The sequence below is a fragment of the Oxyura jamaicensis genome, chromosome 15 (assembly GCF_011077185.1).
Source record: "Oxyura jamaicensis isolate SHBP4307 breed ruddy duck chromosome 15, BPBGC_Ojam_1.0, whole genome shotgun sequence".
NCBI lineage: Eukaryota > Metazoa > Chordata > Aves > Anseriformes > Anatidae > Oxyura > Oxyura jamaicensis.
The window spans coordinates 1886281-1957062 of NC_048907.1; the positions used below are offsets into that span (position 1 = coordinate 1886281).

At 46.8% G+C, this 70782-nt stretch overlaps 3 protein-coding genes across 6 annotated transcripts in view; 2 read left to right on the top strand and 1 right to left on the bottom strand.

Annotated features, from left to right (window-relative positions):
- Positions 1–17308: 17308 nt before the first annotated feature.
- Positions 17309–44022, bottom strand: PTPN11 (protein tyrosine phosphatase non-receptor type 11). Its single transcript, XM_035340534.1, has 16 exons — positions 43896–44022; positions 39941–40063; positions 38640–38834; positions 37469–37661; positions 36129–36245; positions 35500–35613; positions 31600–31696; positions 30914–30993; positions 30640–30798; positions 27828–27959; positions 26791–26945; positions 26087–26154; positions 25751–25902; positions 22387–22499; positions 22085–22186; positions 17309–20934 (listed from the first exon to the last, which is right to left on the bottom strand). The coding sequence occupies exons 1-15, from the start codon at positions 43907–43909 to the stop codon at positions 22117–22119; spliced, it is 1782 nt and encodes a 593-aa protein (XP_035196425.1). The 5' UTR covers positions 43910–44022; the 3' UTR covers positions 17309–20934; positions 22085–22116.
- Positions 44023–45003: 981 nt separating this feature from the next.
- On the top strand, positions 45004–48059 carry RPL6 (ribosomal protein L6). The gene is made up of 6 exons (XM_035340204.1): positions 45004–45237; positions 45344–45442; positions 45931–46074; positions 46755–46803; positions 47137–47321; positions 47862–48059. The coding sequence occupies exons 1-6, from the start codon at positions 45034–45036 to the stop codon at positions 48012–48014; spliced, it is 834 nt and encodes a 277-aa protein (XP_035196095.1). The 5' UTR covers positions 45004–45033; the 3' UTR covers positions 48015–48059.
- Positions 48060–63243: 15184 nt separating this feature from the next.
- HECTD4 (HECT domain E3 ubiquitin protein ligase 4) overlaps positions 63244–70782 on the top strand; it is a 70984-nt gene continuing 63445 nt past the window's right edge. For all 4 annotated transcript variants that reach the window (XM_035340192.1, XM_035340195.1, XM_035340193.1 and 1 more), the window contains exon 1: positions 63244–63601. In XM_035340192.1, the coding sequence (XP_035196083.1) occupies positions 63416–63601 (186 nt within the window). In that variant the 5' untranslated portion in view covers positions 63244–63415. The remainder of the gene's footprint in view (positions 63602–70782) is intronic.

The following is a 70782-nucleotide window of genomic DNA, read 5'->3' on the forward strand; positions in this document are numbered from 1 at the left end:
AAAAAAAAATCCTCCCAGGGCTTGGATGCTCTCGAACACAAAAGCACTCGGAGCAAACAGCAGGCCGAGGAATGGTGCCCAGCAGTGAGCTCGCAGCCGCGCTCGATGCCGTTAACCAAGAGGCTCATGGCCGTAAAACCGTGCACATCCCCACCCAGACTGACAAGGCAGCGCTTCCAGGTGAGAAGCCAGCCTCCCCCCCGGGAAAGCCAGCTTCTCCCCCCAGGTGAGAAGCCTCTGCCTCCCCCCGGGAAAATGGGAGCCATGGCGGAACGGAACAAACTCAGCCGCCAGGAGCAGCTGCCTGGGCTTTGACACGCCGCACCTCCAGCCAGCGCCTCGGTGCCAACAGCACCGAGTGTTGGCAGTGGTGCAAGGTTTGGCCTCGTTGCAAGAAAAAATAGCTCCTTCCACCCCTGTTATCTGCTCCCCATCAGGAGTCAGTGCTGAGCACGGCGAGGAGCCTCGCAGGCTGGCAGGGAGCTGGCTGGAGAGGGAGCCCCGCCGGTGCCTTCTCCTCTGGGCGCGATGGGGTCGGAGGCAGCTGTGGGGCTGCCCCCAGCCCGTCCCAGCGCCGGGAGCTGCCTCCCACTGTGCCAAGCTGCTCCCACAGCTGCTAATTGCAGAAACGTTCATTAAAACCGGCTCGTTCTTCCAGGAACGGAGTCGAGTGACCTGATTTCCAGGAGTGCTTGGATGTGCCCGCACGCGCGCGGCCGATGGTGGAAGGGGCACGGCCGGGCGAGGATTTCCTGTGGCGTGGGGAGGAGTGGGATTCCTGCTGGGCAACCATTTCCCACCCTGCTCATCCACGGCTCCGGGCTGCAGCCCCCTCCTCTCCTCTGCTTGTCCTGACGGCCACGTTGAGTGTGTTTGTGCAGAGTGGGATTCCTGGTTACGGGTGGACGTGGCCACCCCTTGTCTGCCATCACAGGAGCTTAGCCAGCAAAGTCCCAAGTCCTTCTTCATCCTCATTCAGCCCACCGTGGTGGCTATAAAGCTGTGGCCGTGCTGCAGCCCGGTGACAGCCCCAGTGACAGCTCAGGGTGTCCTGATGGGTGGCCTAAATCCCACAGCTCCCTCCAGCCCCGGCACGGCTCCGGGCAGGAGGTGACCCAGTTGGAGACACGCACGTCCCCAAAGTCAAAGCTTTGGCAAAAGCCTCCCCAGCGCCAGGTCCTGCCTGGCCCGCAGCCACCTCCCCTTGAGACAGCGGGAGAAAAAGATCCTAAAATAACCCCGAGTGGGGGCAGGAGCTGCCGATGGGGTTGCTGAGCTGTGCCCACCCATGCACCTGTAAAATCTAACCTGAATTTCCTTGCAAAACCTGACCACGATTCCAAATTTTCCCCCAGGGGATCAAACCAGGGCTCTCGGGGGGACTCAGCCCCTTCCTCACCCACGCCAGCACCGGCCCCAGCCCCGCGCTGCCCCGTCCTGCGGTGGCACCTGGGGACAGGCAGGGCCGTGCTGCTGCTGCCGCCAGCGCCGCCGAATCAATCCCCGTTATCTGCATCGTTATGTGCCTTGGCAGCGAGATAAATGAGCCGCAACGAGCAGCGCCCAGCAGCCCGCCGCAGGACAAAACACCTCCGGATCCACCCCAAGGGCCGGCTGCGAAGCTGCATGCGCGGAGCGGAGCAGCCACCACGGCCCCGCACAGATCTCTGGCTTTCTCCCCACCCTTTGGCCCCTCGGATTTCTGGACCCACACAGAAAAACCTTCCAGGGGTTTTCCTTTCCAGGACCCCCCCGGCGCTGTGGGCAGCCGGCTCAGGGTTTCTCCTCGTGCCCCCAGGAGCAGAGCCTGGGGCAGGGCCAGCAGCTCCCGGTGCGCCCAAGCCGGCTGCGGCAGCCTCCTCTTTTCCAGGGCTGTAAATCCCGACACTGGAGCTTTTTTTCTGCTTCTTCCTGCTTGGCAGCAGTTCAGGGCATATTTGTGTTTTGGCTGCCAGCAATGCAGCATTTACAAACCTGCCCTGGATTTATCTGCTGCAGAATCGGCCGCTACATTCAAAACACAGAAGTCGGGGACGTGGTGGAAACGGCAATTTTACAACAGCTGAGCTGCGTGCCGGCCCCCCGCCACCCGCAGCCCCCTGCCCCTGCCTCCAGGCACTCCTTGCAGCATCAGCTGGCTTCGTTTTTCCCCCAAAATGCGTTAAATGCTCATTTTGCCTTTTTCTGCTGCCTCCTCCGGCCGCTCCTTGCCCAGCTGCAGCCGGCCCCGTGCAGGCGCACGCCTGCCTCGCTGCTGGAGCACAGCGACTCACAGGAACTTTAATTACCTTTAAAACCCTCGGTGCTTCATCAAGTGGCCTGACAGCTCGCGCCATGCCGGAGTGGCAGGAGGACAGGGCAGCCACACAAACCTGCCTTTTTGGGGCAAGCAGGCTCAGAAGTGATGTTCTCCAGCCCATTTTGGCCATTCCCTCCCCATCAACATTCCCAACCCACGTGCCGAGGAGCGGACAACCGCGGTGCCAAATTAGCACCAACCCCACACCACAGCGTGGTGGATTTCAACCAACGGAGAGGATTTTCTGTGCTCCTCAGAGTCTCATCCTGAAGTCAAAACCCAGCCCTGGTACAGCCGAGTTGGGCACCCAGGGAAACCGCACGCTTTGAGGACGTCTGTCTGCATGGCAGCTCTGAGCAGCGCTTGTCTGCTCCGTTTAGCAAAGAGCCAAAATTGTGACAGCCCCAGGGCAGGGAGGAGACCCGAGAAGCACGGCTGAGCCGGGAGGGCTTTGCACCATCCTGCAACATTTGGCACCGGGGCTGCAGCCGGCTCGCACCGCCCTCGCACCGCCAGGAGAGGTTCAGCACGGCTCCTCAGCCACCCAGATTCCAGGAATTTCGCTCTGTGCTATCAGAGCTGGCTATAAAAAGAAAGAGGTTCCCTTCCCAGAGCTGTCAGGAAGGAGCTGAAGCGGCAATGGGTGACCCCAGGGCTGCGGCGGTGCTGGGTGATGGGTGCTGAGCGGGACTGGTGAGTGCCTGCACCTACGTTTGCACTTAAGGGTTTTAATTGCTACGTGAAGGAAGACAGCAAGCACTATTAAACTTAACAGAGAGAAAATGGAGCTGAAATGAAAACAACATGGAGGAAATTTAGAAGGGCTAAATGGTCTTCAGTTCCCAAGCGGCCAGGACAAAGGCAACATTAATGACCCCATCGAGTTGGCAAGGGGCAGGAATCTCACAAGGAAAACCAGCAGCCCTTATTTTCTGACCTGAGTTGATGGGGACGAGGCAGAGGGACGGGGCCGTTGCAGGAAGGCAGGGGTTTTGGCGCAGCAGCCCGCAGGATGGCACCAGCCGGGGCTGCTCCTTCCACCGGCGCAGATGGAGGTATCCAGAGACAGAGCAGCAGGGACAAAATGCACCACAAAGGTCCCAAAAAGGACCCCGCAGCCAAGCTCCGAGCACCCTGGCTCTGCCCAGGGACACCAGAGACTGCCTGCATTGCCAGATGCTGCCCCTGTAGGCATCTCCTCCGAGCACGTGGTCTTCATGCTCTTCACCATATAACCCCCAGTGCTCCCTCTGACAGCCCCGACCACCACCCGAAGGCAACAGCTTTAATTCTGCCCCCACACGCAGCTGGGTCCCGATCTCTCGACGCCAGCCTCAACCCCACGCCACCCTTTCCTTTCCTGCAGCTACTCCTCATTTACATCGGCATAATTGCTATTCTGCCTCGTTAGGTTCGAGCACGCAGCTTCAGGAGCTTGTTTAAAATTCATTGAAGCCTCCCCACTCAAAAGAATTTGAAAGAAACGACCCGAAAGGCGTGCCTGTGGGATTGTACGCGAGCAGGAGGCAGAAGGACCGCGCGTGTCCACCTGCTCCGCAGTGCAGAGACGGGGCTGAAGCAAGCCAGCAAGCAAGAGGGGAAAGGAAATTGGGGTCTTCTGCAGCTTGCTTTTTTCATATTTTTTTTCTTTTTTTTCTTTTTTTCCTTTACAGCCTGGCCTGTGCTGCCCTGTGCCTTGCCTCCAAGCCCAAGGGGTTGGCAGAGCATGTGGGGGGCCAGCCTGGCAGGGGGCCGCAACACCTTCCCCAGAACACAGCCTGATATCCCCTGGCATCCCCAAGGTCTGCTGTTCAGTCCAACACGCTGAAGCATCTCTTCCTCCTCTCCCTTTCTCCTTTAGCCCCAAAAGAAAAGAAAAGAAAAAAAAAAAAAAGAGGGGAACAAACCCAGTGCAGTATTTCAGAGCAAATCACTTTGGAAGTGAGCTCAGAGCTCTCACAGCACAGCTTAAGAAACATAACACGTCCTCTCAAAGGAGATGGGTTTTTTTCCCCCATAAAACGATCCGCTAACCACTTCCCAAACGCACCACAGGAGGATAATCTAAAGGCATAAAAATGCTCGCCAGAGGCGGGTTCTGTAGGATGCGCCCAGACCTCCCCATGCTCCCAGACAGGGATTCAGGCACCTCCCTGAAGGCACTGGACACAAAATTGAGATGTTTGTGCTGTTCTCCCTCCCAGAGTTTGCCATCGCCTTCCCCAGAAGCCCAGCAAGCCCCTCTTCATTCCCTAGTCACCTCTAAAAATGATGCGAGGTGGCTTTCAAAGACATGAGAGGGTCCCCAGTCTGGGCTCCGCACCGTGCCCCTGCATGGTGGCTCATGGAGGGATGGGACACGGGAGCGAAGATGGCATGGTGACCCCCTTCAATGTGCTCAGCACCCCCGGATTGAGCTGGGGAAGCCTCGTGTGCTCACGCTGCCTCTCTGCTTTAAAACCACAGGGAGCAGAAGCTGGAGGCACGAGCACCACGTCAGCTAGGAGAAGCAATGTAACCCAAAAGAGAAGGGGCGAGAACTGGGCACTGCTCACCGACATTTACTTAATTATTGAAAAAGCCCCAGTGGCACAGCAGGGAAAGAAATTCATTAAGGCCTAACTCAGAAGGAAAGCATAACCAGGCTTTACGATTTATTTATTTTTTTGACTGCAAGGTACAGAACCAAATGGATGCTCGCAGCCCAACCAGCAGGCGGGGAGAGCGGGAGGTGCTCGGTGAGGAACTTGCGGCCACCGCCATTGGGCACGATGAGGCTGGCAGGGAGGCGGCCAGGAAACAGCATCCAACCAGGAGGCAACAGCTGGGCTGCAAGTGCCAACAATAACGCCGAAAAATCGGGTTTATTTAGTATGGGAGAGGAAGAATTAGGAGACGTATTCATGCCATAGCACGATGAGACATTTCATGGTGCACCATGAACAGCACTAAGCCAATAAACAGAGATTATCAGTGCTAAAGGCTTTAAAATGCAGCAAGATCTGGAGCAATTGAAGCGAAACGTTTTTAAAGAGCTGCCCAAGGAGCTATTTCTAGATTGGTACTTTTGCCTTTTTATGTCCGGGAGCACGGGAGAGATCTTTAAAAGGCTACTTTGAACTGCAGCACTGTTATTTATTTTCCTGCGTGTGAAAACAATCCGTGTCGTCTTCGAACTTGTTGGTCTGACATTGAAGCCAGGCAAAGCAACAGAATAGCTGAAACAGGCCTCACTTAATGAAGAGTTGAAACTTAATTAGTGCCAATCACCATGGGTTTATGAAAAGCAGATTTCATTAAACCAACCTGATCCTTTTATGAGACTCCAAAATTAGTTTACCAATGCAACCGGGTGTCAGATGCCGCTGCGGATGACATTTTGATGAAGAAGCTGGAAGGATATAAAAATCAACACCGAACCTGTTAGACCTCTAAACAGCTGCTTAGCAGCTGTCCAGGCGTCGGAGAGGGGAGCAAACCTCACAGCCCGGCGAGCCGTCAGATAACGGGGTGACAAGGGGTCCCACGAGGCTCCGATGGAGCAGGGGCACCCACAGAGCCTCAGCCTGCATGCAGGGCCAGCCCTGCGAGCACTGGGGTGCGTTTGCCCTCCCTGGATGGGTTTAAATAGGAAGCTGGCTCCTCAAAGTCAAGTTTGATAGAGTTTTCCTCTCGTGGATCTGCTCCAGTCAGGGCAGTGCTTTATTCCGGGGTAACACCGGAGCTCGGACCAAAAGATTCCTTCTGGCCTTAAAAGCCATTCACACGGAGTGCTGGGGAAAGGGGAGACATCTGGTGAGAGTAATTACGGGTTTCTCTCTGCTCCCACCATATCTGGAGGCACACACACATCGCTCTATTTCAGAAGCTTCCAACAGGGCTCCAGCCCCTGCAATGGCTATGCCCGGCGACAGCTATTTTCCATGCTGTATTTCTGCCCGAGTTTTCCTTCCTCTCCCGGGAAATCAGCAGCAAGCTCTGCAACAGGCGACTGAGACACGGCAGGCTCGGAAGAGGAAAGTGCTAGAAACTGCTGCACACCAAGAGCCGGAGGGCTCAGGGAGGGCAGCGCAGCCCCTGGGCGGCGGGGAGGCTGCCGGTGCTGGATGCACGGTGTGGTTACGTGGTTACACTGCAGACAGAGGGCTTGGTCTTTGCAAACAGCCCTCTGCCACCACGCAGACCCTGGATCGGAGCCCCCCCAGTCTGGGGCTGTACAAGGGGGCTGCCCCAAAACATGTCCCCAGCAAAGCCTACCGCCACACCAAGGCCAACACGTGCATGAAGGCGCTCACCGCAGTCAGCAGCGGCTCCGGGGGAAGGAGGCACGGAGCCCCCCGGCCCCCTTTGTTCCCCCTCTGTCTCCTCACAAAACCCCTCTGATGTGCTGCAACCTCCACGGGAAGGGGAAAGCGCAGCCCAGGCGTGAAGAGATGTGATGGCCGTGGGGGGAGAAGAGGCTGGGGGCTGGCACGGGGCTGGCTTTGGGGTGAAAACCAGCAGGACAGGGACACGGTCCCCTGGGTCCCCCCCCTGCAGCCCTCCAAGCCTCCTGAAGGCCAGACTGTGAGGGAGGAAGATGAAGGGCACGTCCCCGGCGTTAGGCACCCGGGTTGGTGCTCAGCCACCAGGCCTCGGAGTGAGGCTCCACACGCCAAGTCGCCCCAGTGTCTGCAACCCAGCACCTCCAAGCACTGGAGGTGGCACTGGAGCAGAAAGCCAGGTAGAACTGGCCAGAAAGCAGCTCCTGGAGGGCACGGAGAGGCAGCACCCACCCCTCCAGCCCCCCGGCGCTCTTCAGCCCTGCGCTGTTGAGATTTGGCTCGGGCCCGATGGCAAAGCGGCGCCCGCAGCCTCCGCCGTGAGCCCTTCCAGTTGGGCTCTGTAGGCAGAGCTTCCTCCAACCCGCTGTATTAATCGGTGCAGTTAATTAGGCATTTGCCAATTCAGTTTGCAACATCGTTTTAGCTTGCTCGAAGGAGGGGGGGGGAGGCAAATTTCCCGTAAAAAAAAAATGAAAATGGAAGAGCAAGCAAAGCGCTAATGACTGGAATGATGAAGGGCTGGCAGAGCGGCCCGCAGCGTCTGCAGGCAGCTCAGCTCGCACCTCGCAGCACTAACTAAAAAATAATAATAATCACAGGATCATTGCAAAGTCAATAACTAAGACAGTCAGGAATTACTTCCACTCGCTTCGTAATCAATCACTTATCCTGCCGAAAGCAGGCTGTGATTATTGTCCAGGTAGGGAGAAAGCATTTCGTCCTTGGCTTTCCTCGGGGAAGACGTGGCGTGGTGCCCATCGTGAGGATGAGGAGCGATCGTTTCCCCAACCAGAGGGGCTGAGGGGCAGCCATGAGCGGTGGGTGCTGGGGGGAAATGCCCCGTGGTCCTCACGAGCTGCTGAGCCCACACAAAGAAGCAATTTTCATATGGGCACTGCCGTGGTGGGAAATCAAACCCAGAGGCTGAAGCATGACCCGAAATCCACAGAGCAAAGCCACGGCCTCGGCCTTGGTACCTCATCCCCCAGCAAGAGCTCCCCGGGCCCTGTGGGCACCTAACCGGAGCTGACCTGCACCTTCTGTTGCTTTGCCAACAGCAGGGAAGGTAAACATCACAAAGAAGCATCGCTTTCACCCAAATTATTCTAAAAGGCGATTATGAAGGATAATCCCCTGAAAAATTACAGCCCCACCAGGGTCGGTGAGCCGCTGGCCCAGCCCACGCCATACAGCTGAGCCTCAGGTTTCTGCTTTTTCTCTAATTTAAAATAGAAGATGGATAAAGCACCAATTAAAATATAAAGCAAGCTGTGGCTTGCCTTGGATTAAGCTGGGATTTTCAAAGGATGCTACCCCAGCCTGGTGGAAATGAAGAGCCTTGCCTCGGAAGCTCTGCAGCCGTCTGCATTCAGCGCCTTTGAAGATCCCAGGCTTTTGTCCAGGTTTTTGCTGAAAGCACAAGGAACACAAATGGAGCATTTTACCCTCCAGCTGCCAGGCTTGCCCGTCACCCTCCCTAGCTACATCTCCTGGCTTCTGCCTGGCAGGAGAATGACTCTTAAAAAGCCAACGTGTGTTGGTGGCACACAAAATGTCCCGGGTGGACCTGCTTGGGCACCCAGGAGATGGGCAGCTCCACGTGGAGGGATTCGAGAGAGGGTGTTCCTGAGAAAATGGGGGATATTGACTGGGGCTCCTTCAAAAACAGAGAAGTTCTGGAATATCTGAGTATTTGATTCCATGCCTCTCTTGCCTTTTGCGCTGCCCCTCGCACCGCTGCCTGCCCAAAGTCCTCCTGTCCTGGGTGCCAGCAGCCAGCTGCCGTTTGTGCGATCGATGAGAAAGCAATTCAGGACAGCAGCAGCATGTTAAGAGCAAACCTGCCACAAGCCCAGGCTTTCACAGATCCCTGCCAGTTGGTGTGATAGGGCAGGAAGGAAGCAGCGCGGGACCGACACGCTGACCTTTACAAACCCCGTTCCTTCCCCAGCTCCCGATCCCCAGCCCCGGCCAGCAGCCGGAGTGAGACATCCATCATCGTTTACTGCCAGCCTTGCAGGAGGGGACAGGGGAAATGGAAGGGCGCTGTAATTACACAGCTGGGCTTGGCACTCGCAGTCCCATCTCCACCTCCCATTTGTCACTGCAGAAATAATAAGAAAGCGGAGCTGTAACGATCCAGCCTCCTCCTAAAAACGCGCAGCATGGCAGTGGCTTTATTAGCCGGATCAAAGGCAAGTCAGCGTGGCCTCTGCTTTGCTGTGCTCCCTGCGGATAATTCAAATAAATGTGTGGAGGAGACAGATTTGCCCCAAGCCCCCCCAGCTCTCTGCAGTACAACCCCTGTGCCCATTTCCCAGCCGTCTTGAAGTGCCCAGAGGTGAGCGGAGTGCTCACTGGGGATCTCCGAGGGACAGCGCCTGGCTCCGCGCGGGCCAGGGTCCCATTGCCAAGGGATTTCCTCTGCTGCAGTCCCTGGGCGAGGGGATGCTTGGAGCAGCTCCTGGCAGCACGGGGACATGCAGCCCCTCCGTGTCCCCAGGGTGAGAGGACAGGACACGCTTATCCCGAGGGATAAATCCATATCCCATAGCAGAGCCTGGCCGGATCCTGCCGTGGGTGCATCGCGCACCTTGATGTGGAGGAAGGATCCTGACTGCGGGTGGCTGGAGAGCAAAGTGCTGAAAGCCTGCTCTGCCGAATGGGGGAGGTTAATTACTGCGATCAAAAATATCCGGAGGGAAAAAAAATGTTACAGCAGATATTACCAATTAACCCAGAAATCTAAACATCACAATTGCTGCAATTAATAGGATCCTACACTCGCGCTAATTACCAGGCTGCGCGAGAGGCGGGTGTGCCAGGAGGGAGGGGAGCTGTGGGGGGGCCCTGGGGACCCAGCAGATCCCTGCTCCACATCTCGTTCCATCCCATCCCATCCCATCCCATCCCTCCAGTTATCGAGGCAGGGGACCACACCACTGCCACATGAAGGGTCTCTCCCATTTCTTCAGCAGCCAGCTTAGCAGAACGCACGCTGTCACCCCGTGCTAAAGCACAGACATATCGAGTAAGGCTGGGTAAAACAAAAAACAACTCCTTTTCCCTCTGACAGAGTTTGGGATAATCTGTTAGCTCCAAGTGGATTTTGCAGTTAAATCAGCAGCCCATCCCACCACCTGTCCCCTCAGGCTCGCAGGGCATTTGCAGGCAGGAGGGCGCACCCAGCTTCCCCCCCTGGCACTTTTGTAGGGTTTCAGCTTTGTGCTGATTTTCCTCAAAAGAGGAGAAGGGGCTTCCTCGGCACGGAGCAAAGCCTCCCGCTAACAGCAGCTTTGCTCTGTAAGTAACGCTTGGTCCTTACCGCGGGCTGCAAATCCAGCGATCAAGAGCAGGACGACGTGGTGTAATGGATGTGGTGTCAAGAAAAATTAAATCAAGTGTCAGGATAAAATTCCAGGGGGGACCATACTTTTATGATTCATAATGCCAACCAATTATCTCCCTGACAGGCCGAATGGCCGCATTTTATCATGCCCAGCAGCCTGGAACGGGAGTTGTGCAAATTGGCGAATGAAGAGATCCTTTAACCAACTCGGTGAATGCTGTAATGATCGCTCGCACGCGCTTCCTTTTTCAGCTCCAAATGACAAAAAAATACCCCCAGAAATTGAACTTAGTGTGTGCCAGAGCTGATACAATCCCCCAAAAACACTTCTGCCTGGGGGGAGCTCGGGCACATGCCCCCCTCTGCCCCAGAGTCCATCCCAAAACGCCAGGCAGCTTTTTATCCTCAACAGCTGCCACGCTCCGGCGCGGCTGGCTTTGGGCACCGAGACATCACACCAAGACTGCGTTTCCATCGGAAATACGAAGTCATTGAATATCTCAAGCAGGTACAAAGCATTGCCCCTGGTGACGACCGCCCCCCAAATTACATCAGCTGCCGTGATTCAGCGGCGGGGCAGCCAGGCGCCGCCGCAGCAGGAGGCGACGCGGGGCTCACGCAGCCGGTCGAGGCCGAGCACATCGCGTTGTGCACGCCGCTCGCCGCTGTCGTCTCGCAGCAGGAGCCAAGCACGGTGGCAGAAGGCGTCCCCAGAAAGCCCCCGCAGCACCCAGGCCTGGCCCCAATGCAGGACACTCTCCTAAACCTCCAGATACCAACCTCTGACAGAGGTGCAGCCTCAGGAAAAGGCTGTTTGGGGCAGCAGGGGGAAAGAAATGTGTTGTGGTTTAACCCGGCTAGCAGCCAAACACCACACAGCCGTTCGCTCACCCTCCCCCCTCCCTCTCTGGGATGGGGGAGAGAAACGGGAAAGTGAAGCCTGTGGGTTGAGACAAAGGCAGTTTATTAAGACAGAAAATAACAATGATAATAATAATAATATGTACAAACAAGTGATGCACAATGCAATTGCTCACCACCCGCTGACCGATGCCCAGCCCAACCCCGAGCAGCCGGCCCCCCCAGCCCGGTTAGCCACCCCTATATATTGTTTAGCATGACGTCAGATGGTATGGAATACCCCTTTGGCCAGTTTGGGTCAGCTGTTCTGGGTTTATCCCCTCCCAGCTTTTGCTGCACCCCCAGCCTGCCCGCTGGCAGGACAGAGCGAGGAGCTGAAAAGTCCTTGGCATAGTGTAAGCATTGCTCTCCAGCAATTAAAACATCAGCATGTTATCAGCACTCTTCTCATCCTAATCCAAAACATAGCACCCTACCAGCTACTAGGAGGAAAAATAACTGTCCTAACTGAAACCAGGACAAAATGCCACCTGTTAAAGCAAACCCAGCACTCAGCCTTCTCACTGGGTGCTTTGCCTAAAACGTGACTATTTTCCCTGAAAGAAAGCAAGGGGTGCTCAGGATCACAGGGCCCACCATTACATGGATCTTACCCAAGCGGCTCAGGTGTTTGCAGGCTGGAAGTGAAAATAAAACACCCAAACTGCTGCCAGCCGGGTCCCCAAGGAAGAGCTGTCACCCCTTGGGGCCAGGCGCCACCGAGGGCACCGTGGTGGCAGGTTGGGGTAGGAGGGCTCGTGCCACCCCACTGGCACCATTCCCCGTGGCAGAACGGCCTTAAAATAACTTTTCCCCCTTCCTTACACCCGACGAGGCTTCCTTCTGGCAGCGCACGTACAGGCACGTGCGCACACACACACGCACGCTCCCCGCCGCACCGCAGGCAGCAGCACCCTCGTTATCTTTTAAATAAAGCGTTTTTTAAACTCTCTCGGAATTTAGCAACAATCGCCATGGATACCAATCACCGAAATCCCTCCGTCACTATGGCAACGCCTTCCCCGTCTTGCCTATTTATCCCGCAGCTGACACGCCATTTATTGTGAGTGATAGGAAGAGAATTTGAAAGCAACCTTCCCCCGGCGCACGGAAGCATGAAAACCCTCGGCGAGGAAGTGACTATTAATAGAGACGAAGGGGCTGCGGCACACCAGCCCCGGCACAGCACCGGGCGCTCGGTGCCTGCACGCCGAGGACCACGGGGACAAGAGGCAGGGTCCCACAGAGGGGCTGGGTGCTGGGGACAGCCCGGGGGGCTCTCCAGGCAGGTGAACCCGCACATAAACACCTCCGCTAGGTCCTTATGGCACCCGCCGGGGTGATGTTCAAGAGGCTGGAGATCTCGGCGGTGCTTATTTCCACAATGTACCTGACAGAGCAGCACGGTTTATTATCCTCTGTGTCTCCAAGGGTCACGTACTGCGGAGCCGGAGCCTGGTGAACGTGCTTAACGCAGCCTGCTGCCCCAGGGAGACGGAGGTGTTTCAGCACGAGGGCTCCTGCCGCCGAGCTGCGGGCGCTCACGTGGCAGCGATCAGCCCCTTGGCAGGGCAGGCTGGAACAAAGCCTCTCCCCGGTGGTCCTGAGCCGGTGCCAGGGCACCGAGCACGCTGCATGTCAGAAACGCTTAGCGCCAGGCCAAGGAATGGGCAGGCAGCCTTGCAAAGGAAGCCCCCCAACACGGCACCCTTCGTGGAACAAGGGGAAAAGCTCCGAGACCCCGGGAGGAGACACTCGATCCCCCCAAAAAAACATCCTCCCCTGCCCTCCTGTGGTGACACCAACTGAGAGGGAGGACAAGGACAGCAACAAGGGGCTGAACCCAGGCAGCGGGCAGGATGAGGGCTCCTTCTTCATCCCCTCTGCCACGCTGCATGGCCACGAAGGCGTCTCCGTGCGGTTATTGCACACTGCAACCAAAAGAGCTTCATGCTTGGAGGGCAGGAGACAGCCACGTGGCGTGGGACCGCTCCTTTGGGAAGGACGGAGCACAGCCTGTCACATCTGATCACGGAGGACACTCGTCCTGGAGGGTGACAACAACGTGCTGGCTCTGTACCTTGTTTTTCATCAATGGCTGGCGCTGCCTGGGGAAGAAGCTTGGTATTTTTCTTGCCCCTCGTAAGAGCACCCCGGTCCAGACCAAGTCATGCAGTGACCCATGCCTGGGGAAAGCAATTTGAGTAGCTGTTTTTTTTCTTCCCTGTACAGCTCTGTTATGCAGAAATGCGTCTCCACGATGAAAGTCACCCCTCAAAGATCTTTGATCAATTCCACCGGATCCTGGGAGCAGATTGTCCAGACACCGACACTGCTATGCAGACCCAGGCCTGGGAAATGGACCAAAGCTAATAGGAACTCAGCGCGGCCGCCGATGAGTTGCACAATTATGGAGTGCCATGAATCAGAAGGTTAACTCTCAGACAGATCCCTGGGGGAGAGCCCGTAGGCATCGATTTCCAGTTTCATACGCTGTTCAGCCAAATCTCTTCATTACAGGACGACGGGAGCCTCAGCATCACACCACCGAGACAGCCGGAGGCTACGCAGGGAGCAGGTTGGTGCAGGACACCCGGAACGGCGGCGCAGGGCTCTTCGGCGAAGGCGCTCGGAAAGCGCCGCGCTTCCCCGCGCTCATGAGCCGTGAGAAATGCGAACTGACTGCAGTGTGCAGGGAGGCCGTTAATTACAATAACCCGAGTCACCGAAACATCTGTGATTAACAGGAGGGCTCCGGGAGGCTCTGAGACAACAACACACCGACTGCGGCACTCGAGGCAGGCGGACACGGAAACGCAGCCTTGACACGGGCAGGGGGGGAGATCTGCAAAGACAAGAAGTCTCGGGGAGGTTTGCTGTTTGCACGGAAGCCTACACAAATACCCCGATTAAAGCAGCTTTCGGCTATGCTAAATCAGGACGGTGGCACCAGAAGCACGGGGACAGCAGCGGGGAGATGTGTCCGGGTGCAGTCTGGATCCAAAGCCGTCTCCCCAAGGGACTCCCCCTGGGAAGGGCAGGGTGGACACACGTCCAGAGCAGCCCACGTAGGAGAGCTGGCTGCTTCTCTCTTGGAGGCACAAACCTTTCCTGCCCTGCTCCTGCTGAACCAAACACGGTTTTCAGCAGCAGCAGGGCCACGGGGTCCCTGCCTACCTCCGCCTCGGTGGCGTTTCCACCGAGATCCAGGCGTGAGCTGGAATCACCGCAGCCGGGCAGGCTGAGGGCAGATTGATGAGACACTGGGCACAAAAAATCCTTGCCCAGCCAGCCTTACACCGGCTCTGCATACCCCCAGTCAAGCCAGCAGGACGGACACAGCCGTTCGCTTCTCCTGAAGGGATGCTCCCCCACCCCACAAATACAAAATCTCAAACGCACAGGAAGAAATGAGGTCAACCAGTCTGAAAAAGCCACGGCTAGCTTCCCCCTCCTGTTTGTTACACAGCACTTTACATCCCTTCCGCTACCGTTCGTAGCCATAAACACTCGTGGGACTTCCAGGGCTCCGTCGGATTAAAGACTCTGGCCAGAAAAAAAGCCACAACCACAAGCTAAGCCCAGACATGGCACTGCCAAACAAAAAGGCCAGAAGGAATCACAGCACGGGAGAGGCTGGAGAGTTCTCCCCCCTGTCAGTTCACACGCAGTGACACAAAGAAACTGAGAAAAGCACCAGCACCAGAACCCGAAAATGCTTCCCCCGTTAGGAGCAGACGTGCAGGCAGCCGAGGACAGCGCGCGGTCAGGACGAGGCACGCTCAAAGCACGGCAGCCCCTCGGCGACCCGGAGAAATTCGCTGGCAGAGCCGGGCTCCTCTCAGATCAAACGTTTTGATCTGTGAGTTGTTATCCCACGTCTTACTCCGAGGGGAAAACAGGAGGCCATCAGCATATTGAGAAACCTTTGAAGGTATTTTTCCTAAGCGTTACAAAAGAAAAAGACAAAAATAAAAATAAATCGATCCTCTGGCAACAACAAAGGGCACAGGAAGATTCCAGACTTGAGGCACAAAGCCACGCAACGGGCTCAGAGGTGACCCCACGTGAAGGGCCAGCACAGAAGGGATCAAGCAGCACAGCCGGATGCATGCAGTGCAGAGGGCCACGAAATGAGGATTGCTGCCCTGAAAACGGAGCCCTTGACTTGCCTGAGCTGTGCCAGCAGAGGTGCACGGGAAAAACATTTGCTCTGGGAACAGCAAACAGGCTGACTGAAGGACACCGTACTTCTCCTCTCCGGCAGGATTCCGTGAGCCACTCAGCTCTTCCTATTACAGGACCAGAAGAGCCGCGTGATGAATCTTCCTTTGCAACAGAAGGCTCGTTTCAGAGCTCACCTAAACTAAACACTGCCTGCACTGGAACTTGTACTGCCGCCAGCCGAAGGTTCAAGGTTTTAGGGAGACAAACTCGTCCTTGAGCACTGCCCAGTCATCTGGGCTTCAGTGAAGGCTGGGTGCCGAGAGCCACCTCCAAACAAGAGACTCCAGGGCTTGCTTCCAGTTTGAGGATAATCTTATGACCAGTTTTGGCTTCATTTCCCCCAAATGCTCACAAGGATCTGGGATGAGGAATGCTGCATGAGCACACCAAGACATCAGCAGTTTGCAACAAGAACAAACTACTACAGCAGAATGTCCACTTAAAGGGACTTCTGAACCCAAAATAGGCAGTCTATAATCACTGCCTCGCCGTCGTGTTCGGTTTCTGTCAGCCCCTCTCTCCCCACAGACTCTGAAAGTGATTGTAAAACCACTGCCATACAGAGGTGGATGCAGACTGTTAGGCGCATTCATAAAAAAGTCCCACTCTACAGGATAATCGCCTTAAAACCGAGCTGCTCTACATAGCCACTGCCCTCATTTGATTTCAGCTTGGTTTTGAAGCTGCAGAGGCCTCAACCACGGGGCTCTGCCTCCGTCCTGCCTTTCCGGTGATTATCTCTCTGCCTTGCCATTAAGCTTGTTTTACTACAAATTCAGCTGGTATTTGCTGTGCTCAACCAGCATCGCCCACATGCTCTGTGTTACAGCATTTAGTTCCCGAGAAGCTGCGGGATGGCACATCTGCTTTTTGCCCGCTCAGGCCCTGTAAGCTGGATCAAGCGGAGCGCTAACATTTCCTTCAGCTTCGTTGAACCAAAACCCTCCCGTTTTAGCGAAGCTGCTGACAGCTCCGGCTGCCTGGTTTCTGGGAAGCAGCAACAGCAACGACGTGCCTGGTGGGAGCATTCCCAACTGCTTTCAGAACGAAAAAGCAGCACCGGTGGACCTAAAATTAGACAGAAGACAATATTTGGACTCAGGGCACATGTCTGCTCCTCTGCTCCCGCCCAGAGAACAGGTAGAACATCACTTTTTTGCAAGTGTCTAGCTCCAAGTGCTACAAAGTGAGAAATGTTGACAGCTTTTGAAGTATGGTGGCAGCAGCTGGCAGCAAGGAGCCCGAGGCACAACACGGCTCCTGTGCAAAGCTCCAGTCCCTCTTTTGAGTCGCTGCGTGGTGCTGGCACACGAGGATCTCAGGAAACAGCAGAGCCCCGAAGACAAATGGTGCTCGAGTTGAAAGATCTGGAAGGAAGGAAGGAGCAGCAGGGGAGCACCAGCCCCCTCCCTGCTACCCCCTGGAAGAAGAGGTTGCAGTGAAGTGTGACGGGGACTAAGAACAACATTGCCGTTCCTCTTCCGCAATTAAAACCGATTGATTACGCACTAATACTCAGCAAAAAAGAGGCTGATCCCTACCCCATTTTGAAGGGTGTTTCGTACCAAGCTCAAACATCAGCACAGACACAGCGAGGGCCAATTTTTGGGAGGTGGAGCAGGAGGGGACAGCAGCAGGGAGCTGCAGCACCCGAGCACTGCAGGAGCCCGGGTGCAGGACGCCCCAGCCAAGAGCCAGCGAGGGCTGACCGCAGGGGCAGCACCTGGGAGGCACGCAGACCCTGCCACGGGGCAGCCAGCCGGCAGAGGAGGCCGGGAACGAAGCTGCACACTCACATACGTCACATTTAACATCATATTTAACAGGAGCTGTGCTCCGCTGGCTCTGCTAAGGACATCCCATCCCGGGGGGCTCAGCAGCACCGCAGCTCAGAAGCTCTAACGTCGAGACCTGAAGATCGGTGCCCATACGCCACTGGAAGCTGGAGAACAGAGTAACTGACACGGCGTCTTAAGAAAATCGTTTTTATTTCCTTTTTTTTTTCCTCTTTTTTTCTGGAAGTTCTGATGTTTACAGATATGCTTTTATTTCTGATAGCGTAGCTTCGCAGCAGTAAAAATCACAATGCAGCTAGCAGAGCAACCGAGCTAAGACCCATAAATACCAGCACGGAAAACAATGGACAACCACCGATATTTCTATACATGAGCTATTATTTTAATGTCACATTTTGACAATTGTAAATGGTCTACAGAACGTATGTGGGCAAAAGGCAATAAGCAAGTCTTTTGAAACACTAGATGTATAATAAACAGCGCATTATCAACATTTACATGATTCACATCAAATTGATGACATCCTAAATGTATTCCTTTTAAAGGATAGAGATTTTTTCAATAAAATATTACAATTTTCATTTAATACTCTGGTACAATACTTCATACATTGCAGGAAAAAAAAATAAATGCAAGGTCTACTCCACCTAGTAAGAGGATCCTTTTTCATTAGTCTTTAGTACTGTAATAAACAAATCACAATAATGTCATAAATAAACAGGTTTGAAATTATTAATTACATGTTTCACTATTTAAAAGGGAAAAATTAAAGAATTAATTTGAAATAATGGAAAACCAAAACCTGACTACACATCCTAGCTGTGATTTTTCCCATCCCTGCAATCAGAAAGGAGACAGGTTTTATAATTTCGTTAGCCACATCCTGGTTAATTAGGTTTCAGACACATATCTCAAGAGGGAAAAGTAAAGTTTGGTCAGGATTAATAGGAGAACCGATCGGTCCTAACAACAGTTAGCTGAAATTAAAGTGTATGCTATAAAACATTCAGTAAAAGGAAGTCAGCAGCAAATTCATGCTGGCATAAATTATTGTGCCTTAGGAGTTGGGTTAAAGTTTCCCTTGTGGTGTAAAGTCTCCCGGACCAGAAGACTTCAGAACCGCATCCCTTTTCCGTTCCACTGATACAGCAACAGCTTGGAAATCAATGCACAAAACAGCTCTAAAAAGCTCCCCAGAAATACATGAAGCTCCCGTATCCACTCATCTCCTCTGAACCAAAGGACATTTCTCCTTCTCACTTCATCCGTCATAAAATCCAACCATTGTTTAAAATAATTTAAGAAACGCTCTAAGAATGATCCCTCTCTTGCTTGTGCATGAAAGGCAAACAGATTTCATTTTGCAAGGCTTTCCCTGGGGTATTCAGCAGGGCCCAGCACCCCACTAAGAAGCAGCGGAGTATTTATGCACAACCTCTCAGCTTCTGCTCCCCTCTCATGGACATTCCTCTGCCGTATGCTCCCCAGGATTAACACACGAATTACCCTGACTCCAGGGTAAAAAAAGAAAAAATCCTACAGTGGCAGCACCTAAATAGCTAACATCAGGTTATGAGAGGCAACGTTTTGTTGGCCACGGAACTGCTGACTGTTTATCCAGGTCAATCATTTAACACATCCCATTAACCAAGCTGGTAACAGAGCTCAGATTCATTCAGGATCCTTCTCATTTCTCTTGACTTTTCCTTTGACATTTCAGTTCGGCACAGAGTAGCTCCAAACCCGAACCACCTTCCACCTCGCTGTAACGTATGAAGTGTAGAAGTTGTCTAACTCTACACAAAGTTTTAGACAAATACTGAGCTTGCTGCCAGTTGCTCTCTGTGAATACCAACACTTATAACTGATCCCTGTTCAGCAGGATGAAGCTGTAGATAGGGACAGGAAAAGAGGCAGGCAATGTAAAATTGGTATTTCACTACCGGATGAGTAGATTTCTCTCATCGTGACGAGAGATTTTAGATCAAGATAGGGCACAAATATCGTGACTAGACCGTAAGGCGATGACACAGAACCACATTATGGTACGCTGGTGACAGGAGTTCCAAAAAAAACCCAAAACCTCAGAAGACAAAAAGGACAATAGGCAAAGTAACAAAAACTCTGCTTAACATTAAAGAAGCACCTTCATTCAGTTCCAAGTGTTCAAATATTTGATTTTGCAAAGCACTCTCGGGAAAAGGTAACGTAGCTCACACTTCACCTTTCACAAAGCTGCATTAATTACATTCCAGGCTTCAGCATCATTTCACGAGGAAGGCCACTAACGCCACATCATTGGCCCTGCACCCTCGCATACAGCACCTCAATGCAGTGCTCGCCACCTGCACGTGCTGTAGGAAAATGGCAATAATTCCTTAACCGCCTAAGTCTTCCCCAAAAACACGGGGAGAGACGTTGGTAAGACACCACTGGCACCTACCCCTAGGGACCGACTCTGTCGCTAGTGCACACACGCCGTCGGGGACGGCTGCGACGGGAGGTTCTGCTCCAGGTTTAAGACAGAGCAAACCAAGTGAAGAAACCCAATTACCTGGCAGCTTAACGGCAGCTCTTAGTTCTAGAGCCTCTAGAAGAGGGTTTTGTTTCGCTGACAACAGTCAGAAGTGGATTCAGATGAACAGGAACGGCAATTTTAATGCAGCTCTGAAAGGCACTTCAGGTAGAACGGTGGCAAACTCCTGTCTGATGAAACGAACCGGGACAAGCCTGCTGGCCTGGCTGCCCGCGCTGCCCTTTGCAGCTAAGGCAATTGCAGTGGACAGCGAGCTTCCACTGCTTCCCCCACACAGCTTGAATTTAGCCACTTACACTAGCTTAAGGCCTTACTAAAGACAAAACTAAACCAAACCAGAAGGCCTAGCAGCCCCCACCTCCCCAGGAGAAGGGGGGAAGAGGGTTACCTTCAGGTAAGAGCCTGAGCAGTGGGTTGCTTGTTTCACTGTTTTTAATGTGCTGTCAAGGTGTTAGCATGCAACTTTAAAAATCTCTTTCACTCTGCAAGTCCAATCTCCTGCTTAATAGACGAACACAGACAAATCAACAGAGACAGTATCCTCACAAACCACTAGGCCACTGTGCCTTTTGAGAGATACAGTAAAATTCTATTTTGGGTCGAGATCACATAAAAAGAAACTTCATTTGATGTAAAGGCTACCTTACAAAGTTACTCCAAAATAGCCCGTCCAGCCACTCAGCTAAGTTGTAATCAAAGCCATCAGTTACCACAAAAAGCATCTTCATATACTGCTCACCCCTATGAAACTCAGTCTGAGTTTGAAATGTATTAGGACTAGTTTTACCGTGTAGCTGATTCTATTCACACTGGTGATCCACTGTTTTCGATCAAGTATTGTTCCCATCAGTATTTTACATTAGTGTAACGGATTTATCCATACCATTGTTCTCCCACCACCCACCCCCAGAAATCCCACAACGGCTCAAATGAAGAAAAAAAAACACAACACCAAAACCAACTAATAGCCATACTGTGAAACAAAAATACTATTAAAAAAAAAAAGGCATGGATGACAGTCCAACAGTTTGCTGGATTCAAAACTGACTCTACAAGGTAGTTGTCTACATTGTAGAAAGGATTTCCTTTTATTTGGAAAATAAGCAATTGTAAATCAGGTATTGGAGAGAAGTGATATAAACAATCTTTAGATGGTCTTAAGTTTTGCCTACTGTTGAAGGATTAAAACCGTAAATTAAAAAGGTACCAAGCCTTCAGAATTCACCGTTCATGTGAAGCTTCTTCCATCTCTTTCTTGACCTTTTTAAAAACCATATTCATTTCTGGAAAAGGAGGAGAGAAGAAGATAAAAACCATTTAGATCAAAAACAACAAAAAAACAACAAAAAATAGCAGTTAGAATTTCTTATTCTGACATTACACAGAAGTGCTCGCTTTTGACTCAAGAAAGCCATAAACTCAACTGAGAGTCTCAAACCTTGCTCGTAAGCTGCATGGTACTTTGGCATTAGAAGATGAGATTGTGTATTTGAGATTGTGGAATAAATGGAATAAATGTATGCAGAAGATGAGGTTGTGGACTAAATGGATGAAGCATACTTACAGTTACCAAGTGGAAAAGGGAAAATAGGATGTCTGAGGTCTTTAAAAGCACAGGAGGAAAAGATGATGAAAGGCTTTAGGTTAGAATCCAGAAGAAGTAAATGACTAAAGAAAGACACCTTAAATTCCAAACTATTCCTTTGCCGTATTCACAGCCCATTCACTAAGTATCAGATATCTGATCAGCTAACAACCAAGCTAATAACCAAACTACAATAGCTACTTAAAACATAACAAAGAGATTCTACAAATTTCTCTTTCAGCATAAGCGAGGTTTTCATTTTACTAGTACGCCAACAATAGTACACAAATATTGATTTCGAAGATTTCACTCTCTGCCAACAGTAGCTTAAAAACTTCACTAAAAGGGCCATCGTATGAGATCAGTTTCACTATTTTCTTCCAGTATCTGCTCCCACCACACAGGCACAGCAGTCATCTCGCTTAACACATCTTTTATGAGGCCGAGCATTACATTAAGTGTTCTTTGAATCTCTTTAGATGCACACAAATCCTTAGCATCGACCAGCAGCAAAGACCACTTATTAACGACATGGAAAGTTCAGCCTGTAGCTGCCACTCATCGGACAGAACTCCAGTCTCCTGAACAACAAAGATGTCCAACCTGTGTCACTGCTGAGTCAGGGCATGAGAACAAACTACCAAGCCAATACTCCACATCGTTTTGAAAAGGGTAAATATAGATGCACTTGATCAAAATTAGTCTCTGGAATTTAACCTCCTTAAGCGTGGAGGGATTACCTGTGTTTCAAGTGTTAAAAAGACTTCTTACAGTTCAGTTTTGCATACATTTTCCTCAAACCCCACAGCTCCAGGCTGGATACGCAGAGTCACTCCCAACATACATACCTGCCTTTGCATGGAAGTCTCTGTACATCTTCTCATCTGAAACTTTTCTGCTGTTGCATCAGCCCCACATTTTCATATACTCTAGCACTATCTTCTCTCATTCTGAAATGAAACAAGCAGTTACAGTCTGAATAATCCTGTTGGAGAAAACTGCATACACTTCATGCAGCGACAATTTATTTTGCCCAATTTAGCTGAAGGGCAAAGCACAGGGCAACAGTGTAAGGGCAGGTTCCGTGATAACTCATTCAAGATCACTGAAAATTAGTACAGTTCAAAAGTAACAACAGAAACGAACTTACTCTGGACACGTTGGGGTTGGGGTACAGGGTGGAAGAGGGCTCTGATCCCCACTTGTCTGGTCCGATAAAGAATATTTAATGTTTGTGTACTCATGACCTTTTCTTTTACTCTTCTGTGAAACAAAACACAGCGAAAAGCCAGCTTTGAATAACTAATAGAGAACAATAATTGAAGGAATACAGAAATTACTTGCATAACTAACCAAATTAGTGTTTAGAAGGGTTTGTCTGTGAACATGAGAGAGCTCGGTTCTGTAGATAACGCACACAACATGGACAGGACCTAAAGCTTGGCTTTATTTGTTGAAAAATGGGGATCTTCAGGTCTTACAATATCCCTCCTCCCACCACCACCTCCAGCAGAACACAGCAGCCTTACAAACCAGCACTCGTACGCAACCTTCGTCTTACTTGGCAGACGAAACCAAGTTTCATTCTTTAACAGACAGAACCAGCTCGTGGGCCTCCCACTGACCTTATTTCCATCGCAAAGATGTGGCCAAATGAGTAACAACACTGTTTGTGAGATCTCTAATAAAATAACATCCTGGGCCATTAGATTTGATATAAAAAGAACCCAAGCTGTCATTTATTTTCTGTAACATATGTTACAAGCTGCAGCCAATTTTGCTGGCATTCATCTAAAGATACCAAAGGCTCCAGCAAGCAAAGCTACAGGAAGACCGAGGATTCTTTTTCTTTGTTTTCAAGGCAAACATCCACAATGCATACACACTCTGCAACCTACATCTAAATTAAAGCCTTGCTTCAGAATTTTACAGGATGTTGGCTTTCTGTTTGTCTCGTTTTGTTTTTCAAACGCTCAAACAAGTACTACACAACCGACCCAAGTCGATCTCACAGCAGAGGCCGTCAGAGCCTCAGCAGAGATCTGGCTGCTGCCTCCCCATTAACAAAGCTCTGCACAGCGTTTTAAGTTGAAGCTTTTCAAGATGGTTTTCTGAAACTTGCTCAACTTTTTAAGTTATTTTACAGAACTTCTTCCCATCTCAGCCTCCCACCTACTCCTGACAGATCACTTTCAAACAGACCACCAGCCCAGATTAATTGCCTGGAAGGCTAAAATCAGACACAAAAGATTTAAACACAATGCAAAGTGCAAACTGCTGCATTTGACAGCGCACAAACCCATTACCTGCCAGTAATATTCTCAAGCCTAAAACCAGAGCTTGATTTTTTTTAACCACATGACGAATGGCAGTTCAAGCTATAGATATTTTATACAGTAAAAGCAATTAAAAGGAATTGATTGGTTCTTCTATTACTTAAGCTGATTGGAACAGATAAGCCAAGATAAAGTAGGTATCTGGCTTCCCTTCCTTCAGCCTAATTCACTGCAGTTATCCTTTCTAGCTCAAAAGAAAAGAGATGTGGTAAGAACTACTTGTTTCCTAGAATACGAGAATATAAACATTTCCAGGGGAAAACAAATAAATAAAATAAATCCGATTTGCCTTTTTTCCCCACTTGTAAGATGTCAGGCAATATCTAACACTACGCTTAAGTCTATGAAACCTCGAGGCTCTCAGCATTGCAATGCCAACAGGGAATGATGACAAAGCAGGATTTTTTCTCTGAATATAAAAAAAAATGCAGGCACGTCTGCGAATAGCAGCAGCGATACGTACACAGCCACTTCACCCCAGCTGGCTGACAGCGCTGCATGACAAGAGGCGCTGTTTGCCCAGGCTAGCTAATGCAGCTACCTAGTTTCTTCATCAGAGCTGGCCTGTGTTCATCCGGCTTGAGAAGCAGACAGGCAGCACAACCTCATGCTCTTTCCTATGTACGTGCCTTAAGTCACTTCCCCAGCTTTGTTCAGCTTTCAGGTTTTACTGTAACTGTAATTGAAGCAGATGTAGAGAAGCAGGTTCAAGAAATCACAGCTTCTCAAAACACTAAGTTTCATTCCCAAGCTCTTTTTGGGGTGAAATTCAGGCACTTCCTACAGTACTGTACTAATCTACATGAACAATTTGTTTCTGACCTCCAAAAACATGCTTTGTAGCATTCCTAATTTGCCATCTTCTCCCCTGCCCCCGACTATTAGTTCCTATAGTCAAAGTGTTGCTTCTGTCTGAAAATCACCGTACTGTTTTATTCCTGTGGCTGCCACCAGCCCTTACAGATCAAGACCTCATGATGTGAAGCGATGCTCAATTTCCAAATCAAGATATTTTTATTCTTGTGCCTCCTGAGCTAGCAATATAACAGAGGATGAAACACAACTAATTCAGCCTGATGACTATCGGACAAATGCCCTGCTCCACTCAGTATCAAAATACCATTCAGAACACATTACAGCAATCAGGAAGTTACAGAACTGGCAGCAGAAAGAGACCATATTCAAAAGCTGAGGATGCGAGGCTTGCATAACACCCATGCAGAGGTAGGAGGGAGCTCTAAGGTGCAGTCAGATGACAAAGCCAGGGGGAAAAAAAAAGTACACCTGAGGGAGTTCTTGTTCTTCACTTTGTGTCTAATCAGCATCTGAGCACACAACAGCTGTCCTGGGGAGAGGAATAAAGTCTCTACCCTCTCTGCTGAACACATCTACATCACACAGGCAAATGTAAAACAAGCTCTGCCACACTCCAAAGAAGCCAGAAGCCACACGAGTGCAAAGGCTGAGCTGGCACATTCCACCTCTAAAAGAGGGATTCCACCTCTAGAAGAGGGATTACATCTCACACCTGGCACTGCACTAACCATGAACATGAAGCTCCCCACACCTGCCTGATCAGCTACCTGGTTTTATCTCCTGATCAGCAAGCCAGTTGTAGAAGGAAAGATAATGAGATTCTGAAACAAAAAGATAAAAATCCCAGGTGACCAGAGGTTAGGGTAGAAAGTGAAAGCAACAGGAGGTAGAAAGTGAGTTCTTTATAACAAAACTACGCACTCAAACCCTACAGTCCTTTACAGAAGGTGCAACGGGGTACCTGAACAGGAGGAATGAGGGGGGGTCTCATGTTTGTCACCACACATTCCAAAGCTCTTCTCATCACACCAAATCACTCGGAGTGACTTGTTGGACAGTGTACTGCAGGATCACCAAACTCATTCTTTACCATCTTTCAGTCCAATGCACACTGCTTTTATTTTAGTTTTCTAATTCCATCTAATAGTTTAAGTAATTCTTAAGCACGGTGATCTGAAGTACAGGCTACCTTCTCTGAACACAGGTTCCAGGCCCAGCCTTTTCACAACGCATTGGTTCCACAGTCAGCAGGCAAGCCTCCAAAAGTCACAGGCAGCAAATGAGCAACTCCCCGCTCCCATCGTAACATGCTCCTATGTAACATTTTATACTTTGACGTTTTATACTTCAGGACAACTATACCTGCTCCTCTTCAATTCTGCGCTGTAGTGTCTCAATGTAGTGCTGTACTGCCATGTAAATAAACCTGTACTGTGCTTCTGTCTGAACCATTCCTGACCGTTGTGATCTCACCATCTGAATGGTCTTTGGAACATCAATATCACAGTCCACACCTATGAAAAATCATCACAACGTTAAGGACAATAAAATAAACTTTGCCTTTGGAGGACAGACCGGTCTGGTCACTTGTTCCAGCAGAACACAGCACAGCTGAATGCCCTTGCAATTGTTTTACTGTGACGCATCGGTGACCTATGTCAATATCCCAGCAGAAAATAAAAGTGGCAGGAAACCTACCTTTTTCTCTGATTATGTCAATAAGAATATCAATCACAATGAAAGTTCCCGTTCGCCCAATTCCAGCACTGTAAAAAAAGAAAAATTAATCACTTTGCTGTCTCTGAACAAACACCAGAACACTTATCCAAGCTACGAGGCCAACATTTAAGAAACATTACATTTCCTAACTGCTAACCAAAGCCAAAAACCAAACCACGCAGACAAACGTGACTACAAACCTAACTTCCACAGAAGAGACAGAAGTCGTAACAGCAGTTTCTGTATGGTGGGGCTTATTAACAACCTTGAATCAGAAAGCACTACAAAAATTTGCTTTACAAAAAAAAAAATCATTTATATGTTGAGAATGAGCAGTGATATCTCACTCATAGAAGGTGGGATAGGAGACCAGAATTCCCATGAGCCTGCACCTGAAATATATCTAGTCAGGACTGGCACCACCTCACACAACACCAGAAATTCTCATTGATACAGACACGCACACTGAAAGACAGCCTGCTTAGAAGACAACCATTTGACACCTATCCAGCATATGTAATTTCCCCAGAAGTAAAGCACAAACACCTTGACAGACAGAAGTCTGAGGAGCTCAACAGGAAAGTTGCCTTCCTTTAGAGTTTTCAGCTTTTCCCTGCCACCCTTCCCCAAAAAAAGGATCCAACTGAACTCCACTGATGGAGAGGAACAGCGCATCACTGTACCTGCAGTGGACCACAACTGGTCCTGCATCAGAAATGCTTTCTTGCTTATGGTGCACCTCCTCTAGAAAGTCTAGCACGCCACCAGGGTCGCTTGGGACTCCATGATCGGGCCAAGTTCTGAAGTGATACTGCCAGACTGTTCTCTCTGTGTTCCCCTGGAAGGAAGATTCCAACATGTGAAAACAAAATCCTCCAAATAAAAACCAGCTAAGAGCATTTACTTGGCAAAGTTGAGCCAGATCAGAAGGTGGCATATCCAGGCTTCTGCTCAGCATCCATGGCACCACAGCTCATTTAAAGGAGGGAAGAGGCCAGAGTTCTTCCCGGTCTGACAAGTCAATGCCCTTTTTCTTATGCAGCTGTTTCCAACGCTTCCATCCCCACCTTTAGAAGCCATGGCAAAGCTCTCTGAGATGAACCAAGGGTGAATGACCTTCAGCTGTCAGACTCCTCATTCATGTGTGTCATAGTGTCATTTACCTTATACGCTTCTTCACACTGTTCCAAGCCCACGGACGTATCAGTCTAATACATCCTGTTTATTTGCTTCTTCCCCAGTTATTTTGCACCCTCATCCAAATTGTTCCTTAACGAGGAAGTGCTATTTCCACACCAGTTCACTGTGCACTTCCTCACCTTTGATATGCTTTAAGTGCTCTTTCTAGATTCTGGACTCCATACAACCAGTTTCTTCTGCTACAGCCATCTCCATGAAAGGACAACAACAAATGCTAGCTGGACTGAAGTGCAATTACTTAAAAGCACTGTCATGCTTCTTTCCAGATCTCCTTAAAGCTCTGTACCCAGGCATCTTGTACTAAAAAGTGCTTAGGTGTAAGAATCTGCAGCTAGCCCAAGGACAAAGCGGAAGATGTATGGAGCTAAAGCTGGAGCTTCAAAGAAAGAGGCAGGGCTCAATTTATTAATCTCTTAGTGCTTTTATTGATTCCAGAGAATCAATAAAAACCAGTCTTTCTGCATTTTTTTTTCCTGATTTGCAACCTAGATTAAAAGGGCAGAGTTCCTGACATACTTACCTGCCCAACTTTAGAAAGCTTAAGCTCTCTTAGCGTGTAATCGTGTGCTGCACTCTCCTTAACGTTCCTAACGCGCATAACACCGTACTCCTTGAGGGAATATTCATCAGGCCAGTACTTGACGCACTTACTCTGCAAGATTTAAAATTAAAAAATATATATTTTTAAAAAAAGTAATCAGCAAGAAGAAAGACTGGTTCGTAAACTGGTTCAACAAACCCTTTTCTGAAAGCTTTCATTTCTGAATACACAGAAGGCAACTACTAGCACCAAGCGGACAGCTAGCTGCCAAGGTGAGGTACATTTGAGGGGAAAGTTTCTTTTCCTCATCACAAAAGACCGGATCATTTCAGACAAAGAGATACATGCAACCTCTCCTTTCTGCAGGTTTCATGATCATCTTAGTACCTGTTTTGCCTTAATAGTTTCAAAGCCCAGGGATTAAACTAAAGTTACTTATACCTCTACCCAGCTCGTGGTTTAGAAATACCAAGTAAGAGATGCTTAAGCACATAATTCCCTACTTAGACAAGATGCCTTTTTTTTTTGGTGGTGTTTTTTTTTTGGTTTGTTTTCTTTTGTTACTTGTGCCCTTTTTCCCCTGCCTTCTCCAAAAGGATACAAGCTAAAGAAAAGCTGATGTTCAGAGCAGAGCCCTGAACACAAGACCAGCTGGTACGGCAAGTCCAAACCAGAACACCCAATGTTAAAACTACTCTGACAGAACGGATGCGTGTATTATCAGCCTAATGGACTACTGCGTACAAAACACCACTTCTGATTTGTGAGCATTTGTTTGCTTCTTCTATAGTGCATTGTAGAACATGCTCAGAACCCTGGGCAGATCTGAGACATCTCACAGTTCCCCTCTTTCTTAAGCAAAGTGCTCTTGAAGTCATCTCTGATCCAGAGATTTCTCTCCCTCCTGCATAACTGAAAGCGTCTTGGCCTGAGATAAAAAAAGCTTTTATTTTATATCAGAACTGTTATTTGCAATTCTTGAAGAACTTAAATAGGCACCAAGAAAAAAAATAAATAAAAAAAAAAACAAACAGAAAAACAGGAAAAATCAATGCATGCAGCACTGATTAAGTAATCAGACATTGAAGTGTTTTATACAGCCAGAGCACAGTAAGCAGGCTTAGCACAATTTGGAAAGAATCATGGAGAAACTGAAGAGTAGCACAGCCCCATTAGTAGGTTATCCAAAATAGAGGCATATTCAAGGCAGCTCTTCCAAAGCAACCCCATAATTTATTTTTCTTCTTTAATTCTATTTTTCCTCCAAGAGAAAGACCTAAGAGGAAGGTCACTGGAAAGGGGTAGCTTCTCTCTCCTTCAAAGCACTCAGGAAGAAAATACAAATCATGTTCCTTTATAAGGGATAATGAATGGAAGTTTCCTAATCCTAAAATAAAATAAAATGAAATAAAACCACAAAATAGATCCTTGGGTTTCTACAAACAACAGCAAATGGTAGCTGAAATACTTAGACGAAGAAAAGCCCAAAAAATCTACAGCTATTTGTCTTCTGCACCTTTGCTCAGGCTTTTCTTTTGTGGCAGCGGTAAGGAACTCCTGCAGTTATCAGCCATCCACAGAAAAACATCGGCTGTACTTTCCACTTGATTATTTTTTTCAGAAGTGACACTAACCTATGGGAAGAGCTTTTCCTTCAGAAACAGACCAATGGTTTAATGAAAAAGGTGGGCAATGGTATGTGAAAAAAGGAGAGAAACTAGAAAAAAACACATGAACTATTCAAGAAACATTAAGATCAGAAACAACATGTTCCAAGGACAATGCTACACTACACAAGGGAATTGGGATCTGACCATCGCCAGGATATCAGAATTGAATTGCTTTCTATTCTTCCCTGCCATATGTCATTAGAACCCAGAAGAAAAGTAACAGCTTCCTATTTGCAGAAGGCAGTGAATAAGACGATCTCTGTAATTTAAAGTGAGGTTCTTGGAATCCACCACCATAGGACAAATTTCCTCTCTTAACACAGTCAATATTGCCAGAGCAGTGTGCAAGGTGATTACAGACTACAGAGGCTGAATGGGAGGCTGTGTTCATGCAGAACAGAGCAGTCAAAGGACCCAACCTCAGGAACAGAAGTGCTAAATCATCCCTCACTGCAAGGTTCTTAACCTGGTACATTTACAGCCAGAATCGCCAGCTCAGCACGTAATGAGAATCTTATCAAATTCAAGCACAGAAAGTAAAGGCGGAAGAGAGAACAACCTTCTAGTACAGTCTAGCAAGTGTGACCCGAATGAGGTGATGCTGGGCTATTACACTGCCGTTTCTAGTTAAAAAGCAACATCCTCTTATCCTCTAAGTTCATCTTTATAGGAATAAAATCCCACAACTTGCTTTTTTAGTAAAGTCTACACAGACTTGGTAAGCTAAATTAAATGGCAATATATTAAAAAAAAAAAAAAAAAAAAAGAAACAGGGAATTTGCCCCTTCAAGTAGCAGAATGCCTGTTTGGCTACAACATCCACCCTTCCAGCGCCTCATTCCCTGAACAACTTTACAGTGTAAAGGTTCACATTCAGTAGCTAGAATGTAATCAGTCAAACCTTACAAAAGGGAGGACGTCATGATATGACAGGAGCATACCCTCAGTTCCCACAGGCACCAATAAGAGAGGACACCCAGCACCTTCCAGAAACAGGTCTCCAAAGACCGTGGTGGCAGACCAGATTTCAGCACGAGTCCATATAACCAGGTCTGTTCAGTCCTTACTTGCACACAGATGCCATGACCTTTCCTGAGGGCAGTTCAAGATGCTGTTTTTACCTTTCCTCTTTCCACTTCTTTTGTTGTCATAACGATAACTCGAGAATTCTCCTGGAAGACCATCCTCCAAAAATCATTCACTGTATTCTGTAGGCAACCTTGAGTAGCAATGTAGCTTTTTTTTGGCTTCGAGTTGTTGCACTTGGTTTCAAACTCGGGCTAGAGACAAGAACGATTTAACGAACAGTGACAAATGTGATTTTTAGAAGACTAACTTCAATCCAGGAGAGCAAGTTAAAAAGTAGGCATGGGCTGTAGGTAGGAGCATACTTACCATAATAATATTAGCATTGATATAGTCTGAAACAGGTTCATTCGGATCACCATCATGTAGAACAACCCTGGTGTGATCAACTGGAAGAATACATGCATATGTACATACGTTAAGCAGCTGCATCCTACAGCTGTGAACACAGAGCTACTTCTAAATATTCGGCAGATAGGTACACTTCTTACTGCTACCGACTAAACTGAAATTTAGAAACGACTAAATTGTCACATTCTGTAAATTAGTGGCTAGAATACTCAGCCTTTCCTGTTCCCCACTTCTTTAAACAAGCGTCCAATTCCTAACAGCCTGGACCAACACGAGAGTTTATCTAAGTCAACACAAGTGGGCTCAAAGCTGCAGGATTTGCACCATGCAGTTTTGTACCACCAATTAATCCTCTTAAGTCTGAGCATTTCAGTCTGCTGAAAAACAGTTTAGAGATGTGACGCTTTTCAATGAAAGCTGAAGACAAATATTAGGGAATCAAAATATCTGCATGTACCAAGTGCAAATGTTTGAATGGAGATTGGAAATTGTATGGACTAACACTGATAACATGAAAGTGGAAGTTATCATTAAAGAGAAGAAAAAGCGCTCTGATGCTTAATTAACTCTGTATTCACCAGCTTAAAAAATAAAGCAGAGAAGAGTAACTGGCTTATATTATAAAGAAGGAAGTCGGTACTTACAGGGTAATATGTTTTTGTATCTATTTTTGTTTTTGTTTTCTTGACGCTGACCTTCTTTACGACTATAGAGAAGTTTGCATTCTTGCTGCTGTAGAGTCTAAATGAAAACAGCAAAAATAACCAGTTTCAATAAAAGCATCAAAAAAAGGTAGAGGCTGTTTCACCACAATTACAGTTATCCTTTCCTTGAAAAAAAAAAAAAGATACTTGATTATAATGCCAATCAATAGTCAGAGAGAGAAAAAGGAAGGGGGAGGGAGATCCCAGGTTTTTCCAGTAGATTTCTCCACTCAGACTAAGCACAGCATTGCTTCCAAGGTATGAAAAGGCAGTGACAGGAACACAGGAGCATGAATGACAAGGCAAGCTGTTTTCCACTCAATAAATTGTATACACCTCTGAATACAAAATTTTGTTAAGCCACAAACTGTAACCTAAAAGTCTTCACAATATTGTTCTGACCAAGCAGACTCAAGTTGGTCCCTTAAATTTTTTAGGTGTAAAAACACTATGCAAAGAAGTGCCCAGGACAATGTCAACAAACAACACCTGAGGGAAAAACAAAACCAAACAAAAAGCCACGCGAGCACCTCCCACAGCCAGGTATCACTCGCTAAGTGCTCGAGCTGATCTCCCCTATTAGCACAAGGCCATTTCATGAAACCAGTACAAAACTTTGCACGGACCTTCCCACGTTACCACGCTAGGGGCTGGGGAGGTGTTAGGTAACTCCAAACGTGGTTATCCATAAATCATCCTCGGGCAGAAACAATAAATCTGCACGGGGATTTCTCCCGTTGGCAAGGCCCCAGTTTCTCAACGTCTGGTTCACAATTAATAACGACAAGGACAACAGCACTTCCAGACTTCATAAGCGTTGCTTAGGAGCAAATCCACATCCTTGCAAGGAAGCTGGAGGGACCAGAATCTCAATGCCTTTGTTCCAAGTTTTAATCCCTAAAGCAGTACCGGCCTGACTAGAAGAAACACTCAGGCTTTGGAAGCTGCTCCCTTCACTAATGCCACCCTTAATACTCCTTCAGAGATTGCTCGTACTTTAAAGCTTGGGCATTTCAGGCACATTTACTCACTTCTATTTCAGCCTCTGTGATTGTTACTGCCTCAGCTTGGTGACCTTGGACTATTAGGCTCATCCTAAAGCCAGGGAAACCAAAGGACAAAAGCAATACGGCAGAGCTGTGAGGTTTTGTGTTTGTGAAGCACGGACAGAAAGCACGATCCCATCAAGTGTGCTCGCTGCTCCTAGCCACTTTGCAGCAAGCTCACCTCTTGCCATGCTGCAGGTCTTTCAAGTGCCATCATCACAGAGCACCTTTATAGAATAACACTTCTGAGTCTTGGCCAGGCAAAACACCAAGCAAAAGAACCAAAAGCTAAACTCCATTAAAAAATGGAAACAGTTAAGTGTGTTGAAACTAACTTCAAACATCCTCACTTCATACAGTTAATTGTTAGTGCTCTGAGCATCCCAGAGGAGAGATCCATGAGCAGCAGACTCTAACAAGCCCGTTACGAGATGTAAACAATGCAGCAATAAATCCAGAACAGTCCTCAAGTTCACTCCACCACCGAGCACTAAGCTCACCGAACAGTCATTTTCTGGAAGCAAAAGCGTTCCAAAGACTGTCAACATTTCTGCCTGGTGGTTAGCAGGACGAGGCACATTCTTCAATATGCCTAAAGACAAGTAATTTACAGGCACCATCTGGGCTGCCAAATGATAAACAGGCCATGCAGAGATCCAGGGACAGCCTGGCGTTTGCCCCCTGCCTCCTCCCACCAAGACCGACAGCCACAGCTTACCTGAGGAGAATGAGAAAGCGTGACATTAAAACTGCTGTGAGATTGCTTCGTCTCCAGAAACACCGCAAAACAAGGTGGAAAAATATAAGTTTTAGGGCTGACCTCACTAACAGCAGTGAAAAGGAAAGACATGTGGAATGTCTCAGTAAAAATTTTAATTTCTTGCATTTACTTTTCCTCCAAGACTTCAGGCTTGCTAGCAAATACTTCAGGAAAGTTGTGGGACAGGAAAACACCTTGCTTCTAAGAACCGACTGATAAATCCATTACAAGTTTATGCCACAAAGGCCAGAGGTCAGCAAAGAAGTCATACATGTCAAGTAATAGCCCAGTCATTTTGACAAATCAACGATCCGTTCCTAAATGCACTGTGCAAGAGTGCTTCCCTCAAGAAAACAACATTAACTCTCGGTCTCTGGTGAGCCAGCGCCAATTACAAGAAGGGCAGGCCAACTGGGGACACTTCCTCCTTTTTATGCCCTCTAAATACAAGTATGGTGTGCTTGGAGTCTGTAAGGAAGCTAACAGACACTGCTTGGCTAACTTGGAAATGGATGCTCAGGCTAAACAACACGGTGGTCGCAGCGCAGTGTATATTGATTGCCATGAGAGGACAAGGCGCGCCACTAATCAGCCTCAGCAAAAAGCAGGTGACTCCCAGATGCAAGTCCTAGCCATAGAGCGGAGGGGCTAAGCTTCCTGACGCTGCAGGCCCCACGTCCAAGTTCACGTGTTGAATTCCAACAGAGACAACTCAGGGATGAGGCCAGGTCACCTCCCTGAGAGGTTCACAAGCCACTGATGAGAACTGTCCGTGATTTTCAGCCCTGCCTGCCATGACCTCAACTATTATATTCCATCTACACTCACAGAGAAATTTGTTACCTCTTTTCTTTCCAACTCTCACCAACGGTCTCAGAGTGCAGCCCCTACGGATAACAAGAGCAGACTGGAGTGCATTGAGCTAATGAATGTGTCTGAACGAAACGTGTTTCATCAAAATAGCGCTTTGCAAATCCATCACTTTCTGAGAAGTCTCTTAAATAGCATTACAGAGCCAAAAGCAGCCTCTCTGTTAAAAATCTTAGATCACAGGACTTTCCAGTTTCCTGTTGCCATCTGCTGGTGGAGTTCCACAATCCACTATGGGAGTGCTGGGGGGTGTGTATCAGAAAGAGAAGTCAGCTCTTTATATTTAAGCCACGTGTAAAGCTTCGGGCTGTGACCATCACGTGCGTGCAGTTAAGTCACTCCAGTTGTCAGCGAAGGGTTAGGACCCGGGCTAGACTCGAGTAGCTTGGAATGCATTACACAGCATCCATGCTTAATTTTCTCTACTTGAGAAATTACCAGTTTCAGCTGTATTTGCTCTCAAATCTGGAGTAGCTCCCTGAAATCACTAGGCCTTCATTCAGAGGAGGGAAGGGTGGGCCAGCACCGCTATGGTACACACAAGGGGTATGAGGAGAAGAGAGAAGGAAAGGGACTGACTGGGACGGAAATGAAATATCTGAGGAAAACGAAACAAAAATAAATCTCCAAGAGCCCAAGGAATATACGTAATCGAAGTTGCTTCATCTCAGAGATTGTGAGGATACTGCTACTGTGCTGGTACCTGTGTCACCAAGAATAACACAGGCTAGGAATCAGGCCTGTGCCTCCAGAAATATAAATCCAGCCTACCAGCCTCCTCCTGTCCACGTGGAGAAAAGGGACCCAGGAATGAGTCCAATTAATACCTTGTCCTGGTGGGCCAGGTGTGATGCCAGCTGTAGTAAGGCTCCCTCATGATGGGGAAGATGTACAGGAGGGACTGTGCTTAGGTATTGAATGAACATCCTGAAGAATGTAATTACCTCTCAGGAAAAAGGTCAAATATTTCAATCTTTATTAGCAGACATGGGAGTGGAACTGCTGGGTTTTAAGATATGATCTACCCGACACAGGAGAAGGGAGAAAGAACAGGGATCTGAAGTGATGGAGGTAGAGACAAGCCAATGTCAGGAAGGCAGTAACAGACCTCTTTTAAGGAGCACAGATTTTTGATAACATAACGTTTGAAATATAATGAAGTACCTCAAATTCTTCCCAGAAGCCCTGCTTGACTTTATCTGTGGTCTCTGCTAGCTTGCTTAGCTCTCGCACTCTGCTTTCAATCTCTGCAGCGTTAATACGGGTGGTATTCAGAGGCTAAGAAAGATACAAAATATTAAACAGAGGTATAACAGTGATACAGCAGATAGTTAAAACACAGATCCCCTATGCTAAGTATACTTTATATAGGCAATTCTAGGATCCAGGCATCTCTTCGGACTTCAGGATTTACCATTCACACACTGAGGGGCAGTGAGGGTAGAGAGGAAGGGGACAGGGAATAAATGCTTTTAGAGAAAGTCTCGTGGTTGTTCTTCAGTATCTAAAGTTATCTCATTTCTGGACTGGTCTTTTGATCCCTATGGACCATAATGAAGCCAAGGAAAGTTTTCCTCGCATCACAAACACGAGTCTGCCACTGGCAGATAAAAACTATTCCAGCTTAGACCTAAATGACCGAGTTTGTCATCCAGTTTCATGAAGTATCATTCTTCATTTTCACAATATGAAAGGAAAAAAACATCTAACAGAACACATGGAAAAACCTTCTCTTCCCCAACAATATATGCTGAAGCTAACAAAATTTATTGTTGTTTTCTCCATTCACTCACCTGCTTGAGTTGCAATACTGTGCCCAAAGTTTCTACCATAGGGTTCTTCTTATAATGCTCCACTAGATCTGTCAGAGAGTCAAATTTCTCCCCTCCACCAACATCGTATTTTAGATCCTTGAAAGACAGATGCTCAGTCGTCAAAATAAACGCATTTCATCGTATGAAGTCTACACTGATATCATCTTTAGGCTATGCAATGTTAGAGAAATTCTCTTTAAAAACACATGTAGAAAAATCTAGTAAAACCTTTCTGCTAATGGCTGGTAAACAAGAAGCACACACACATTATGGAGGACAACATCCTTTGTGTCGCCTGACTGAACTCACTTTGTCTGCCTTTTCAGGAGAAAAGACTCCTTCTGAACCGAGGCTCAGTCAGCTCGAGCAGGCTGCTTGAGCTACTACAGGATTAGTGTCCAGGGGACAGCTTTGGAAATCAATTCACATTATGATTCAGTCCTGAAAGGCAGGTGTTAACTGCCACCAGTTTTGGTGAAGCGGTTCTGTTTTTTTGTTAATGTCATGAATGTTTCCAGTAGTTAACTGCAAAGCAAAGAAGTTTTCTTGAAAGGTTAGCGTAAATACAAAAAATAAAAATAAGAAATGTGAAGGCTCTTTGTCCAAAGAATAGAGACCTGATGTCTTAAGGTCTCTCCTATGCTCAGGTTCTACAAAACACATCTGTTTCAATTTGTCAATTGTCATACAATTAAAACAAAAAGACAGAGATTTGAGCATTTAACATCAACCCGTGGGCATGTATGAAAATGCCAAGACCGTAACTTAGTAATATTTAAATGAATACTTCAATGAGCTACCCCTTATTAAATTCAAGCTTTAGATTTAGAAGCGTTCCTTAGTTAAACGCTCAAACCTGCTTACAGGATGTTGATCATTCTCAGATGAGGCATTGGAAAATGACAGGGGAAACAGATGGACTTGAATAGATCTCTGTTTGTCCAATTACCCCTATTTTTATACAATCTATACAGAAGACTGCAACTCACTTGAGAAGGTTCATGAACACGAAAAGCTCCATCAGTAAAGGATTTAAGATAGACTTCTGATGCAACCAAAAGCAAACCTATTAAAAGGTACTTGACAGCACAACACGATCCAGCCAGGCAAGCAGTCAAAAATAATAACACTCCTACAATTTTGAAGCTATCAAATTAGTCAATACGATCAAACAGATGATACGTATCGCACACACAGTACCAGAGGAAAAAGGGAAAATACATTTTGGTCTCTAGGGAAGTGTAGAACGGCCCTCCTGTTAGCATAAACCCACTGCCCATGGAAGTAGTGCTGTTAAAGAAGCTCCTGCTTCATCATACCTGGCAGTGAATCATGACGTGTGTCACTTTAGATTTCCCATCATTACTCTCTCCTTTATCATCTCCTGTCCGGACAGAAAGAACAAAGTCCCCAGGGTGGCTTTGACTCTCACGCACAAGAAAGCTTCCATGTTTTCCTTTTTCTGTTAAGAGTTTTTCAGCTTCTCTTCCAGAGAGATGCCCATGAAACCACCTTTAAAGAGAGTAACATACAGACAGGTACGCTGCTTGTCATTCCATGGCTGAATCCACTGGGTCTAAATAGTTATTACAAAGTGAAACACACTGAACAACAGCGTCCAGATCTAAAGAAAGCCTCACAATTTATAAAAAGAACCCCAACTCTTGGAAGCATACATGTACACACACACACGAGTGATTACAAAGCACTTCAAAGCAGGCACTTCCACCAGCACTGAAATTTGCATTTCATGCAAGCTTCAAACAAAGCTTTGATTTGGATCCCCTACAACAGTCCAAATGGATTCCCTGGTGCCCAATAAATGCGAGCTCACACAGCAACCTTTTCCTCAGTTGAGACATTTACTCATTCTATTTCCTTCATAAGGACACACTTTCCCAATAAACCTGTGGGAATTTAGTATCTTTGATAGTATTTTTCCTTGTGTTTTTTTCAAATTCTGACATCTACTGGCCACTGAGGCTTATTTCTGACGTGCACAGACTTCTTAGTATGTCAAAAGTCTCAGATTCTCCTTATGAGCCATGCTCCTAAAACCATGAGTTTGAGCAGTTTGATTATTTGCATGCCATTCACTTTCCTCAACTTATGCCCACTGCTGGAAAAAAAAAGGTGTATAAAATTACACCCAGAAATATTACGGCAAGAATTCCAAGGCATAACGACTTCAGGAAGCACTTGGAAAACTTCTATAAAAACACTTTCTCCCAGTAAAAATCAAGCAATCAAGCAACTTTCTCTTCCTTTTTTAATATTGTATCATGCCAGGAGGAAAGCTTCAAGTCCTATTTTCTTCAGCACAGATTGTTTTACCTTTAACCATGTTTACCAGTCTGCTCTTCAAGTAAGCACACTGAAATCAGGGGGATTACTTTCGGTGGCTACCCTTCCATCAAATGGAAGCCAACCCCAAGGAGATAACATGCATTCATAAAGAAGTGCAGCGAGATTTCCACCATTATTTCTGACCTTTCAGATGTAGGATCAGCACAGTTCAGCGGATACTTCAGCTCTATAACGTCTCCGTTCTTTTCTTTGAGCTGCCCATGGTGTTCCATGTAGTACTGCACTAACTCAGCCAATGTAGCAAACTTCTCTCCTCCGTAGAGGTCATAGTAGTCTCCTGTGTTCTGGATCTTGATGTGGGTGACAGCTCCAGTTCGTCTAATGTTTGAAAGAAGGAAGAAACCGTACAAATCAGCTGATTTCCAATCAATCACCTTTACATTTATTGTTTTGTTGTCCAAGTTGGAGAAATCTAGACTTACATTTGTATTACTTTCCAACGGAAACCTTGCAAAATAGCTAACCTAGTGCAGCTCTGAAGTGTATGTACTTCAGCTGCATCTCAGTGGCTTGCGAGAAGGGGAAGTGGCTGTCCAAGAAAACAAAACTTAATTCCATAACGGGGATTCTCCAAGCCCATATAAGCTCTGTGGTCCCATGGTATCCAACAAGAATCCCTCAGACCCCCAAGAAGTGCACGCACAAGCACAAGGTGTGGAGGGGTAGGGAAAGAAGAACTCAGCCTTCTAAAGATGTCCATCACAGCTTCTTTCCTACTTTTGCTAGGATTTCTCACTCATTTCTAGGATCTCTCCTTTAACAAACAGCTGCCTTTGCCTGAGGGCTCCTGGAGCCTCTAGTATTCATGAAGAGCAGCTCTCTCATCTGTTAAACAGGGCCCGTTATGTCAAAGGTATCCAGGCAGCACCTTTCTTATCACCAAGCCTGCTTTTCCTTTTTCCTTCATCTACTTCCTCTGCCCTCCTTTCTTTGCCCCTACCCCTCTACACGGTGTCAGTAGGACAAGCGTTACAAAAGATCTATTTTGGAAGCTGAAACGGCACCGCAGTTGCCATTAAAGACTTGCTGACTTTTCCTAGAGGAAAAAAGTCAGAGCAGCATTTCCTTGCAGGTGTTTGATCAGTAATTCAGATAAGCTCTGCTACTTTTCTATGGTTATCAAATAGAATTTAAAAGGCATAAAGTTATGCAATTATCAATTTACTTCTGCTTCCCCATAACATTTACATCTCTCAGCTGTATTTCTATCCCAGGTTGGGTAAATGTATTTGGGAACTTCTTTATGGAAAACAGAGGTGCTTGGGGGAAAGCGAGGAAAAAAAGCAAACAACAAACTAAAAAGGGATCTGTGCATTATGTCATCTCTTACAAATAGTTCGTTTGTGACCCTTTCCCAGAAGAACAGCATCAAATGGACACCCTTACCCCATCTGAGAAGGAAAACAGACGATGCCAAAACGTACCTCACAGAGAGCGTGAAGTCTCCTGGGTTACTTTTGCTGGGCCGTGCCAAAAAACTGCCATCGACTCCTCTTGTTAACAGTAGGTTTTCTGCCTCCACCCCAGTAATATTTGGATGAAACCATCTATACGAGGTTAAAAATAAAGAGAACAAATAAATAAACAGAAGATCTGGGTTTTGAAGTTAATTTATACATCAGAACAGAACAGTACAACAGTTTCAGAAACAGTACTGAATTCTGCTCCTAAACTGGTACAAATTTCTATCTTAGTACTAGGCAGAAATTATTCTTTTCATATTATATTGCAATTTTACATACTGGTAAGAAATTCTTTGCAAGTCAAAGAGCTACAGCTACAGATATTCAGACGGCTTAGACTACAATGATGTCAAAGAGAGGCACGCAGTACAATCAGGGACCACAAGTCACACGTTTTCCCTGCTCCTGGAAGACAGAACACTCAAAGACACCGAAAGGCAATCAGGAAAAATACTTAAAACAAAACCCCGGACAATATTTTAAAGGTTAAAGATTAAACAAAACCTCATCCTTCAGTGCACAGGTTGACCACCAACCAACAGGAAAGGAAGTTCTCTTGGGGACAACCTATTCGGTTGCCCAGCCTTCTTCCACCTTCCTCAAGGGAACGAGGTGCCAGACCCAAGGCCGCTGCTCTGCCTTCTAAATACCATGGCGATTTGTCCGGCCCGAACACGCCGCGCTTAAATACAAGCACCGAGGAATCTCGTATCGATGTCCACCACCCACAAGCAGCCTAATGAGTGACTAATATAGTGCCTGGCCAGAGGAGGGCTGTATATGGTCTATAGCCAAGGAGCTGTGTCCCCACCTATGGCATTAGCTTTTGAGACTTATTCTTAGCCATTCGGTTAACGCATCTGCGTTTCCTCTTAGCTGTAAGTGAGGAATTTTATTGCACTCCTGCAGCTCCGAGCTACACCTGTGCCCCGGATGAAAGGACTTTTTAATGAGGCACCGTTTCAGGCAACAAACCTAAAAACAAAACAGAAATCACCACGCAGCCTGGGAACAGAGAGGCGAACACGGCAACTCAGAACTGCTCTAGTGGGTTTGTCAGGCTTTTATTCGGTGATTAAACGATCTCCTTCGTCCTTCAGCGCGGCTGTAAATCAGGCACTGCGCAGGGCACAAGTGAAAACGCACTTCTGGATCTGCAAAGAGCACGGTGACTCCTCTTTGTGTGCCAGGTCCTTGCTTTCTCTGAAGTAAAGCAGAACATGAGGGCAAAAAGGCTCTGCAGCCAGCCTCCTTCCAGCTGTAGAAGCGCTCCATCTCTGCAAAAACCGCACAGCATTTCTAATTGTTCCTGATCCGGCCAACGTTTCACAGTAAATTGCTGTAACAGCAAAACACGCGAGTGCCTATCTAAATTTAGGGTTCTGACTTCATGACTTCAATCGGTTCAGCTCCTCCTGCACTGAAGGTGACAACATTCTACCAAGCCCTGACCCAGCCTACTCCATCCACGCACGGCTTCCATGCAAACACGCTGGGCAGTTTTAGAGGTTCTAGAACATTCAAACCTCTAGCAAGTCATTCAAATGGGAATTAGCATGACCTGTGCACCAATTTCATTTCAAAACTTAACGAGCCCTCTTGTTCATCTTGCTTTTTTCTCATTGAAGATATCCCGCTTGCACTAAGAATGCCACTGTACCTCTAGCTGAAGAAAACCAAACCTACGCACCATGGCTCGAAAAAATACTACATTAAAAAACTTCCAAGTTATTAAAACAAAAGAGAATGAATCAGTAAGTAATCCCACATTTATCTGACGGTTACTTCAAGGTCAAGAAAAGTTCTGTTTTCATGCAGCATCACAAGAGAAACCGCACAAGCAACAGTACCTAGGATGAGCTGATCATTAAGTAATGTCTTCTAGAACACGACAGTTGGCCTCAAAGAGCTGAAAATCCATTTGCCACGCTTCCGACTCCAAAATTTTACTTCCATTAGGGAAAAACAACAACAAAGGCGTGACAACATTTTGAACAACTTAGAATCGTTTTAAATGCACATAGGATTCAGGAGACACCTTTGTGTGGTTTCAGGTTTAGACCCAAAATATATAAACGCGAAGAGGAGAAGTTATTGGAATTAACCTTACAGATTTATTCTACTATTCCATAAGGCTCAATTAATTTATCTTCTGTCTCTCACCCTAAACCTTAGTGCACCTGGAAGTAACTGTACACAAGCTGTTAAAAGCATTAAATAACTGAAAAATCGTAACTCAATAAACAGAAGGGACTACAAGCAACCTGTGCTTAAAAGATAGGTTGAAACCGTGACAGATTGTTTAACAAACAAAAACGTCACCCCTCACACAGACACTCCTGCTCAAGGTGGCGAGAAGTTACGAAGCGCAGCAAAAGGAAAACTACCTCTGGGGGAGCGAGGCGCTTACTGCACTTTATGTAACTTTTGTTCTGATGGTAACTTGTTCCCCTGCTCTCTCATCCTTGTATTTTTGGCTGTGAGTAGGAAGATGCATTTGTCAGCCACCCCAAATAGAAAAATGGGGGTGTTAGTGATCTCTGTTAAACGGTTCCGGCCCGGCGATCAAGATCCCTCCATTGAAGTTCTGCCATCACACGTGTGCTTTTGAACCTCGGCGGCCGCATCCCTTCCAGAGCTGGCAGAGCGAGCAAGGGGGCCGCGGGCACAGATAGCGGTAACATAACCCCCACGGAGGACTTTCTCTCACACTTCCTTTTATAGGGATGGAATGCATTTCAGCCTCTTTTTTTTCTTCTTTCCTTCTTCCACCTCTATTGCGAGCAGGTGCAGAGGCTATCCCAAGCAAAGGCCACCACTGCTAAGATGTACGGTCAAGAAAGCAACACGCACACACGATCCCACGCTCTAATTAAGCCGACTGCCCTCGCTGTGCAGGGCACGCTCCTCGCAGCAGCTCTGGTGGGGGGCGTTCAGCAACACGCCCTCCCAAGTCCCTTCCTAGCTTGCAGTGAGACTGAAATATTGGCAGAAAAGATCAAATAGTCGGGGTCTCGCTTACAAAAGCAGGGGGGTATCAGCTAAGCAAGGAACCTTTTGCTGAAACCCACGACATGGTTGAAAATGCAGCCTTGCATTTTTTTTATTTTACTGTTATTTAGAAAGGGATACGGCTGCATTTCGCCCAGCCAAGGAAAGCTCAGCAGAACCCGTGTTTCACAAGTCATTCGCTGCCAACACGCTTCTCCCACCAAACTGAAGAGGCCGAGAAAAGAAGAAAATCAATACGTTTTTCCATGCCACAACGGGGCTGTTCCAATCATCTTCTCAACAGCAGGAGAGATAAAATCGGTGCTGGGTCTCAGCTGTCACAACCACAGCGCCACGGAGGTGGGGAGCGGTGCTTTAATTACCCCTATTTTTAGGCTCACCGGTTGATATCCCTAATTATTTCTCGGCCTCGCTCACAACTTAAAGCTAAGCTCCCCGAGTATCGCTGCGGCCTCGAGATGGCCAGCGAGGGTTTCCCAAGGGATGCAGCGGCTCGTGGCGGTGTGTGAGGGGGGACAACCCCCCAGAATAAGCAGAGATGCTCCTGGGAAGTCCCCAGACCTCATCCCGACCCCCTGTGGGCTGCCAGCCAGCAGAACCACGGGACATCCCGAGTGGGAAGGGACCCGCAAGGATCCTGGAGCCCGGCTGCCGGCACCACACACCCAAGGTTTCACAGCCCGAGGAAGGGCAGCACAGCGCTGCCGCACGCCTCGCGCGTTAACGGGGGCTGCCTGAGGAGAAGCACCGAAATTTCAGGCCGGGCCCGTCACCAGAGCCCCTTTTACTGCTCTACGTCCCTCAAACCCCCCTCACGACCACCATCACCCCTTCCCACCGCCTCAGGGGGACCCCGCCGCCCCCCCCCCCCAAAGCCCCAGGCCCCCGGGGCCGCCCCGCTCACCTCCGCGATGTCATGGTGACCGCCGGGAGCCGGGGCTGCGGCCTCCCCCCGCTGCTCGGCCGCTGCTCACATGGACCCCCCCCGGGCTCCCCTCAGCCCCCTCCCCAGGGCTCCCCCTCAGCCCCCCTCCTCCGGGCTCCCCTCAGCCTCTGCCCCCCCCTTGGCCGCGACCGCCGGCGGCCTCGGGCCCCGCACAGCGCGGCGCGGCCCGCCCTGCGTCACCGCCGCGACATCGCCGCGCGACGCCGCCCCTCAGGGGGGCCCGGCCGGTGCTGAGGCCCCCGGGGCCTGTGGGGAACCGGAGAGGAGGGGGGGAGGCCCGGGGGGTCTCGCCCCGGCCCTGCGCTGAGGTAAAGGGGGGGGCCGCGGGGGGGTCCCCGTGATAGCGGACAGAGACCAGCCGGGAAACTACAAGTCCCGGCGTGCCCTGCGGCCGGCGCGGTGACGTCAGGCGCGGCGCTGGGTTTAGGAGCGGGGGCCCGGATGTAGGCCCCTTTCCCTCCCCGGAAGGTAGGATGGCGGAGCTGCGCCGCGCACCGCTGGGCCCTGCCGGCCGCCATCCGCAGCCATCCGCCCGCGGGGCGCTGCGATCGGGCTCCGGGAGGGCTGCGGTGGGGCGTGGGGGCGGGTGGGCGGCGGATGGGCCGCGGCGGAGCGCGGGGGCCGGGCAGGGCCGCGGCCGGAGCCTCCCGGGGCCTGGCAGGGGGTTGGGGCCGGGGCTTGGCTTGGGGCTGGGGGCGCTGAGCAGCGCCGAGCTGGAGGCCGGGGAGCAGCAGCGGAACTCTGCGGTGTGGCGGGGCTCACGAAGCCCAGAGAGGCTGCAGGGTCCCTAAGCATAGGGTGTCTGACCGGGCCGGAAGGGTGCTGCGCGCTTGCATCCTCCTGGGGTGCCCCGTGGGGAGGTGTAGAGTCACTTCGCAGTGGTCCTGAGCAGCGTGGAGGAGCGTTCTGTGCGGGTGAGCAGCACGCAGGGTGGCTTTCAGCTCTGCAGTGTTCTTATTTGCAATATACGTAGAAAGCGGCGGAGAACTATTGGAATGGTACGAAGGGTTGGTTTGTGATTCTTGCCTTTGGAGCATCTCACATGCCGCTCTGCACATCTCGTAACGCGTGTTTTCTGTTCTCTTTGCATCTGCAGATGGCGGGTGAGAAAAAACCGGCCCAGAAGACGGGAGAGAAGAAGCCAGGCCAGGAGAAAACGGGCAACAAGACAAGGAAGCATAAGAAGCATCATGCCAGCCGCAACCCTGTCTTGGCCCGGGGTATTGGGAAATACTCCCGGTCAGCCATGTATGCCAGGAAAGCACTGTACAAGCGCAAGTACACTGCTCCAGAAACAAAGGTATGAGGATGGTAAATGCTGTGTTTAAGCAGTCGTGCTGTCAGGCAGCTTCTCATGGTGGCTTTGGTTAGAAATCTAATTTGTTTTCCATTTTACTTGCTTACAGATAGAAAAGAAAAAGAAAGAAAAGCCTCGAGCAACTATCACCAAGCCAGTTGGCGGAGACAAGAATGGAGGCACCCGTGTGGTTAAAGTCCGCAAAATGGTAAGAAGATGCCGAGGTGCTCATGGTGTAGGCCTGTAGCACGTAACTTCTGGCTGGAGGCTGTGCCTCCTGAACAGGGTAAGCAGCAGCCTGACTGCAGCCAGCAGTAGTCTCAACACACGCTGCGTATCGCTGAGCTGTGTGCAGTTACCTGCTTGATATGAGCCCGTTGACTGTAGTTCTCTGGGGAGATGCCTGTGACTTAGACAACGGTTAGCAGGCAAAGGGGGGTTATGCTCTGCCAGGTGAATTGCTGTGCTGAAATCGAGGTATGCTCAGAAGCACAGATCCGGTCTTCTGTAGTTGCATGGTCGTGTAGCAAGCACTGTTACGGACTGTTCCTGAAGAGCTTGTTGCAGTAAAAACCTTCATAGAGAGGTCATCTTTAGAGAAAACAGTATCTTTTGCAGAAGAAAGCTTGCACTACATTTTAGATTCTATCTCGTGGAATACAGGTTGGTAGAACGTTTCTGTGTCTTTTCTTCTAGCCCAGATACTACCCAACTGAAGATGTCCCTCGCAAGCTTTTGAGTCATGGCAAAAAGCCCTTTTGCCAACACAAGAGGAAGCTGCGGGCCTCGATTACTCCAGGAACTGTTCTTATCCTTCTGACCGGTCGTCACAGGGGCAAGGTAAATGGGAATGTTCTTGTATTCTGTCCGCGCTGGCTCACACAGCAGCTTTAGAGCACTTCTGTGCTGAAACCATTTTGACCGAGTCATCCTGACCGACCAGCTGGTCTCAAGGGGCATGGTCAGCCACCAGGTGTGAATCTGCAAACCCGATTGTGTTCTGTGTGTTCTGTCTCGATGGCTTTCTCCTGTCCTGCCTTTCAGAGAAACAGTCTTTAAACTAATCGTCTTCTACACAGAGCTAGAAGTAAAACGGGCCAATCCAGTTCTTTGTACAAGATGAAGGGAGTCCTGCCGCAATCTTTAAGTGTAGATCCGTGAAATGCTAATTTGGCGCTGCAGAATAGCAGGGCTGATGCCTGCTCATACTGCGGTTGCAAATGAGACCAAAACTTTGGGTAGCTCTTAGGAAGAATTACAGATTTTTTTTTTAATTCATCCCATTATTGTGTGGTAACGCCAGCAAAGCTGTACTCCGACAAACGTTGGTAGCTCAGGTCGTGTGGTGGCTACTTGCAGTGTGGCACAGTTGCATCCGTGCTTGGCTACTTCATCAAGGCGTGTACCAGCAGCACGGGCTGAGCGTGGACACGATCCCAGTTTGGCTGCAGTGTTTTCCAAATGCCAGAGAAGATGTAACGCTGGGACCAGAGGACTAACGTCATCTCATCTCTTTTCAGCGTGTTGTCTTCCTGAAGCAGCTTTCTACCGGCCTGTTACTCGTTACAGGTAAAAATAAAAAGTGGGGGGTGTAGTCCCAGAGTGTCTCTGGGGTTCGTAATGTTCCTGAGCTGCGTGCAGATGGCTCAGCGTGTTAGCTGCTCGTGTAACTATGAGGAGTCACGTTCTGTGACTTTTCTGGGGAGGTGGAGATAATTAAGCTGTAATATCTGGAAGAGATTGGGAAGCGGCCTTGACTTCTCTACAGGCTGCGGAGAAGGATTTTGTTGACTTGTTCAGATTTCTAGCTGTAAGCATCTCACACATCACAAAAATGCAGCTTCAAAGTGGTGGCTGTTGCCAGAAAGCTAACCTTTTATCCTGTCTGTCTTGTGCCTTTAGGACCCTTGGTCATCAATCGTGTCCCTCTGCGCAGAGCCCACCAGAAGTTTGTTATTGCTACTTCCACAAAGGTGGATATCTCCGGAGTGAAAATTCCCAAGCATCTCACTGATGCATACTTCAAGAAGAAGAGGCTGCGGAAGCCCAAGCACCAGGAAGGAGAGATCTTTGACACTGAGAAAGAAGTAAGGAAGTCCGTTGCTTGTTCTTGGTGAAAGTCCTTGTTACTTAAAGCCAGGCTGGAAAGGGGCAAATTCTGTGAAACAGTTTTGATTTTAAGTGGTCCTCCTTAAAGTAAGGTGATGCTGTTAAATTACAGTAGCACTGAGATGAACCCTTCTAAATCTGGGGGTTGTTTTCTGCTTCTACCTTAGCAGAACAGCAGCAATGATTATTCTAGTTGAATGTAGGCTTAGGGTTTTTTAGCTTGTTTTGCTTTTGTGTATTTTTTTGTTTGTTTTTGACCGAGAAACACCTTTACTGCTGTGATACTGCCAACAGCATGCTGCTGGCTCCAATCACCTGCAGCATAAGCCAAACAGTGGCTTCAGTTCTCTCTACTACCTCCGGTCTCCCACCACCTTTCCCATATTTAGAACAAACGGAGAAAACATTCCTGAAAATTCCAGAACTCAGGGTTTGCCCTGGATTTTCTCATCTCTCTATAAGAGACTGAAATCACTCATTCTGTAGGATTGTAACATTATTCTTCCTATTCTTCCTAGAAATACGAGATAACGGAGCAACGCAAGAAAGACCAGAAGGCAGTGGATTCCCAGATCCTTGCACAAATCAAGAAGGTGCCTCAGCTCCGTGGGTACCTGCGTTCTACATTCTCTCTCTCAAATGGAGTCTATCCTCACAAATTGGTGTTCTAACTGTTCTGAAAGCACCACATTAAATTTGAGGGGAAAACACAAGGATTTCTGGCGTCTTCATTGCATTCTGTAACTGCATGTGTTGTGTAAATCTTACAAATAGTTGCTTAAAGGATAGTAAAACTGCTTGTGGTATAACACTGAGGGACTGTATGCAGATGACTAGAATTTCGAGTGAGTGCATATAGTTTGGGGAGTGGTGGTGCTTTTTGTTTTTTGTGAGGTTTGGGGTACAAACGGAAGAGAATGGGTTTGTGTGTTTGTCTGGTACAAACAGAAGAGAATAAGCAGTTGCATTTCAAATTGCTTCTCTATAAATGAGTTGCGGAAAAAATAAATGATTTACCTTCTGGGAATAGAGGATGTAAATGCTGGCCGACTACCCTTCAGGACACGTTCCAGAATAAACATGCAGCTCGGTGTCTGTGCTGGTGGAGTTCTCTGCATCCTCACTGCTGAAACCAGGGCTTCAAGTACCTTCTGTGAAGAACAAGGTCGTAGCAACAACCTACTGCTGGGTGACTCATTAGCATTTTAAAGTTTGTATATAGCTTTGTTGAAATGGTATTTCTGATGAACAGCTTTGATCCATCAATCACTACATAAACCTTGGCAAATATAGCAACTTCTCAGAGGCATTTCAGGGGCTGTGCCTTGCATTTTTAAGTGGAAACACCAGGGATAGTCTAAAATGAGTTTTGCAGGGTAACTTAGCTTTGGAATCAACAAAATTTGGAACGTATGTGCCTTCCAATTCCCATGTTTGTTTCCTGTTTATCTGTGGGCTGTAACACCTTTCGTTGGGAAGCAAGAATCCTTGCCACTGCAGTACCTGTGGAGATAAAAGCAAAAGCGTGACTTTTAATTCTGTATTCTGAGAAATTAGTTAAACTGTAACAGTTTCTGTGAAACGCAAGTACATCACTATCCTGGGAGGCTTGGGGAGTCAACAGATCTTCTCATCTTAGAAACTAGCAGCAGAAAGTGAGTACAGAAAGTTTGTCCCGTTTGCTTGCTTTCTCTGAGGTCAGTTATCAGGTATCTGGAAGAGGATGTTTGGGCAGTAATAGCTCGGCTCTTACAGAACCTGAGGATGTACATTATTAACAAATCTGGCGTGCTTGAGCTCTTTCTTAGCCAGACTTAGGCAGGAAACCAGGCTTATATAACTGCACCATCTGGCTTCCCATTAATTCCCAGCTGAAAGTAGCCAATGGGGTCAAACTTGACAGGGAGTTGGGATTTCATCTAATTCATCTGGGCTTCATGAAAAGGGGCTGGAAAAGGGCTGGATAAGAGCCCTCACTGAGGTGGAAGCCTTCATCTTGTCACATACTGGTCATGAGAGCATTGATGAGGGAGGAACACCTGGAGAATACCTGCCTCTGGGCCCTTGCACATGAGGGACCGTGGTCATTTTTATAGCTAACGCTGGCTGGTCTTGCAGAGTATGGAGGTAGATAATACTAATTAACCTACCATCCTCTTGATAATGTAAAAGATTTAATGTTAGCGTGCTTCAGCAGAGGGAGCCGATGAGCAAGCTTTTGTCTGCAGCACTCCTGGCTGCTGCCTGGGTGTGCGTCTCATGACGCTCTGCTAGGTTCTGCCCTGTGCTGCTCCAGGAATCTGTTTATTTTTCGCTGCCGTCAGAACTCCGTTTGTGATGAGTTGCATCTTTTGTTGTGTGTGGTGTGGTGGGTGAGGGGTATAGTCAGAGGTTTCTTAAATTGGCGTGAGATTTTACTGCAGTGAGAGGACTGGCCTGTTTACATAAATCAGCTCTAAAAAGACTAAAAAGTGTTGCACGCAGCTCACTGCCAGCACTAAAATAAATTTACCGGTACTACCAAAGGAAAACCAATGTTTAGAAATCTGACTTAAAGAAAAAAAAGGTATATGTAGGAATACTTAAATGGGTAAAGTGTAAAACAAAAAAGTAGAGCTCCTCATCTATATAATTTGTAGCTCTGTGCAGTACTGCAAAGTCTGCAAACCAAGATTCAGTTGCACAGTTGTGGCCTAAGAACACTTAGGTTCTGGTGCTTCCCTCCTTCCCTTCTTCTCTGGGAATGGGGAAGTTGTAATAAAATAGTTCTGTTGTCTAAGAATAGCTAGGCATTTAGGCATAATGGGATTTTCTGTAATTATCAATTACTTTGACACATTCCTCATTTGTGTATCAGATGATGTGAAATAACACTGAGAACCATTAACCTTGTTTACTGAACGGGGAGGCTGTGACTCCCGGTGTGCTGTCAGGATGTGATTTGGTAATGTAATTCAGTTATCTTCCTGGGTCGTGGTGCAGAGCAATGGTCTTGTGTGCTGCTGCTGCCTCTGCCCCACTAGTGTCAGTTGTCTGGCTATGTGGTGAGCCAGGAGCTAAACGAGTCCGAAACACAGCCCTGCGAGGGGGGAGAGAGAGGGATGAATATTTCCTACAGGGATCTAAAGTAGCACTGAGTCACTGTTGGCCCAGATGAATGCTGGTGTCAGTACAAAGGACGTGGGAGCAGGCCAGTTTCTGGGGATGCTGGTTGTTAAGTCAAATTTTAACATCAAATCAAGCCTTTACAGAGCCAAGCATCTCCTCGGGCTTCAGAGCAGAAAACTGGGGGCAGCAAAGCCCTCATCTTTCATAAGGAATCATCTTTCATAAGGAAAAGTAGCTTGTGGACAGCTGTGATTTGTCTCACTCTTAACCTCTAAAATATGTTCCTTGAGTTCTGTGAAATCCAGCATTTCTCTGAAATGCTTTGGACTGGGGGATGGAAAAGAGGAAAAACGAGGTCTGTACAGATGGCCAACTGAGAAACACTGTGAATGTTCAGAAGGATTTTTCAATCTAGATAACGCTGTCCTCTACCTGAAAAATACTTCCATCAAATAAAAGCTTTTGTGTGTGTTCTTGCTGTCCCACAGCTTTTCTCATTCTGAGCATGTAAACAGAGCTGCAGTCCTGGCGAGCTGAGTCATTGCTTTTCACTGAGCATCCCCCACAGAAGAAGCTAGAGACATCCAAAGCCTCAGTCACCCAATGAAAAGTGCTGGAGATGTGCAGGTCCAAAAATAGTGACAGACTCAACCACAGCAGCACTTCATTAGCATCAAATGTGCTCTTTGCTTCAGCTGCCTAATAAAGTGATATGTAATTATAATAAAGCATCCTTGTGAGAGGAAAGACGGGGATATTGGCTTTCTCGGGGAATTGGTAATAAGAAGCAATGCCTTATTAGCTGTGGGTACCTATTTTTACCTATTAGCTGCCTCTGTGAAATGACCTGGTGGATGGAGTCCAGGCCAGAGAGGCCCTGTCCCAGCTGCTGTGTTGGCTGGCAGTCTCGGGAGGCAGGCATTAGCTTAGCTGCTGGGACCAGGAGCCTTAGGGGAAACTGAAGCTCAGTTGCAAGACAAGGTACTCTCCAGTGCCAGGCTTGTGAAGAATGTTACCTTTTGACATTTCAGGTTAGACATGCTTTTATTTTTTAAGGATAAAAAAATAAATAAAAGAAGCTGCTATTGCTCTGTTGAATCCCTTTCTCTGCTGAAATATGCCCAGATATCCAGCAGTCTGTTACTGAGTTCACCTCTGCTATGACATACCTACAGGACGTGCCTTGTCTCCCAGAGGCAGCTGAACCTTTCTCTCAGCATATTTCTACCTGATCCTTGTCTTTCCTCTTGTCACAGCTCACAAAACTGTTGCCATTTGTATACCCAGTCTCACTTGTGGAGTAGGTCATTTGCAATTTTAACCCAAGATAAACCATTCCCAAGTTATTTGTCTTCATCACCTGGAAAGAGCTCTGCTTTAACCTCACAGAAAATGTAGCCAAGATCAGCTGAGAAACCATTCAAAGACAAGAGCTGGCCTAGGCAGCCTTCCTCTAGCAAGTGCAAGATAACTCCTGCCCCTCTTCTACTGCTGAGTCTTATCTCATTTTAAATAATTCAAGCATTGGAAACCCCATCCAATAGATTTTTGACTAACACAAGTTGTTCTGGATTCTCTGTATATTCTTTCAGTGCATTTTGTTTCTTGTCTTAAAGAGAAGAGGGCTTCTTGATTTCTCCTCATTAAGAACAAGTAGTTTTCTAACCAGTGCTTAAAACTAGGCAAGCAATTATCCTGCTCAGTTTGAAACTGGATGGCAGAGTTCAGCCCTGTCTCTGGCTATGAAGGTTGTGTTACTGACGTCTCTTAAAGCTCTGGAAGGGTAAGAGATGGCACAATTTTCCTGTGCTGTTCAGGTCATTAAGCAGTATACCAATCTACAAATATTAGTAGCTCCTAATGCATGTAAAGTTCCCTGTAACTTATGTGAGGATGCAGGAAAATGGGAACTACTTACCTGCTAATTGGATTCCTCTAGTTCTCCTACATCGCAGTCTGCACTAGGCACTTGACAACTCACATTGTTTGAGCAATTAGAGCAATTAAATCCATATTTGTGTAAGGATCTTATTCACAGTAGTTCTCAGTATATTGTTTTGTATTGTTCAGGAAGCCACTAATTGGACAAAGTGAGCCAGTTCCACCGGCTGTAGTGAGCATTTGCACTGAGTCATGCAAGAGGGCTGGTCTGTGAGGGTTCCATGCAGAATTTAACATGCTTGCCATTAAGCAACCATGAAATTTCTTGTTTACTTGTTTTTTCATAGTTGTTTTTTTTTTTTTTTTTCCTCTTTCAAATCCATTACTGTAGAGTTTAGTCTGTTATGTTTGTACAAGACGGTCAGCTAAATGATTTAGAATCTCTGGTGACGTTGTGTTTCTGCATTCTTACCAATTAGCAGTTCCTAGCACTGCCTGCAGAATTTTTCCAACAGTTGTAACAAAAAACTTCTACTTTACACACACTGAGCACATTGGCTTTGTGACACCCAACAGAGGTAAAAACTGCCATTGTTACACTGAGAAACTGTACACAAAGGTAAAATGATTTATCCAGTCCATTGGAGCAAGCCAGTGGGATGCTGAGAACCACACCAAGCAGCACTAGAGAAGGCTTTAATGCCTCACGAAGAAAATAGGAGACTAAACTAGAAGCAATTACATCTTCATCTATTCTGTCAGTCCTATGTGATCTAGAGGTTTTTCACTTGCTTGACAGATGCACTTAGAATGTAATTGTTTTTAAAATTAAGGTCTTCAGGTATAACACATGGCATCCTATTGTTCAAAAGGCTCGTTTTCACATGAGGAAAAAAATACAGACTAAATGTGCAAAAATAGTCCTAGGCAGAAAGTTTATGTCCTTTATATACAAGGAAGGGTGGTTGTGTTTCAAAACAAGCTGGTATGAAGGCCCTAAAAAGAATAATGCACACTCAAAATGTTTCATGGGAGACGTGTGGGTAAAATCAGCATTCAAATTACTGGTGTGAATGTCCTGCTAAGCTGAAATGAAAATCTGCTTCATGGAATTTTGTAGAAGTTAGTGGGCAACCATGGCTGTTCCTTAAAATAAGCACAAAAAATAAACACCTCTCTAGAATCAGAGAACCGAAACAGCAACTATTGCTCTAACACATGGCAAAACTTCTGTACATTGCACATTATCCACATGGCTTCCCTCTGAACTAGCACAGAAAGTGCAGAAAGGGCATTGGAAATCTGGAGCTTTAAATTTGTGTGAGAGAAAAGAAGCAAACACATGCATATACTCTCAGCACACAGGATGAAAATACCGGCTTTGGTCAAAGCATTGTACACAGAAATCTGTGGTTTATCTAATCCAATACTGTGGGAAAGTACGTTTTGTAAATGCTTTGTAAATAAACAGGACTTCATCAAGTCGATGCCTGGCATCATCATGTAATCATCTTCTAACGCTGGCAACCCATTAATCTCCAAACTGGCTAACAGCTTGAATCAAAAAAAAAGAAAATAATACAAGCACCATCAAAAATTATGTGGCTTGGGCTGACTTGAAATAATGGCTGATTTCACAAGTACCTGAGAAGAGTGTGCTGGCGTGAGCCTGTCAGTGCAGCTGTCTCCTGGGGATTTTTCAGAATAATCGTTAGAATTCGTCATGCACAATCCATAGTCCTGTGACAGCAATGGAAGAATGGAGCGATGAGCACAACACACGTAATATGGCCACCGTATTGGGTGCGAAAGGCCAAGCTGATTTCTATTTGTGAACCGATAACCTAAGGAAGGCAGTGAAGCTGGTATAGTCGTCTGAAGAGTTGGTTGGCCTTGAAGACTGCCAGATAGTGCTGCTCTCAGTTCTTCCATTGCCTGATTGCTCGTGAAGTTATTTTACTTGAAGGGTAATTAACTGTTCTTCGTGGTTTATCTGCAGGCTACTTGTGATGCTCTTTTTAAACAAATGCTGCTATGTTGTTAAGTATAAAGCCATGGGTTTATAAAACAATTTCAGAAGAGTGATTTTACCTGTCAAGACTGGGATTTTATTAACACTTGACATTCAAACACAGCATTAATAAGCTCAACTCTACAATATTACAAAGAAACTGTCCTACCTCTAGCAGCATGAAATTATTTCCAACCATCCTGGCCTCATCTGGGGGCCAGTCCATCACAAGTCTGTGAAATGATAATTTATTTGGCCTTTACTGGCTTCTGCCATCTGTCTGTAAGGAACAGAAGGAAAAACAGGTGAGTCATAGTGAGCAGAGCAAGACTGCACCTCTCACAGAAACCAGCAACATCCCTTCCCGAACAAAACCACCGTAGACATCTATACCCCTTTTTGTTTGTCTCTCTCATATTTATACTCAATGTAAGTTGCTCACCTGCTGTGACTTTATTGCATAACAGTTCTTACTCTTCCTTTAAAAGTGGATTATTGGCTGGAAAATACAGGAAAAGAACAAAGTCCTTCAAAAAAGAAAGGAAGGGGAGGCCGGCACTAAGGGAAGAACACCTTTGGAATTGTGGGCACTTACAGCTGCAAAACAACACCACACAGAGAGCAAAATTGTTCTCCCCAGAGGAGAAGGCATACCAATTTGCGCTGCATGGCTTCAGTTCTCAATTAGTGGCTTTCAATTTTAGTTTGTTTTGAATGCCTGTCACCACTGAAGAGAAAATCAGAACAGTGTATAGCATTTGCTCAGGCCAGGGATTCACTGACCTGGCTTCCTTTTCTTAGGAAAAGGGTAGTTAGTGCTGCAATGCCTGTGAAAACCTGCTAATTAAGTCTTCACAGGATCTTGGAACTGATTAGTGAATTTCAGGTAGAAGACAATGATAATAAATGCTCAAAAGCCACCTCATTAAAACTCCTCACTTAAAATTGAGTTTTGGCTTTTTCGTTTGTGTCCTGCCGTTTCAGACTTTCTAGTCACTGTTTTCTAACACCCTTGCAAGTTATACCTATTATAGCTCCTTAGAGGTGTGCTCATGGAAGGCAAATGATTTTTAGATGAATAAAATGTAATGAGTTTGGGAGTTTATTCCCAATATGGCTGTCCTGGCACGGGCAACTGAATAGATTTTGCAACAGGGTCAGCATACATTTATCCAAAACTTACAAAGACTCAGCTCTTGCCTTTTGCAGTAAATGCCTGCCTCGGGCCTTTCTCTCTGGATGACACCTACAAAACAAGGCTTTTTGGATGGAAACAAGCTGGCAAAATGTTTCTTGCCATCGTTGAGTAATTCCTCCATCATTCCCTCCTTTGCTGTTTCTCCCTGCATACAAGCTACTACGTGACATTCCCTAAGCTGCTTTTCCTTTTTTTTTTCTTTCTTTCTCCTTCCTACAGATCCTTCTGCTTTCTCCCTGCCATGGGTATGAAAATTACTTTGACTAGAGAAAACAGCAAATGGACTATGAGACACCATCTTGTCCTGTACCATGAGATCATGCCCCCATCAGGCCCCACAGATACTTGTCTAGTGCATTGCTAAAGCCCTCTGCTAGCAGAGATCCTGCAACCTCAGCATGTGATCCAGTCCTTTACCTCACCATACGAATGGGAAAGGCTTCCCGATGTCTGCTCTGTGTCTCCTCAGCTGCGGTTTAAGCCCATAACTTCTTGTCCTGTCAACAGCAGCTTATTTCTTGTCTCTCTGTTTCACTCTTTCACTTATTGCCATGTCTCCTCCCTGTCTTCTCTTATCCAGACTGAACGTACCAAAACTTTTCAGGCTTTCCCCATAAGCTGTACTTTCAAGTTGCCTGATTGCTCTCATCAGGATTTTCTCCAGCTTGTCAGTGGACTTCTTAAAAAGCAGTGGTCAATTCCAAACCCAGCTCTTCAGGGCACACTTCATGTTTTAGTTTTAAGCAGTTCCGTGTCTGTAAAACATTACAGTAAGATTTTAGTTTTGAATGAACTTTACAGCCGCTACAGAAGGACAGATAATAATAAAAAATAAGCAGTATAGACAAATTCTTGCCAGTAAGAGTAGTCCCAGCTTTCCACCCACTTACCCATTCATACAGTTCGTTTTGCTCTATTTATTATATGTACGTTAAATTCTCAGTGTCAAAATATTCCTAACCTTACCATATGATGGATTTAGACTGAGATATATGAATGAAATTAAACCAGCCTAATCTTTACAAGTCTTCCTAGATAATTCGATTTTCTGGCACTCCGAAAAGCCATGAAAACATACAATTTATTTTACTCCCAAAGTGTTTCCCGTAAGATAGCAAGACATTTATCAACAAGAAATGAAGCACCCAACATGCATTTGTTTCAATTTTTTGATTAGTTCTGCTTTGTCACAGAGGAAAACTAAGCAACCTTACTTGTAAAGAGTAGCTCCTGAATTGGAATAGTTTGCATTTTTGGCTAGGATAGGCAGATCATTAGGGTAGTAGAAAAATGCCAAAGCCTGACGAAAATATTAGACAAGAGACAAACAGGATATTGATGGGATGGAAGTTAATTGAGATGTTTCTTGACCCGACCTCCACAGTTCATGGGAAATATATTTTTGTTACAGAATACAAAGAACATGAGCACATTGGGCCACATATCCTGTCTCCAGCCTTTAATTCTAATTACCAGTTAATTTCAGTTCAGTGAAGCACTGTTGGCATGACAAGCTGTGCAAGTGTTAAGGTTTAAAAGAAAAATAAATAAATAAATAAATAAAAAAGGTGGCAGACCTGCCTAGCATCTGTCAGGATCAGGCAAATTCAGGTAGTGATACAGCTGCTATCCCCATGCTTCACATTTCCATCAGGCTTTGGTGATGCGAACATCCTTCTCCTCCCCCGGGAAGCCTGATGGCAGGTTTGACAACATGCTTCAATCAGCACTGAATGAACGTTTCAGGGAGTCTCGTGAATCACAAACCTTGGAGATCACCGCACCCACCTCCTGCAGGAGTCCAGGACAGGGAGTTAACATCCTGTTTGCCTGTCCATACGCAGGGGCGCTGTGACAGCACCATGATCCAGGGGTTAACGCATCCCATTTGCTCCGCTGAGGATGACTTTACATTGCAAGTCCCTTTAAAATACAAGTGTGAAGTAAAACCGTTTGTGTAGAGGAGGAAAATATACTGCATTTAAAGACAAGAGAGCTTTTACGTGTTTAACTGATCCATTCTCATTTTTTAGCTATCAAAGATTTTAAATTACGATATCAGCCTGTAACTCCAAGTGGAACTAATACTGATTTTGCTAGAATTAAAGCTGACGCCTCTTAAGACAAAATAGCAAAAAAAGGAAAAAGGAAATTTTAGATGTCGGCCTTGGGACAAAGGACATCTTTGAGTAACCAGGCAATGCTCCTAGCAGAAAAAAACAAAAGTCTGTATGTTCTGTATTGGTAAAGGAAATTCTTTCTTGTTATCAGTGAATAACTCTCATACACAGAGATTTGAAGGATTAATATTTCAACCAGTTTACATGGAAAATTGTAGAAAAATATTGAAATAGAAATGTAGAAACTCAAACTATTTCCTGAGACTATAATTGAAAATCAGCTTATGACAGTTTTTCTTCCCAAGAGTTTTATATAAAATTTGTAAAATAAGTGGTAGATATGAAGCTAGAGAAACTTCTGATGAAGTTTATTTTGGCTTAGTGTATTAGCCCCACCTCTATGCCGACCACTTTCAGCATTACAATAACATTCCCAAGCAGCCCTCCTCTCCTCTACAAGAAGTAAACACTGCAGATCTTGCAGCCTACATTGATCAAAAAAACTAACATTTTCATAACCAATTCTTGAAAGCTGACCTCACTCAGGTTGTTTGGGATACTGACAATTTAACATGACAAACCCTGAGAAATGCTTTATAAAGAGGACCTTGTAGTAATTTGTATGAATTACATAAAACTACCTCATTACGTTTGTATTTTTATAATGTTAAACAGAATATCGTAGCAGATTTTTTTCCCTTACTTTTTTCCTCATTTTACTGCACCAGTTTTCAGGGAGGTTGAATTTTAAAACAGTACAGAATAGCTGTATTTAAAACCTACCTATTTTGGGATATTAATAATGAGTCTTCTGAGACATTAGAGATTCAGAAATTCAGGACAACCGCAAAGGGATCTGTTCATCTTCCAGCCACTCTTCCTCACTGATGGGCAGCATTTAAATACTTCCCATCACAAAAAGCTACTGGCGTTAATTTTTTGAACAAGAAAATGAGACATAAGATTACCAAGAGTAATATTAAATGCTGGCTTCTTGTGTTCTGCATGTGGAATGCCACAAACAGAATTTAAGTTGTTATTTCATTTACAAGCCCAATATGAGTCAACATCACACAGCTGCAGAGAAAGCCAATGTGATATTGAAACACTTGACATGAGCATTGCATAGAAAACACAGAAAGTAGTAATCCGTCCAGAGCATTTTGTGCTGGAAAGGCCTTATCTAAAGAACTATTGGAAGAACGCCAAGACTTCCAGAATACACAGCCTACAAAGTCTGAGAGAAGTGGAATCCATCAATGCAGAGACGACAGAGGAGTTGTGGTCACAGCCTTCACACGTGAAAAAGACTGCACATAAGGGGAAGGAAATAAGCTGTTCTCCGTGACTACAACTGCTGGAACAAAACCAAAAAGGTTTAAATTACAGTAGCAGAAGTTCAATTAAGCATTAGGAAACTCCCTAAAAGTAATGACAATTGAACAATGGAACAGATTGCAGTTGGACTCTGGATGGGACAAGTGTCACAAACAGAGTAGTTACCGCTTGGGTCACAGCGCTGGATTAGATGACCTCTAAGAAAACATTCTAGCATTTTTATTATGATTCTCCAATTTACATTTACATTTGTTTCATGCCCAATTTCACCAAGGCTATGTTTGTATGTAGGTATCATACTTGTTTCCTATATTACAATTGCCCTTACTCATTGTTTGGATTTGTTCTTCCTTTTCACCAGTCAGTCTTCTTCAGGGATTATTGTTAATATACCGAAATGAGAAAAATGTGAATATTTTTCCTTTGCAATTCAAATACATTTTCGAAATTTGGGATTGTTTAATTTCACTGACTTGTTTGTCCTTTCTCCCCTGTCAAATACTTTTTCCATTTCAGTCCTTTCTAAGTTTTACATGGAAACAAATGAAGAAACTGTATTTTCTAACCAGCCAGTGTGCCAAGAAGCGCCGGTATTCCTTGCACAGTGGCATTATTAATGATGGCATTCAGCTCCCTAAATAGCATATATGTGGCAGAGGAGCCAGGATTCCGGGTATGGGAATCTGGTTATTGCAGATCACATTAAAATAGCAACTACTTCTTCTCGTTCACACATTTCTTAGTCCCACAATGGAAATTAAAACTAAAATGGCCATTTCTAAATGAACAGGAAGATGAACAGCAAAGCCTTAGGATGAAAAGAATTTCCACCATATATATTGCAATTGTGTCAAAGCAAAATTAAACTGGAGGCCAAGACAACGCTCCTTGAAATTCCAATGCATAATAAGAAATAGTTGTTTTGAGGCAAGAAGAGTGAATTTCCATTTTCAGCTTACAGGGCTGAATAGACCACGAGCCTCTCCTGCTAAACCTCAGCCACCGTGATGCAGAGAAGCCCAAGGACATATTCAGCTGTGGGACTGGGATCAGTGCAAAAGGGAGCCCAGCCTCCAGGCAGGACCGCAGCCCCAGCCCGAGCCGTAGGCAGCTGCCCCATCTGCTCAAAAACAGCGCAAAAGACTGGTTTTCTGTGCAAGCCTATTTACAGCACAAGGGTTTTATATCCTCGCCTTGAGGATTTACGTCACAAAGTTATTCTAGTCTATTTTAGAAGTCATACTATCTCCCATTACGTAGTACCAGACTTCTCTGTAGTTGTTGCAGTATGCCTCTGAACGCTACAGTGAAGTTACAGTGGCTGACATTTTCTGGTGACGTGCAGAACAAAAATCATATTTTTTTTTTCATTATATTATACAAGATCTTCTGCACCAGATGCTAGACAAATAGCACTGGATTTGCAGAATTTATTACAGGATCAGGGCCTTAATACTGAAAATTTCACGTGTAAAGCGATGCCAGCATTCCATGCTTTGTAAGCTCACAGATTGTACAATATGCTGTTAGCTCCTGAATGGTGGCCATGCAAGACAATTGAGTAAATCTTACTCTAGCCAGTGATTATGTTATTAAACTGTGCTGAGGCGGGACAGGACATGGTTCTCAATTTTATGGCATTAAATTAATTCAGTAACTGCTTCTTAACTTTAAATTGTCAAATCAAGAACTCTACAATTCAGAACTCCAAATAAATAAATAAATAAATATGAAATGGTAAGCATCCCTTGTGTTCAGCTTGGGATATCTTCCCACAAATACGCCTAAAAGGGATTTCTAAAACGCCTGCACTATCTGCAGCTCGCAGTTAAGTGGCCTGCGTTTCACTCGGGGCAGCTCAGGTTACTTACCTCACACAAAAATGCGTGGATCGGGATCCTCAGAGCCTGCCTGTGCTGCGAGAAACCGTCTGCCAAGCCCCAAGCAAGTGACAAAGCACAGCCTCTGGCCAGTACATAATTCAGCCACGCACCTCTTTCTGTGCTTAGCCTGGCATGAACGCACCCAGAGTTACACGTGGCTTTCTTCTAGCTCCGAGTCAGCTCTTTATTCAAAGACAAGGCCTTGGATTATATTTCAAAGCAATTAGCGGATTGAATCGACAGCTATATCAAACCCCGATTCTCCATCTGGGAGCTGCTGTGACAACCGTATTCCTCCGGGACAGAGCAGTCCATAAGCCTTGGAAGGAGCATGTGAGAGCTGGAGACAAAGAATTTTCAGCCTGGGGTTACCCAGCAATGAGACAGACTTTTAGAGAACAACAGATGCATCCAAAACCAGGCCACCTCTAGAAAACGTTGCAAATCTTTTTTTTTTTTTGTTGACAAGCCCTTCTGGCATGAGTGTTGCTTGTGAACATCACATTTTACTCCCAAGCCTGCTATTTGTATTGATTTTGCAGTAGATGTTCCAACTGGTACCATGATGGTATTAGAAAATGTAAAAAGATTTTTTTTTTTTCAGTATAACACTGAAATGTATCCACACTTTCCTTTTCTCTTCCTCTACTTCTGTCTCATATGAATGAATGAAAACAATATAAAACTCCTACTCTGGCAACTAAACAATAACACTAGTCACTATCTTGCAATGAAATATTGTGACTAATCTAACCTCAGCAGCTTTCCCATTCCTCCAAGGAGACCTTGTGAGCACAGCTTATCTCAACAGCCAGAACTCAGCTGCCACGTCCCACCTGCCGTAAAATCTTCAGAGCTCAGCGTTCTCGCTCTTCTGAGTACTAGGAGGGCTCCCGAGGGAGGATCAGGGTGGATTTCCTATCTGTGGCTGTGCCCATCTGCAGCCGCTGCTCCCTGTGTCAGGTCTTGACCAAAAATAACAGATGCCCACCAACAGTCTCTTACAAAACTGTTGATCCCAACTCTCCACAGTCTCCTCTGTCATTTCAAAGTGAGACTCTCCAGTGCAGAGGAAAAGAATTAGATGATAAAACCAAGCCTGAAGACCCTTCCGCTCTCCGATAGCTGAATGGCAGCGATGAGGGACCAAATGATGTGAGACACCACACAGATGAGTAACCCGTGGCTCACGTGAATTTACTTGGGGCTGACTCTGACCTGACCTCATCGGCAGAGCAGGCAGCCGGGTGCGTGCTCCTGCTGCTGAATCAGCAACACACAAGTTTCTGCGTGGGCTGTAGGTCGTGTGCCCGGCCATCACGTGCCAAAAAGCTTCTTCTCAGCAAGATTTAATGGGTCATCCACCACCACCAGTAGGTCTCACCTTACTTCGGCTTTTGATTTGTTTTTCCCCAAACACCACAGTGCGTTTGTTATGGTGCACTAACATATTAATCTGATCAAACAGGTAAGGAAATGTGTCGCGCTTCGTCTCTGTTCACTTGTGCAGTCACTGTTTGATGAAAAGCAGCCACTCACAATGGGAATCCCCGCAGCAATTATACACCAAAATATTTATCATTTATCAACCTATCTCCCTCATTAGCAGGATTTGCCTCAGATGCACATGCCCGGCTGCACAGCCAGGTACACCTGCCTGTGACACACTGAACAGGCTCGGGTGGGGGCTGAGCCAACGGTGTGTGAAATTAGACCGATGGAAAATAGGCGAGGTTACACAACGGTGCTCCGAAGAGAGAAAAGGCTCGATTTTTTCCATAGATCTCCTTTCTCTCCTCACGTATGGAGCGTGGCGAGCACAGATAAATGTGGAGGAACGGACTGGGGGACGCACAGCTGCTTGCCGGCGAGTCCTGCGGGTTTCTGAGAGGCTCTGAGCGGCCGAGAGAGGGGTGGGAAGCCGTGAGGGGAGCCGCTCCCGGAGCCCGGCGCTGAGGGAGCCGGGCGCTGAAGGGGCTGGAGCGGGGCTGAGGGGAGCGGGGCAGGGCTGAGGGGAGCGGGGCAGGGCTGAGGGGAGCGGCCCTCGGGGCGGGGCGAGGCACTGAGGGGAGCCGCCGGACCGTGCCGGGAGCGGGTCGAGGCGTGCGGGCCGCCCCGGAGGCGGGGTGCCGGGGGCGTCTCCCGAGCCCTCGGGGCGGCACCCAAGGGTGCCGGGGGCGGACCCGGAGGTGGAGGGGGAGCCCGGGGAGGGTGTATTGTTCCCCGCGCGGTGCATGCCGGGCCCGCCTCAGCCCCCAACATGGCGTCGCGCTGTCACCTGTGTCTGTGAGGAGGGAGCGGGACGCGGCGGCTGCGGGCGGCTCCCGGCGGCTCCCGGACGCCCCCCGGCCAGCTGGCGGCACCTCGCCGCGCCTCGCTGCTGCCTCCCCCGCCGCCGCCGCTGCTCGCCGCGCTCCGGCTGCCCGGTCCCCCGGCCGCTGGGCGTCCCGCTGCCCCCGCCCTGCCCCCGCCATGGGGGGGTAGCGGCAGCCGCCTCGCCTCAGCCCTGCCGAGCCCCCCCGCCGGCCGCGCCATGGGGTCCCCGGCGGCCGCCTCAGCGGCGGCGGCGGCGGCGGCGGCCGCCAGCGACTCGGCGCAGTGGCTGTCGGTGAAGGAGGAGACCATCTTCCTGCACGACGGGCTGATCCGCGTCACCGACCTGGCCGAGCTGCCCAGCGAGATCATCGGGGTGGCCGAGCCCGGGGACACCGAGCTGGAGGTGAGGGGGGCGACCCCGAGAAAAACGGGAGGGGGCGGCGAGGAGGAGGAGGAGGATGGTGGTGGTGGTGGTGGTGGTGGTGGTGGTGAGGGGAGAGAGCGCCCGGGGAGGGCTCTGGAGCTGCCTGGCACCGGGACAGAGATTTTTTTGCCCGGTTCCTGTCGGTGATGGTGACCTGGGCAGGATGGCGGAGAGGAGCTGGTGAAGATGGAGGGTGAAGCATCGCCCGGCTGTGAACGCCGGGTTAGGCAATAAGAGCCACGCTCGTGTCTTTCTGAGGTGGCCTTCGGCTCCGTTGTTTACAGCTCTGTGTCTTTTTGCTGTGAGGTGGTTGGTAATCAGCCGGTTTTACAGTAGGGTGCTCGGGATACTGGGCTGTCTGGGGGTTAGGCTGCCAGAGATTGCCAGTAAAGGCCCAGGAGCGCAGCTGGGATTTTCCTTCCAGCTTTTTTTGCCTTCTCAGAACCGCTGGCAGCAGATTATACGGCCGTTTTATCTGGCGAGGAGACGGCGGAGGGCTGAATGTCACGGCTTGTAGGTTGCCTCTGTTTCGCAGGCAGCATTTTTTTTTCGCTGCGTGCCTCCCTTCCCTGCTTTCACCCCGCCCTCCTCTCCAGCAGGGTGGCTTGCAATGACACAGGGTCTTTGTCAGAGGAGCTGCGTGCTGGAGCCAGGGGATGGTTCAGCGGCAGCTTTATCTCTGGCCTCTGCTTGGTTTAGGCCTCAAAACCCTTCACGAGGCTTTGGCCGCCGACACGGGGGTGTCGCGGAGAGAAAACCCCGCGCCAGGCCAGGTGCAGGGGCTGGCAGCTCTGTGACAGCCTCCTTGTTCAGCCCGTGGCATGCGGCCTCGACAGCATTTGTGAGAACTTCCAACAGCCTTATCGGAGGGAAGATATTTCTTGCTGAGAGCGCGTTTTCTTTTCTGCGCGGTGTGGCAGCGGGGACGGGGATGGGAGCGAGAGCTGCTCCCGTGAAATGGATGTTGGCGAGCGTCACATGAGCGGGCCAGGACGGGGTTTTAAGGTGGATGACATCCCCGTGCATAAACGGCAAATGATTCTCCCTTGTGATCAGAATCCCCTCTGGCATTCAGCGCAGCTCCTATTCAAGAATGTATTTCCATTCCATTACAGCATCGAGTCTGATAAATGCGTGAGGAAAACAGCATTGTTGGGGCTGGATGGTAATAAAGGAGGATGCCCTTTACAAACAAACAAACAAAAACACCTTAGTTTTTAAGATCTTATAATCTAGACCAGGAATAGGTTCCAGCATCAAACTTGACACACACTTGAGCACTGAAGAATCTTTTGTTAGGGCTGGGAAGGGTCTGTGCCTCGGCCTTTATGGCACTTCTGTGATGAGTGTTTCAGCAGTCCAGTGCCATTGATTCACATAATCCTTTCTGTTCCATTCTTTTTTCCTGTTATGCATGCTTGCAGCATGAAACTTTAAACAAATAAACATTACTTTTTGCTATAGTTCTGCTTTTGATCTATGGTCTTAAAAATATTGAAGCATTTTCTCTCCTTTCACTGAAAGAATAGATGGCTACAAGTGTCTTATTTTTCGAGGCTTGTTTGTAAAGTGGTTTATAGTTTTTGACACTGGTGAGGGGTGTTTTAAAAAAAAAAAAGACTTGAAACTTCAAGTGATGTAAGTTAATTTGCTCTTTTCTTTTTGTGTGTGCATCTTTTAGGTGAAGGGTTACCTTGGTAAACTGGAGTGGCTTTGAGGAGCCATTTTGTGGAAATAGGTGCATGCATCTTATTGAAGTGTGGTCACACTATCGACTAATACAATGAACAGCTCATTTGCACTGTTTCTACTCAGAGTTGCAGTGTAATAAATATAATTGAAAACAGTCCAAATGGAAATCTCTTGGGATGTGTTATTGGACAAGGGTAGGAGATGCTGCAGCTGCTGCTTTGATCAGTAAACTTCTTTGATACACTTCTCGTGCTTTGTCAGTGGCAGTGAGAACCCTGACTGACTCTTCTATATGAAGTGGTTAATTAAAAATGGTTTACATTTAAATGGATGCTCTTTGTTTTGAAAGTACCATTCTGGTCTGTTTTGCTTAAATATCCCTTTAAAGAGTGCATTGATGAGTAATGTCAGTGTACTTGCACGTGCTTCCTTTGTCCTTCTGTTTTGAGGTTTTGTCTACTTATAAAGCGAAAAGCAGGGAAAATGTGTTACAGAACTGGCCTTATACCAAAAAGGGTTTATGAAGATGTAGACACCTTTTGACTCCCAGATGATTTTTCTAAGATCTGTTTAGCTCAGTGTGTGTATGTATTTATATATATACATACAAGCACACACATATATAAAATATAAAGTTTTCCCATTAATAGTAGGTCCCAAAAGTGTTAGCATTCCTTCATATGAAGGTGACTTGTTCTGAGGGTACCTCTTAATTCCAAGTGTCATTTTTTATTTTTAATTTTTATGTGCTATAAATGATGTATGTCAACTTCTCAGACCGACTATCAGCTTATGTGCAAAGATGTACTACCAAAAGGAAAAAGGGTGCTTAAAAAAATATTAAATGTTGATAGATTTGTTTTTAACGTTGATAGATTTTTGTGATGTTAGAAAGTGCTTCTGGTAAGGGTTTCCCAATCAGGCCCTCTTGCTAGGAAGAGACCCAGATTAGTTAGTGATTATACAAGCCTTTTGTGCAGAGGAATGACTTTCAAAGTGCATAAGGTCTTCTGCTTCTTGGAGACAGCCGTATGTGGCTAACAGCTGAAGAGGTTGCCATGACATTTTGCCCAGTCTCAGCCTCAGATGTCGATGCCTGCGCAGGAGGAGCAGCTTAATGGAAGGTGAGCCGTTCTTTCATGTGCCACGAGGGAATCTGCACCGCTTCCAGAAACTGCCCAGTCAAATGTCTTTCGCAGAGCCAGTAACCCTTGGGACGGGGCCAGGAGGTATGTCTGAAGGTAGCAGTCCCTTAAAACACGTAGTTTAATCTGCCGTTGTGCAAGAGTCAGTGTGCTATGTCTTACAAGAATGCCAGCAATAAGAATTGTTAATTACGTAAATGTTAACCCTTGGTAATGTAATAAGGACATTAGTGAACAGTGGTTGTTCATAGAGGCTGTTATGTAGCCTCCAGGTGATAAACTTGTTTCTAGACAGTTTCATTTGGCTGCCATACATTGCTGTTGTCATCCTGCGGTGTAAGGAGGACTTGTTTCTGCTCTTCCATTTGTGTCCAGGACTTCATTAGTTTTAAAAGTGCAGCATCAGCAGTTTTTCAGCTTAATTAGCAATATGTTCAGTTATATTTTTCCTCAAGGAAATAGGTGGGGAAAAAAAGACAGATCTTAAGTACCTAGGCGCAGTATAGAGTAGAACAACCTTATGTGCCACTCTACTCCTGTAACTTGTAAGCTCCCTCTTTTACAGAACAGCCTAACAGAAATAATGGTCATTTGGATATCTGGTTTTCCTTTGTTTGCTCTAACTTGAGGTATGGGCTAGACTTCTAGCACCAGTAGCTGTCTGGATCCTGGATGTCTGTCCTCATTTAATATTTTGATTTATGTCGAACTCCATTATTGTAGGGCACAATGAGATGCCACTGGGCAGTTGTCTCTCAGTGCTGTTGATAGATATTTTTAATTAAATGTAGGTGTGGAAAAACAAAGGTGGTGGTTTTTCTTCTTCTGCCCGGTAAGGTCTGGGCTAGCCACGTAGCGAGAAGTCCAGCACTATTTGAGCAGAACGTGCCAATCTTGCGACAACTTGTGTTTTCGGTCCAAATGATTTCGTCTTGGAGGCGGCTGCTACGCTTGAAACTTTCACCCGCTTTCCTCGTGGACTAGCAGAGGAAATTATGCTAAATGAAGGAAATTATGAAAATTGTTGCTTTGCCCTCTCCTTCAGCGATCAGGGAAGTTATCTAGGTCAGTGCTCCCCAAACCTTTCTGGTTATGACCCTACTTCCATCTCCAAGCTTCACTTCTGTCAAGCTAAAAATCTCTAATGCCAGCGTGAACAATCGGCTTTTTACATGGTGGGTGACCCTTCTTGGGGTTACGGCCTCTCTCTGGGGAACCGCTGATCCAGGCGTGTCTGTTGGGCTGGTCGCGTTCCTGCTCCTGCCTTTGGCATCCCCTTCAAATACTTCAGATACTGTAATTTGTCTCAGATATCAAGGTTGTTTAATGAATTTGTACAGGTACAAAAAGACAGTCTGGCCCAATATTGTGTGTGCAGTAAAAAGGTATGGGTTTTTAGTGCTTATTTCAGAGCAAGCAATTAGGTTTCTAATGCTTTCACAAGGGAGAATAGTCCATGCTTTTAGCTGAGTTGTTAAAAAGCTGTGCTGCTATCTCCAGGCTTATGAATCGATAGAGGCCTTGAGCAAGGTGATACGGTTAAAATTCCTTGGAGCAGGAAAAAAAAAAAAAAAAAAACATTGGTCTTGAAACTTCTGATTTTAAATGGGAAGTGCATCTTTGTGACATTGGAGTTTTCAGTTGCAACAGTAACTGCGTAATGGAAGCATGTAGCAGCTGCTAAGAAACTACAAAATTTCAATATATAAAACATCAGGATGAAAGTGTTTGCACAGATAGAAATATAAACGCACAGTCATAACAAACAAGCCCTATAGAGGGTTGAGAAAAATGTTTTAAAAGAAATCAAGGCAGTGTTTTCCAGTAAGACAGCTTCCCACTGTGTGTCTCCAGAAATTGCTGTGAGCGGAAATGCTGATACCCGGCAGAACAACAGAAAGTGGAGGACTAAAAGTATGTATACAATGTTGTTTATGGAAGCAGTTCACATTTTGATGTGTATTTCAATTTTCAGGCTATCTTAAAACTGTCGGTTCTGGTATTTCTTGTATAGAACGTGCTATAAATTTTGGAATTTAGTCTTCCCGATGTGATTTTATTTGTAGGGTCCAAAGAATCAAGTAAGCGAGCAGTGCTACCTGTATGTTAATGCTGTGGTGCACAATAAGTGACCTTATAGCTGTAGCATGGTGTTGAAAGTAATGCACTTAACTCTTATTATGCCTCTGTTAAAGATATCTTTATGATTTTGGGGTTGTTTATGCCTTTCTCGTTGGTTTGTTCCCCTTTCTGTGAGACTGGGGTAATGCGTATTTAATGCTCAGGGGGTATTATGGATGTAAACGTACCACCATTTCCAGAGTGTTCCTCTCTTTGTGTGCAAAGTTCAGCCAATTTAATTACATAGAGAGAGAATGAAATGCTGTTTTAGAGATGTATTGCAAATGAAAGCTCTTATAACTTGAGGAGAAAGTAAGTACAACTTTGTGAGCAGCGTCATTGTTCATCAGTTCCGTATGCAGGAGAATTAATGCTGAGTGAAAGCAGCATGTGAACTCTTTGATCACTCATTTTATTGTTAAAATATTTATTAAAATTGATTTTAAATATTGAATAAAGAAATAATTTTTAAGGACAAGACACTGTAAAAGTAGTGACAATTAAGTTTGTGTTAACCCAGTGTTTAACTCCAGGTGACTTCAGGCTATTAAGCCTGAGACTAAGCCTTTCAAAATCCAAACTTTTCAAAGGTAGTTTTGCCAACAAAGTAGGCTTAAAGTTGGAAAATATGTGATGGTTACAGTCACAGGGCAGTCACTGTGCTGTCAAAGTGACTGAAGAATAGAATTCTTATTTGCAAACATCAACGTGATGCTTACCCTACTGACAAAATCAGAGTTAGACAAAGATCCTCTTGAGGAATGATGTTTTATTTCTTCCCCTAATTCTAGTGCTTTGGTTATTGAATGTTTGCGAAGTAATTGACGTCTTGAGTGGTTTTTTGTTCACCAGAAGCTATTCCATAAAACTTTCCATTTCTATCACAGTGCAGTTTCTTTTGTTTGCTTAATATTATTGATTGTTCCTATGGAAAACGTGAATTTGTCTTCTCTAAAAGCAGAAATTGAACTATTTTAACTCTACCAATGTGCTTAAGGTAGACAGATTTTATTTTCCTCAATTCCCTTTGTATTTGTCTTTCTTAAATGATTACGGTATAGTAACTGCTAAACAGCATCTTTGCTTTTTTGGGTTCTTATTTCTTTAGCGTGATAATGTGCATTATTTTTGTAGCTTGGCTATTTATCTTCTGAGTTTTCTTCTATCATTTGCCAATTCAGAATATAATCTGTCCACGTTTTTAGTGCTCTTCCTTTGCACATGTGTATGATTCTTTCCTTTTTTTTATGCCAGTGCGATGGTGTTCCTGCTGAGCTGCTCTTTCTGTTAGAGGCTGCCTTTTGAGATGCAGGTACACGGGTAACTTGTTTTATGGCGAAGTGAAGTGATCTGTTCCCTCCTTTTCAAGCTTTTAGATTCCATTTAAGCCTGGTTACTCAGAAAGGAGCGGTGCTGTGAGGTGACCGATTTACTGGTTTGGGTGACTGCTTGTGCTGTGCTGGTGTTTGGTTCTGTTTGCTTCTGAGATCTCCCCAAGTGTTACAAAGGTAAACACAGAGCCAAGGTGCCCAAATAAAAGGATGCTGGAAAGCAGTCCTAAATCAGAGCCCAAGCTCAGGTGTAAGAACTGAGGCACCCAAGAGGCAGGGAAGGGGACTTCTACCCCTTGTTGGCTGAGTAATCATTGTTCAGTGGAGTACTGGGGAGGACAGCTTGGGTAACAGCCGTGTGCATCCACAGGGAAATGAATCTCTGCCTCTTTTAACAATGAGAATGTTCAGATAATCTCTGGATAGGAAAAGAATAAACTAATTTGGGGGAGAAGGATTAATTTCGCTGGGGGTTGAATAAAAGGGAGGTTTGGCAGAGTACACCAGATTTCATAGCCAGAAGAAACCCTCCTTAATGGGTACAGCCTGGGGCTAGAAGTATTTAGAATGGCAGCCTCTGGGAGCCACATGCTAGGGAGAGCTGCAGTGAATCAGCTGGGTAAAGGCAGAGACCTTTCTGAATGAATCCTAGAAAATCTGTTCTGAAATAACTTATAAAATTTCCTTTCTTCATCTGTCTTTTGTAAGCACTGGTAGTTGCATTGTCTGCTTTAGAATTTGTGATTTTTTTTCTTGCATTTTACTTTAGCCTGCTCTGACTTCAAATAGGCTTTGAGATAACGAGCTTTGCCTGAAGATGTGAGAAACTAGTCAGTGTGCCGAGAAAACCGCATTAAGGGCTGTGGTTCCC

Excerpts from the sequence above, each read along its gene's own strand:
- RPL6 (XM_035340204.1), top strand. The coding sequence starts at position 45,034 with ATGGCGGGTGAGAAAAAACCGGCCCAGAAGACGGGAGAGAAGAAGCCA. Across the intron at positions 45,443-45,930 it reads TGGTTAAAGTCCGCAAAATG|CCCAGATACTACCCAACTGA; the intron begins GTAAGAAGATGC and ends CTTTTCTTCTAG. Across the intron at positions 46,075-46,754 it reads CCGGTCGTCACAGGGGCAAG|CGTGTTGTCTTCCTGAAGCA; the intron begins GTAAATGGGAAT and ends ATCTCTTTTCAG.
- PTPN11 (XM_035340534.1), bottom strand. Across the intron at positions 35,614-36,128 it reads CAGTATTGCAACTCAAGCAG|CCTCTGAATACCACCCGTAT; the intron begins GTGAGTGAATGG and ends TATCTTTCTTAG. Across the intron at positions 22,187-22,386 it reads CCAACCCCAACGTGTCCAGA|AATGAGAGAAGATAGTGCTA; the intron begins GTAAGTTCGTTT and ends GTTTCATTTCAG.